Below are 55,711 nucleotides of genomic sequence, written 5' to 3' on the forward strand. Positions count from 1 at the left end.
GGCCATTTTTAGATGGCACAGAGGGTTCTTATCTGTTATACCCACAAACTTGGAACCCTGTAGATAACCACAGAATCTTTCAGAGATAGCCCACTTCAGGGTCAGTAGCTCAAGCTTCATGCTACTGTAATTTCTCATCGCAATTTCGCGCTCTGTTCTCAGAAGTCCTTGGAAGGCGCGTATGCGCAAACCTAGTTGTCATGTCAACTGAATAAACAAAATCTTGCCTGCTCAATATATACTCGTCATCAGAATAAGGTAAATGCCCTGGCTATTGTAATCTATTGTGCTGTAGGTGATTTGGGTTTAGTTTTAAAACTGAATGATATCAACATTGAACATTATTATATATTTGTTTTATTAATTAGAAGATGAATTCCATTTAGGGATACGTGCAGTAGTCCCAACTAGCATTTTCTTATTTTAAATGAAACTGTGATTTTTAGTTGGTAGATCTTATTGATTTGGTCATTTAAAAGTAGATCATCACACAAAAAAGGGTGGGCTCCCCTGCTCTAAATCATGAATCTGTCTAAACTTACAGCAATTTTCACCAGCCAATCCGAAGTTGGGTTCTAAGGCTGTTCCATTGTTTATGATATTGCAGATGGCAATAGAGTCATCATATTCTGCATCCTCAGGAGTGGCAGGCTCCACTGCTGATGGCTGTCTAGAGAGGGCATCACTAGCTGCATTATGCAGTCCTGGGCAGTATTTCACCTCAAAATCAAAGGTGGCTAATTGAGCGATCCATCTTTGCTCCATTACACTGAACTTGGCCATTTTTAGATGGCACAGAGGGTTCTTATCTGTTATACCCACAAACTTGGAACCCTGTAGATAACCACAGAATCTTTCAGAGATAGCCCACTTCAGGGTCAGTAGCTCAAGCTTCATGCTACTGTAATTTCTGTCTTAACTCATTCTGCCTTAACAAGTCTCCTTCTGGCATAAGCTATGACTCTCCTACACTCACATTGCAGTTGGTATAAGACAGAACCCAGGCCTTCACTGCTTGCATCAGTCTCCAATGTGAAAAGAAGATTGAAATCTGTATAACCTTACACAAGAGCAGAAGTAAGCTTCTCCATCAGTAGCTCAAATGCTGATTGGAACTCTGATGACCACAAATCAGTAAAATCTTTGTTTGTAGTGCCAAACTGCTTGAGACACAGGTTCCCTAAATCATGGAGGGGGCTGGAAATTCTGCAGATCTTATTGATTTGCACTCTGCAAGTGCTCAGGGTAAGAGGGCGAGTAGACTAGTAAGTCATCAAGGTACACTAGCATGACCTGAAAAGTTAGATCATTCATGGAAGCCTGCATAAGACATTGAAATATTGAAGGTCCATTACAAACACCAAAGGGCATCTGAGAACATTGTTGTCAGTAAAACCGAGGTCTTCATCATTGAGAGAAAAACATCAGAGTACTTCATCAACAAATCACTCAGGTCTGCCTGCTGTTCAGGATTACCATCAATGTGTTACCACAAATGATTACTCACCTCACATGTCTCATTAAACTTCACACTCTCGACACGAGACAGAGGACCAAGTCTGGTTCTGCCTTGCAACCAGATATCTTCTTGGGAGCGATTCACAACCTGTACAGGAAACAAGAGTTTCTCTGAAGACTATGAGAGGGAACAACAATCAGAACGCCAGGTAAGGGTGTGTTCACTGGTTAAACAGGAAGTCCCTTGAACCATCATTTAACATACACATTTCTTCCTTGACCATTACCATTGTAATTGATGAAGCAGGTATGTGTACCATGTCTTATCCAGCTACTCGGGCTATGCTTCGCTTCGTTTCTCTAGTCTGCTGGCACTCTCCATCTGCTGAAATGCCTCCCTGCGATCAGACTGCAAATCTCCACCTAGGGTAGTATCAAACTCTGCATGAACCAGTTTTCTACATCTGCTAATGATGTTCATGCCAATGAGAGCTGGTACAGCAGAAGAGTTTTGTGAGTATCTGCCTACTAGAAAACCACACTCTGGAAGGGTAATACCCATGGTTTCAAACTCCAACTCAAGATAATGCAAGTAAGGTATGTCAAAAATATTAGCAGCTGTATTCTTCAGCAAACCTGCTGGACAGCATTTCTTTATCCCCCCAGACATTTATTTTCTAGATACCAGTATCAAGTATTTCTTTACACACCTCTGAGCTACTTTATGTGTCCTATACCATTACATCAGAAACATATTGAATGGCCATCATCTGTAAACCTTGGTGTCATCTTGGCTTTACTATGAGCCATATGTTCTGACATAGTGCACTGCAAAGTGAGTTTCTCGACAGCTTGTGTATGCTCCCCAATAGCTTTTCCTTGTTCTGCTACAATCTTTTTAAACTTCTTCAAGAGCATGTTTTTTTCACAGCTACACCAACAGCAGCTCAATGAGCTTCTACTTTCTCAGACACAACACTTCTGTTGCTTAATAATTTTGTGACATGAGATTTAGGATATTCTAGAGACCACATAGGGGCTTCATCTCTCACTTAAATTTGTTCTGACTGTGGCTTATTTCTCACAAGCTTATGAAGCTCTCTTCTGAGGCCTGCATCCTTAATCCCCTCATGAATTGATGTTGTATTGTCAAATTCACATTTGATATTGCATTTGTTGATTGTTTCAAGATAAAACTCAGAATTTGAAACAAAGTACGAACATCCATACAGAAATCAATTACAAAAATAAAATATGAAAATTAAATGTGGTAGAGGCTAATGTCAAATGAAAATACAAACAGGGCATTAGCCTACCCATGTGCTTCAGCAGACATCACCTTAATACATGCTTATAACATTCACAGCATTTTATGCATTTAAGTACTTGCTTAAATCAAAGACTGTTATGTATTTAACACATGCTTAAATCACTAAAAGCATTTTATGCATTTTAAACCAGGCTTTAAGAACATGTATAACAGTTTAAAACAATAGAATTCTCATTACCCACAAGCAACTCATTGCAAAACGAGGAGTGCAAGAAAGCTGGTGTCGCAAAACTCTGGTTCTTAAAGGGGCCAATTTATGACTTTATGACCGATTTATGCGTTCAATTACAATACAATTCTTCATTTTGCTACAATTATATTGCTGTCTTAGTGTCACAACATTACATTATAAATTAATGTGCATGTTAGCTATATATAAAAAATATTTCTTGTGTGTTGTAAACCCAAATCGCAGATTTAATTCACTTTGAGAATTAAAAACAAAGATAACTTTGGAGTCAAGGCCATGAGATGCAAATTAACTACAAAAATTATGACAGCCCTCAAATTACCACACTATGATTTCATGCTTGCAGTATTTTTTATGTTAATGTTACTTTCCATTTATTGTGTTTATACACCATTACGTCTTTGATGATACTTTACTATGCTACAAAATGGACAAGGGATTGGCAAGGAGAAAGCATAAAACGGCAGAACAGTCAACGTAAACTTTAATAACATAAACTCAACTTAAAACCACATAAAACACATAGACGCATGCACACAAACACAGTGGCCAAGTGTCTCACTCTCTCTCTCGAACTGACATCTCCAGCTCCCCTTTATCTCTGCATCCTCACGGCCCGGCCACGCACTCCTCCTCATCAGAGCTATGTCTATAACTGGCAAAACCTGCATACAGCTGTGCCTGTGTGTTCTTCATAAACTTTTTTCTTTGGAAGGAGACTGCTTGTTACTATGGTAAAGGGCCAGGATTTTCTCCCAAACCTTAACTCCACACATTACAAGTTAAATCACACAGCTGGTCTCAGATCAGCAATAAAAAGTGATACCCACAAACACTGCTATCAAGGGACAGTGCCAGGCAAAGGCAGCCTTCCATGTGTCACCGTTTACATTTCCCACAGCAGGAGGCTTAAACAAGGGCCACTTCATCCAGAAAGGCTGCAGGTTATTTCAACAGAGCCCCAAAATGTGCTTTGCTTAATTTGAATGGGGTACTGGAACTTTGTTTAATGTACGATATGTGTATATTTGGCCCACAGACTAATCCTGTTTTTTCTCCACAATCCTAGTTACTTTATTTTACCCGTTAATGGAATGAAACCTTTGCAGTGAGGAAAAACTAAACAGAATCTACATTTCTATGTGTCTGTGTTTCTGTTATGAGATTTCTGTATCAACAGGCTATGGCACATTGTATTTCCATTGTAGATGTAGGTATACTATATACAGTGGGTACGGAAAGTATTCAGACCCCCTTAAATTTTTCACTCTTTGTTATATTGCAGCCATTTGCTAAAATCATTTAAGTTCATTTTTTTTCCTCATTATTGTACACACAGCACCCCATATTGACAGAAAAACACAGAATTGTTGACATTTTTGCACAGTTATTAAAAAAGAAAAACTGAACTATCACATGGTCCTAAGTATTCAGACCCTTTGTTCAGTATTTAGTAGAAGCACCCTTTTGATCTAATACAGCCATGAGTCTTTTTGGGAAAGATGCAACAAGTTTTCCACATCTGGATTTGGGTATCCTCTGCCATTCCTCCTTGCAGATCCTCTCCAGTTCTGTCAGGTTGGATGGTAAACGTTAGTGGACAGCCATTTTCAGGTCTCTCCAGAGATGCTCAATTGGGTTTAAGTCAGGGCTCTGGCTGGGCCATTCAAGAACAGTCACAGAGTTGTTGTGAAGCCACTCCTTCGTTATTTTAGCGGTGTGCTTAGGGTCATTGTCTTGTTGGAAGGTGAACCACACCACAGGATATCCCTGTACTTGGCCGCATTCATCTTTGCCTCGATTGCAACCAGTCGTCCTGTCCCTGCAGCTGAAAAACACCACCACAGCATGATGCTGCCACCACCATGCTTCACTGTTGAGACTGTATTGGACAGGTGATGAGCAGTGCCTGGTTTTCTCCACACATACCGCTTAGAATTAACACATACCGCTTAGACCAGAGAATCTTATTTATCACCATCTTGGAGTCCTTCAGGTGTTTTTTAGCAAACTCCATGCGGGCTTTCATGTTTCTTGCACTGAGGAGAGGCTTCCGTCGGGCCACTCTGCCATAAAGCCCCGACTGGTGGATGGCGGCAGTGATGGTTGACTTACTACAACTTTCTCCCATCTCCCGACTGCATCTCTGGAGCTCAGCCACAGTGATCTTTGGGTTCTTCTTTACCTACTCACCAAGGCTCTTCTCCCCTGATAGCTCAGTTTGGCCGGATGGCCAGCTCTAGGAAGGGTTCTGGTCGTCCCAAACGTCTTCCATTTAAGGATTATGGAGGCCACTGTGCTCTTATGAACCTTAAGGGCAGCAGACATTTTTTTTGTAACCTTGGCCAGATCTGTGCCTTGCCTTGTCTCTGAGCTCTTCAGGCAGTTCCTTTGACCTCATGATTCTCATTTGCTCTGACATGCACTGTGAGCTGTAAGGTCTTATATAGACAGGTGTGTGGCTTTCCTAATCAAGTCCAATCAGTATAATCAAACACAGCTGGACTCAATTGAAGGTGTAGAACCATCTCAAGGATGATCAGAAGAAATGGACAGCACCTGAGTTAAATATATGAGTGTCACAGCAAAGGGTCTGAATACTTAGGACCATGTGATATTTCAGTTTTTCTTTTTTAATAAATGTGCAAAAATGTCAACAATTCTGTGTTTTTCTGTCAATGTGGGGTGCTGTGTGTACAATAATGAGGAAAAAAATGAACTTAAATGATTTTAGCAAATGGCTGCAATATAACAAAGAGTGAAAAATGTATGGGGGTCTGAATACTTCCGTACCCACTGTATATATATATATATATATATATATATATATATATATATATATATATATATATATATATAGTATTGCTGGTAAAGCTTGTAAAAAAGACAATGTGGACCAGCATTCAAAACATAAAATATGCTTCAGCAGGGAACACACACACACACACACACACACACACACACACACACACACACACACACACACACACACACACACACACACACACACACACACTCTTTTAAAGAGCCCAAATAATCTTGTTTTTCTGTCTTTAAGTTCCTAGTTAGTTTTGATCTGACAGCTGCAAACTTGAAGTTTTCAGTGACCTCAGTTGTTCCCCACACCAGGTGGCCTTTTCGTTCCGGTGAATTCCTTTCAGATATTTAACATCAGATGTAAGAGGGAATATATTAAATGCAGTTTAATATATTTCGCTTTTTTTTCTTCTTCAAATCATCATCAAACCAATAAAACCATGGACATTTCTTGCTTTCAGATAAATTTATTGGTGTTTTTTGTCCATTTCTGCTCCCAATCTGTTTCTCTCAGTGTTGAAGCCCCCATTCACAGTATCTGTGATACTGTGATTGTCATTTATGCTAAACACCTCTCTCTATTTCCAAGGCAGTCTCATAATAGAGCTTGACACTGAATGGACTCATTATTCCCAAGAACGAAAGACACAAGAAAGTTGAAAAGGAAAATTTTGGTTTAGGCGATGATGTAAACGGAATCGAACTTCAAACATTGAGAAAGAAGGTTCATGGCTGCTAAGAGGAGAAGAGGGAATAATGTGAGCTTTTTGTTCACCAGACTGAGTGAGCCGTTCACAGGAATGCCATCCACCACTTGGATTTGTTCACAGAACAATAACCATTCAAGCATTCAGAGCAGCTAAACTGAAATGTTTTCTCATAGAGTAAGACAGCAAAGAGCTATCTGAGTAGGACCATTACTTGAGCTGTATCACAGCCTCAAAAGATAAACAAATAAATAAATAAATAAACATAAGCATTGAGGTTCAAAATTAATACAATTCAATATAGAGAGGAAATAGCTAGCACAGAGTCTGGGTACAGTGTGAAATCATTTTGTACTGATAAATACACAATTTGGTCACATAAAGTAGCCCCTAAAAGTAAAGTTTGTACACTTAAGCCATTTACAAATGTATGAATTTCCTTTCGATAGATAACAAATATGCACCTGTGCATCTGCAAACAAATTATGCTGGGCCTTTTATCAGAGCTAACTTGGTTGATCTAGACACTTCTGCAATAACGTTTAACCAACTTGTGCTAAGTAATTCTTTGCTCATATACGTGTCCTAGAAGGGTAACAGTTGTAATTCATACATTTCAGAATCCTGTTTAGTTTTAAAAAGCCATTTGAATGGTAAATAAAACAGTTGAAGTTGTCTGCTGTCCATCTTGGTAGTTTCTTCTACCAGGGAGTTGGCCAGTGCATATGTAAACTGTGTTATGAGGGAGGGCTGAGGCATGCTGTGAATGAATTGAGAAGGGGTTGCATTCCTGGGCTGGGGCTTAGTCAAATCAGTTGAGTGGGTGCGTGCAACACGTAGTGAGAGTGTGTATGTGGTGTGGGTATTTGAATATAAGGGAGTGCATTGCAACAACCAATCTCATAGCTAATTAGTTCAACCCTTGACAAAAGGCTGGCCAGCCACTGAAGAGAACCCCTGGGGCAGGCGTAACAGGGCTTCATGGACTGCTTTAGAGGCTTGAGTGGAGAAGTGTAATAGAGGACCTCCCCATGCTCACCCTTTCTGGAACTTAACTGATGTTTGTCACATTTTCACTTATCCAGAGCATGTAAGAGCTGGAAACAGAGTAGGAGAATTGTTTAAGGACTCATGGTTCAAGGAATTGGAGATAATGTCTGTACCAGACTCAGATGATGACAGAACTTTTAAAGACTGTGAGTAAGACCGATCAAAAGTATGAAATAAAGTATGGATCTTTTGGCCTATCAACTGACCTGATTTTGGTAATGTATTATTGCATTTTGCCCATGCAGGGCACCATATGTGGTATGCTATAAAATATATATTGTAATATTGTTGTATGCTGGACTATATACAGTATATATATATATTATTTGTATTTTATTTTTAATTAGATTCAACTTTATTGTCATTGTGCAAAATACAAGTACCGAGCCAATGAAATGCAGTTAGCATCTAACCAGAAGTGCAAATAGCAATATGTATATATATATATATATATATATATATATATATATATATATATATATATATATATATATATAGACATATGTAAGTATATAATATGGGTTTTTGAGTGCAAGGTTATGATGTAGAGAAGCAGAGACCAGCTCAATGCAAATGTCTATAATACAGTACAAGGTGCAAATGAAAAAGCATAAACTGAAGGTGCATTGTACAGAATGAGGTATAAGTATGTAAATGTGTAAATATATGTATGTAGCCAGTGGCCATAACAGTGCAAGCAGCACCAGGAGGTACAAGTTATGTGCAAGAAATGTGCAAGGGAATGAGCAAAAAATAAATAAATAACAAATATATATATATATATATATAAATTAATAAAAGACAAATACACATATGAAGTTCGGGTGGGATGTAATGTTCAGCGCCTGAGTTTAGAGTTCAGTAGGCTGACAGCTGAGGGAAAGAAACTGTTGTTTCTTTATATATATACAAACACTATGTTGTGGGAAATTAACTTAGGTATTACATATACATTTAAAACTTGCACTATGGCTCAAGTAAGGAAGCTCAAATGCAGACAGTGTGAAATTATATACTCACATAATCTGTGTTCAACCACGTAGCCATAGAAAGGGTGGTGCTCACAGCAGTTCAAACAAACAAAAATATTTATGCTTTAAATACAAGACTCACATATTTGGTCCTTTTAGAAAATTATATATTTGGCTCATCTTTTCAATGTTATTGCTGATCCCTTTCAGAGGGGTTTTTCATGTCATGCCTGAGCTGATTAGAGCAAGACTGCACAAACTTTGGTGTTACTGTGGGTGTGAAACACTGATAACAAACCACAGCTTCCTGATGCTTGACACTTGCCCACATCATAGTAGAGGGGACAGAGCTCACAGGCACCTGTTTGTTTTGCTATAAAAGCAATTCTATGTGCTGATGCTGGAATGTTATCATACTGCTTTTACAGTGGATGTTGCTGTAAATGGAAATCAAATTGAGGTGGAGGTAAACTATAGTGACATCATCTATGTGCTATGTGTATCACCTATTGTAGAATAGGGTGTAATGATTTACTGAGGAAAGTAAATTTAAAATTAACTAATATATATATATATATCAAATATATATACGTCAACCCTCCCTTCCCTCCCCTCCCCTCAACCCCCACCCCCATAACGTTTAGGTACCGTTGTAGCAAAAATATGGTATACCAATTTTAGTGGATGTAAAACCTGGGACATAGCACAGTAATAAATGTGTTCCACTATTGTTGACAACATATCTTGTTATCTACTGCAATAACATTCATTCCTTTTTAAGTGTGGCTTATGTGCCCATTTACATTTTGGGGCCTCTGTATATACTGCAAAGTTACTATGATTACGTGTAACCCATCAAGAAATACCTAAGGTAAACTGTTTAAACAACTTTATATAAGTAGGGGTAAGAGAATAAATATTGCCTTGAAATTCACTGCCATCAATTATCACCTTGTCACCTCTCACAAAAAGACCCTAAAAGATAGCTGCAAAATTTAACCTTTCCCCCTAACATGTTTTTGACTGTTGGCCAAATCCTTTGTTGAAATGACAATGATAGGACTGACATCGGTGATCGGATATGAACATGCCTTGTAAAAAATTCTACATCTACATTTGATCCTATCGACAGGGTTGGGAGGTTTACTTTTGAAATGTATTCGACTACATATTACAGATTACATGCTGTAAAATGTAATTTGCAATGTATCCCATTAGATTACTCAAGGTCAGTAACGTATTACAAATACTTTGGATTACTTCGGTAATCAAAATACTTTTTGAATGTAACTTTATGCTAATTACCAATTATTTAAATTGTTACTGTAGTTAAATACAGTCACTCATATTTTGTATTTTAAATATGTATTCCTGTTACATGTATTTCGTTACTCCCCAACCCTGCCTATCTGATGGTATTCTGCATTCACATCAGAGATCACTAACAACACTAAAAACATCTGTTTTTGTTCAGTCGTTGATCATGTCTAAGAGTCTAATTGGTTACAGAAGAGATTTTTAACTGCTGTGTTTATTGAAATTGTGCCCATTCATCAAATGAAATCCAGGTCACAGAGTGTCACCATCAAACTCTTAAGATGAAAGTTACCCTTTCACAATATATCACTCTTGGTCAGCCTGCCAGTTAATCTTAATCATTGCAGCTGGCAAATCAAACAGTGTAATATACTAATAATGTTGAGAGATGAGGGTAAACTGCGGTCCCGTTTCTTACTTAAGCATTAGAAACCCAACAGCCTCAAGAAGAGTTCCTTTGTCAATCAAATTTCTGAAGAACCAAAAAAGGAATGATTGGCAACAGGAGGGCACATTTTTTTATCTTCGGAAATCGGTCAGTGCCTTCCAAATTTCTTAACTGCCCCCCCCCCCAAGTGGCTGAAGCTGGAACTACAGTCTTGAATATTTATTGCACCATGCACAGCACAAGCGCAACACACAAGCAAACACTATACAAATAAAACATTTGAATGGTGATGAAAGGCACTTTTCCAAGTCTGTATTTCGGAAACATTCGAGTAGTAATGAATATACTCCTAACCCAAACCATAAACCTAAAAGCACTGAGACCGAAACAGCATTCTTTTATTTACTTCTGAATCTGACGTGAATAGCACAGCACGTCCGATTTTCTGAAACACCTTAGTATTAATCAGGGCCAGTTCTGATCATATGGGGTCCTATAAGCTAAATCCTACTTGGAGGCTATGACCAACAGGCCAGCCATCCATGCCCATCGAATTTCACCGCATATGACTTACTCGGAATTGAGCCTATTAGGTCCAAATGTTGGTGGGATAAATTTTAACTAACACACAGATTTCCCATATATGATCTTGTTGCAAATTCTTTAGAGTCTTTCTGCTTATAGTGAACGTTGTGGGGATGCTTCACAAGTTCTGGGAGCAGAAACAAGTGAAAGGCATGATGATGGAGACAGAGAATCTGGTACTCTATGAGTCCATTCCCTCACCCAGCCCTCCGTACATGTGCTACGTCACCTTACCAGGTGGAAGCTGCTTTGGAAATTTTAAGGTAAGGGAAGGAAATTTCAACATTCAAAATTACTGTAAAATATATATTAAAACCGATGGCCTGATAATTAAATATTTTGTTTTAATCGATCAGCAAGTCTCGCCTTAATCCTTTCATTCTGAAACAATCCAGATTTATTTAACCATTAATGAGTAAATGGACTGAGGTCCAGTGTCTTTTATGAGTGTCTCATCAGTACTATTCATTCTTGCCATAAAAAAGAGGCTCTTGTGTGAAAATGAGGACAGCCACCAGGTGGTTCTTATTTACTAAATTACTCCTGCCAACCGCAAATCAGTATGCGGCTGTCCCCTTATTTTAAATGGAATGTTTAAAATGGAGAGTTTATTTGTTGATGATGTTCTAGTATTGTTTTTTATGGAAAGCATATATTTTCAAAATTATTGATAGTAAAGATTTAAGTCTACCTGCATTCAAAATGTATCTGAAGTGGTATTAGGCTGCATGAAAATGACAAAAGTTTAAACTGAGAAGACATGTTTTGAAAATGGACAAAACTGGAGCTCAAAGTTAAAAGAAAATATGTATAGATTAATAAAGATTAAGGGTTTTCATTGCACTGTATTATATTTAAATTACTTTTTCTATATAGAATATAGTTGTAAGCCTCAGTGCATTTTATTTATGTAACGGTTGTGCCTTTATGCTATAGCTTAAAGTGTATTTTATATATTTTTATTTTATTGACTTATTTTTTATTATTCTTATGGAAGAAAGAAAAGCTGTATGAATAGTGGTCTAAGAATTATATAGATTGTGTGTGTATGTGTTTGTAATTTGTTGTTTGGTCATATTTATTTTTTATTTTCTACTGTATTTTTTGTGATTTTTTTTTTATAAAGTATGTCATTTTTTTGTATGTGCAATTATAATAATAATAAAAAAAAAAAACATGCAAGTGCCCATTTAAAACTTTTTTATATGTTGTCTCTAAGAAGATGTTGCCCTCCAAAGATATATAGCTAAATATTTGTCTCTCTATAGGATCAGTTACCATAGTTTCTGTTGGAGATGACAGTTTCAAGACTAGCTGCTGCCCTTTGGAGAGACTGAAGCACACCAGTGCCACTGAAGTGACACCGCTATTTGAAATAGATTGTAGACTTTGATCACCATTTGGGCACATGAGGCATACACTCACTATTTATAATGATTATATAATCCACAGTGAAGCTCAACTACATAGAGAGGAATTCTTCAGTATTTTCTTTTATTTTTAGGATCAAAGATGTGCCAAAACGTTTATATATTCATCTTCATTTCAGCAGTGCTTGTAAATGTAATCCTGGCATTGCATAGAAAGGGTTTTCAGCAACATTACATATCAAGAAACGAATTTCAGCACTTCGGTTACTAATTTAACCTCAAATTGCTCTCCGAGCATGTCATAATTTACAACATAATCCTGTGATGTGGTTAATGTGCATTATGTGGCTTATGTGGTGTTTAAGACATGCGTTTGAGGACTTTAACTTAAAGCCAATCCAAGTGTTTGTTATCAAGTAAAATTCCTAATGATTGTTCAATCAGTGCAGATCATCATATTTCATCAACATGTCATGATTATGAGAAATTGATACACTCTCTGTCTCACACACAGTGTTGCTACAGTAAAGCAGAGGCCAGACGTGATGCAGCTCGAATCGCTCTGATGAACTCCACGTTTAATGAGTTGCCCTGTCGCCGTATCACTCCTGACTTCATAGAATGCAGCGTTAAAGAGGCCGTCGGCACCACCAGTGTGAGTCACATTACTAACTGATTATAAACAAACCATTGAACAATTTAAAGGTGCAAAGTATTTTTGTCCTTGTTAAAAAAATTTAAAGAAAGGAACATAATCTTTTGCAAATGTTTAAAATGATGTGCATTCAGATGAGATGAATACTACATTTATGTTAGTAACTAGAGCCAAGGTCCCAGCCATTTCAGTGGCTAATACAGCAAATTGGCAAGAGGGACACAACGTCTCATTCTCTCCATCAGGGAACAGAGGTTACGACAGTAACCAAGACATTCCCCTTCTTTCACTCATTCGACGTTGTGTTAATGTAGTGACACTAGGGGTCCCTATAGAAAAAACGCCACAACAGCTGAACCGTGTTATGTGTACTGCCAATGCAGGTGCAAGCAAGCTGCTGCTTGCGTAACAGCAGGTGCATCAGTCTGCACGTAACCTCCCCAATGCCCCACAAGATGTCATGTAGTTCCCCATACCCCTGAGGGGGGTGGTGGGGGGGCGACATAACTAGCATGGGACCAGGTTGCACCAGCTATGGCCTTTTCTGTCTTTGTTTTCTCTCCACAGAGCATTAGATTCGGCTGGGGCCATATAATTCTATTATACACATCAGGGAAGGTGTTCTTTTCCTTTCCTATACTTTAAGGGGGAAAAGACCCCGCAAAGGCCATATCCTGCCCGAAGGGTAGGTCAAATGTGGCAATAATACACGTGGGCTCACCAGCCGCACATGGAAGAGGCGCGGTGGTAGGTCCTGCCTCGAAGAAGAGGAGCTCTACAAACTCAGCCCAAGGGAGATGAGGGTCTGCCAACAGGGACAACAAATACATCACAGGGGCTTCCTCACGGAGGGGAAAGACGATATATGGCCACCTGGCCAGCTGTTCCGTATTACCAGACTTACCTGTTCGTACCTGACAAAACATGGGTTGAAACCGGCTCAACCGAAGACTGTAAAATCTCGCAAATGTATTGGGTGTTGCCCAGCCCGCTGCTTTGCAGATGTCTGCTAGAGAGATGCCACTGGCCATCCCTTAACGGGGCAAGAGCTGCCTCTGTGACCTGCGAGGAGACAGGAACAGGCCGAAGGAATGGACCTTGTACTGATACGCCAGACCATTGAAAGCAAACCATAGGAAGGGTCTGTGTCAAGGTAAAACCGAGACGTGAAAGTATGCATCCTTCAGGCCTACCGCTGTGAGCCAATTTTGATGCCGGATGAACGCCAAGATGTGTTTCTGCATCAGGATCTTAAACAGGAGTCTGTAAAAGGCCTGGTTCAGAACTTGCAGGTCCAAGATTGGCCGCAACCCACCACTTTTCTTTGGCACGATGAAGTAAGGGCTGTAGAACCCTTTCGTCATCTCGACTGGAGGGACAGGCTCTATCATGCCCTTGCGCAGAAGTGTTGTCTGGCGAATTGAATCACGTATCGCTGTTTCATCGAGTCGCTGATCCTGGCTAGCCACCGTGATGGGTTTGAAAGCACTAGCCACGCACTCAAGCTCCGTGCAAGGGGCAATAAAGGAACGATCGCACATGACATACTTAGAGGGTGAGACCTCGGGGGGGGGGGTTTAGCAGGGAACGCCACATCAAGAAGAGTTGCTTCTTCCCGAGGCAGCTGCACTGAGGGCATGTACCTTGCTCCACGTACCAAGGATAGGGCAGGTTTCTGACCTCGAGACTCGTCACAACCAGCTGGCCATGGTTGTAGGTGTGCAGTAGATGGGTGCGCAAAGGCAGGGGGGGCGCGTTTATGGGGCCCTGGCTGCGATTGCTTGGTGTCTGGTCGCCGTGACAAGCGCAAAACCGATTATGTGACCCAAGGAGTGAGGAAACTGCTCTTTTTTTGACAATGTGGATCCGCAGCCCGTTTTGGGTGCGTCGAACACAAAACAAAAGGAAACAAAGGATTTACCTTCCGGCCCTCCACTGCAGGATGGAGTGGTCTGGGTACCAGCTCCGTAGTGGACATCTCTCTCCCTGGGTCGTCCATCTCAGGGACATTTAGGAGCCTTCCGTGTTCTCATGCCAGGCCGTGAAGCAGGGGGCTCTACGCTTGGGCTGAGAACTGGGATCGGGCTATGGCTGAGCTGCCTGGGATTTTGCTGCCACAAGGGGGATGCCCTTGGCTAGCAGACGGGGTACGGGATCTTGAGCCACACCAAGGCAAGATGTGTTGTATGGCCTCCGTCTGTTTCTTCACCGCCAAGAACTTTCCAGTCCAACCCGACACTTGCAGCGATCGAGAACTCATCCTGCTCATGAACCCCGAAAGAACCCCCCGTAGGTAGAAGGCACAACGCGGGGGTGGCTTGAGTGGCTTTCCCCCGGAAGAAGGAAAGCCACAACAGCAACGTTGCCATGATCATGTTCTCGCAATGAGAACACAAACCATCCACGAACACTGACTCAGTGTTATCGCAGCCCAGACACGTGAGGCAGCGCAGGTGGCTATCAAAGGCAGAGAGATAATGACCACATCCAGGAATCACACAAAGACAGAAAGGCATCTTTAAAATTACGTGTCTTTAAAAAGACATTCACGTCAATGTGCTGCTTTAATAGAGGAAAATAAACTCTTTGCAGAAATATATACTCTTTTAGTAGTGCTGTCGAAGCGCCCAGGGCCATAATCTGCACTAATCTTGCAAAAGGAGAGAAAGCTGCTGGAATGCACCATATATCCAATAGCATACGCTTCTTTCAGTGGTGAATGTAACAGCAGAGGGATTCAGCTCGCTGATACACAACCGCTCAGCTCCGAAGAAAAAATCTGAATGATAGTGGGCATTGCAGCTCCTTTTATACCCGTATGTCCAGGGGAGTGGCATGCAAATTCCACTCACCAATTCATATTGGCCTTTTGTCAAAGATCTGAGGTGTTTTGGGGCTCTCAAGAGCAATTCCTAGTGTCACTACATCGATACAACTTCGAGGGAGTGACTGAAGGGGAAATAGCTGTTTTGTTTTACATGGAGCAGGGCTGCCTCATGGGTGCCGACATTTTGAGATCACATGACTGCCGACATTTTGAGATCACATGACTATCTGAATGCTACTAATTTTATCTTGGCACCCCTCCTTCCATCATCAAACACTTTTGCTTGTGAAATAAACTAATCATGGCTGAATGCTGAGTACATTTCTACAATGGCATCAATAAACGAAAACACTTACTTTTGCTTCATGCATCAATGCTGCTAGTTATTAATATAGATGGCTGCCCTGCTGAAAAGACCAGCATTGCTGGTCACCAGCTTATGTTGTGCTTTGGATTCTGGTTTCCCAGCATGAGATGCTGGTGTGCTGGTGTTTCATCCAGGCTTTTAAACTAGCTTAACTATGCAGCTTCATCAAAAACACCATGCTGGTAAACCAGATTCTCCAGCTAGGTATTGCTGGTGAAAAGCATGGCTACCAGCTAGACCTGCACCAAAGCAGCACTAACCTGCAGAAGCAGGCTAGACCAGCGTAGCAATTGCATGCTGATTAAGCTGATCTTTTTACCAGACATGTAAGCCAACGCAACAAAAACAAATTACTGAGTGGACCTTTGTTTGGGACTTGTTTGACTAGTCAATACCTCATTAAAAATAGCTAGAAATGTCAAACTGTACAGGCTGTGTGGGAATACGGAAGGCCACCCACTATATTTACACATCCATTTCCATGAACTAGTTCCATCCTCCTTGCTTTACAGTATATCACCCATACATAAAGAGTCAAGAGGCAATTCCAATGAAAAATTGGCTTTGTACCAACAAAAATGTCTGCATAGAAAGTAATGACACCCTCTCTCACCCCAAACTGAATATAGCTGCCAAGATTTTCACATTCTGTAGGTGTGTGTGTGTGTGTGTGTGTGTGTGTGTGTGTGTGTGTGTGTGTGTGTGTGTGCATGTGTGTACGTACATGTGGGTGTGCATGTGTGGTCTACCTTGACGCCCATGTCATTTATCCTCTGCAGTCTTGGCTTTTTTTCTCCTCCAACAATAAAGACAAGTCTCTCTCACTGGATAACAAAGCAAAGGGGTGTCTAATGAAACCCAAACCTCCCCCTGTATTTGTCTCTGCCCAGAATAAGTGATGACATGTCTGTAAGTCATTGTGTCCAACTGTTCACAGGGCAACATTGTAGATGCCTCTGACCCCAGTACTAGTATAGGAGCCTATTGTCTCATGCTGGAGCTGAACACTGGGAGAACCATGCTGGAATTTCAGGTTAGGAAAAATACAGCCAAGTCTTTACGTAACGCTGTTGAAAAGACCAGACTTGCCCAGCATAAATTTCCATGCTGGTCATAGTTTATGCTGGTTTAGTGCTGGTCTAGCAGTCAGACTGTTACTTAAGTACTTAGTATGGTATCTACACCACCCACTGCCCCTAATTCTGAATCATATAAATACATGACAAATCACAGCTTGTGGTTGGGAGTTTTTCTTTGAGCAAAATGTATGCATGGATGCTCTCCTTAAAAGGAACTGATTTACAGACTCTATTCACAAAGAAATTCTGTTCACACACCATCTACACAAATCTTCAGTATGACATCAATCTTAAGTGAAAAAGAAATGCTTAAGCAATACAACATATGTTTAGACAGTACAATGTGTTAAAACAGGACCAAATCAGCAAGCTTAAAAATAACCATTGAATGAATTAATTTATTTATAGACACCAACACAAATTTAGTTATTGTGAAGGTTGGATGACTTGAGTGTGACAAAAAAAATTCTTCTCTCTGTCTCCTTTTCTCAAGGAAATAATGACAGTTTTTCAGCTTTTGCACTGGAATGGGACCCTTAAGGCTTTTCGGGAGATGAGATGTAGCCGTCAGGTAAGAATTACATAATTTTTGGTGCTTGCCCAAAATGCAAAATCCAGCTCTTTGATGCTAGAGGTTTGTCAGGGCATTGCAGTGAGGTTGCTAAAGTGTTCTAGGTTGCTCACTAGCCCAAGTCAAAAGAGCAGACTCTCAAAGTTTCTTTGATATTCTGGTTCATAGATATGACTCTGGTCCCTTCTTCAATGTAAGTGTATAAGGTTTTTATTTTATTTTAGTTTTCTACCAGGAACAAACCTTTCCTAAACAAGCCACATGATTTGAAGTATCATTTATGTTTGTTGCACAGATAGTGTGGGATGAGTAACATGCCAAATGTAAATACTTCGGGTTATGGGTTTGTTCAAATCCCAAACTAAAAGTGTGGACAATAGTAACAGAGATCACTTTTACATAACATATAGGGGCCTAATTACGTTAAAACTCATATTCAAAACTAAAATGTCTCAAAATGAGAAATCTGTAAATAAATCTAGATTAAAACATAAATGTAAAAAACAAACAAAATCTATAGAATGTTCCACAAATAAAAAAAAAATATAAAAAATTTCAAGATGAAAAATCAATTAAAATACATTCCTTGCTCCTCGAAGACACACAAGTGTACCTGATTATTACTTAAAAAAATGTTTTTGTTTTTTTTACAAATCTCATTTCATTTATCACACAGTCATGAGGGTCTAGTGGTCTTCTCTTTTATTTCTTGTTTTTTTTTTTCAATAAAAAAATGGCTTCCTGTTTGTTGGTTACACACCATGTATTTGATTTGGTGGACAAAATAATAATGATAATAATAATAATAATAATAATTATAATAATAATATATATACATTTTTCACAAATATATTTAAAGAAATAATAATAATACAAATTAACTAAACATAAACTACTTATGTCAATATTTACTTTTTCAAGAATATCGAATTTTAATTAACTAGGCATTTTTACCCAGAAAACTCATTCAGAAAATGAAACTGTTTATCATAATAGAGGTGTATTCAAGTCATTGTTTTGTGTGAATTGCATTTTTGTTTTTAACACAAAAGGGCCACGACATGTCTTTTATTATTTTAAAATGTTCCTTGAGGTTCACTTATAATTTTTTGCACAAAAAAACAGTCATATATTTGTAAAACGTGATCATTTTCCACTGGACCCTCTGTCAGAAACATTCTGTTTGGTGCTGCTTCTCCTTTAAAACTTCACAGTACACTGTTATGACTGTCTCTCTGCTATTGACTGACCTGCTCTATACTTGCCATCTCACTGCTCACCACTACTGGGCGGGTTACAGAAGTGACAAGATAAAGTAGGATTTGATGTGTTGTTGTGGAGCCGTTAAGATGCAAATGTCTACCACAGTGTGACATCACAATGTGGAGCAAGTAGAGAATGAGTTGTTTTGGCAGCTTGGTTACAACAAATGCTCTTTTTGCTGTGAAGAGTAAACTTTGAGTTCTGAAAGTTACAATATTTTTTGTTTATAACAGTGACCTCTTAAATGTAAAAAATCAAGGAACATTTGATTTCTCATGACATGACTCCTTTAATAAATCCAGACCAAGAAATTAGCTTCATGTGACACCATTGACTGAAACACTTGTAACATTTTTAATCAATAGCAATTTTTGTTGCTCATTTATTTGTTTTTACCTAATTGTTTACTTTTTTATTTTCTTTGCAGGAAGTGATCGATTACTATTCACAACAGCGTCTGGATGAGCGCACACGGAGCCACATGGCTTTGGACTGGCTACAGAAGGAGCATCAATCCCCTGGTCTACTCTCCCAAGAGCTGCAGCTGGCCATGAAGGAGCTGGGAGAGGCCCGGCGGGCCGGGAGGGAACTCCGCTTCTACAAGGAGAAGAAAGAAATCCTGAGCTTGGCTCTCTATCACGCTAATGCCGAGGATCTGGAGGGATATCACAGTGAGGAGGTGTCTTGGAGAGAAGACACTGAGTTTGAGTATTACACTCAGGAGGGCCACTGTCTGGAGGATTCTTCAAAACACTCCCACGTTCACTCTCAGGGCAGTATGAGTGATAGAGAATCTGTAGAATGAGTTGTTTAAGACAGGATGTCTTATGTGCTATGGACAAAATGTACATACTTTACAGTAAAGTCTGTTTTTTAAGTCTTTCATATGTGATCTCTTTTTCTATGTGTTTTAGAATTTGAGATTAGGAGACATTGTTTATTTGTTGTCTTGGTCACATTTGTATCCACAATTAAGTGCTTTAGAAACCCTTCTGAAAGGTGGTCTGGGTAGCTCTGCTAGTAAATATGCTGACTACCACACCTGGAGTCGTGAGTTCAAATCCAGGGTATGCTGAGTGACTCCAGCCAGGTCTCCTAAGCAACCAAATTGGCCCGGTTGCTAGGGAAGGTAGAGTCACATGTTGTAACCTCCTTGTGGTCGCTATAATGTGGTTTGCTCTTGGTGGGTCGCATGGAGAGTTGTGCATGGATGCCGTGGAGAATAGCATGAAGCCTCCACATGCGCTATGTCTCCACAGTAATGTTCTCAACAAGCCACGTGATAAGATGCATTGATTGACTGTCTCAGAGTTGGAGGCAACTGAGATTCGTCCTCCATCACCTGGATTGTGGCGAGTCATTATGCATTTGGGCATTCCAAATTGGGGAGAAAATAATAATTAAAAAAAAATATCAAAAAATGTAAACAAGAAACATTAACTGGTCACAAAAAGGTGAGTTGGCTGTTTTTAGAGGTGTTTTGAGCACGTTTTAGCTGGTCAGGCAGAACATCTTAAGCACCAGCTGAGTGCCAGGCTGGGTGACCTGCTAAGACTAACCAATCAGCTTAGTCTGGTTGAGAATTGTTTTTTGTTTTTGTTTTACAGGAAAGGAAGCAAAAACACATACTAACATTGTAGCCTACCATGGTAATACCACGTATTTAGACATTTACCATGGCAACAGATTTTAGTTTTATTGTTGTACTAAATAATGAGGCTACTTTAGCTACATGCTGGTGTTAGTTATATATAACAGCAACAGCATCTGTTTTACCACAGGCTTTAATGCATAATAGAGCAATTGTAAATAACCTGCTTTGTAGTTATTTTGTTATTCTACTAGTTTGCCACAAGAGGACGGTATTTCTTTACTTTTGAAATGAACTGTCAGTTAATTTGTCTTTCATTGTCTAACTGAACAGGACAAAGTGCTAACAGCACTGTCGTTATTCATTACACGTTTTTGACTGTAACTTTGTGATTAGCTTTTTTTTTATTTCAAACAAATGCACACAGAATGTACTTATTAAAATCAGGGCGCTGTAGAAGTAGTTGCAAATAAATGTTGGGTATTTTTAGTAAAATATTGTGTACATTGGTATAGATGGATACTGACTATTAATCTCAACAAAGGGCATTTGTGTAAAATTTCCACCGTTTTTTTTTTTATTGTATTCTTTTTATTACTATACAAGTACAAAATGCACAAAACTGGGCCATAACAAATCTTGTTTTTGCACCTTTTTTTCATCACATTGGTTGCTAGGAAACTATTGAACCTAAACCAAAAAAAGTCCAGCATTGATGTGTAGCTACTGTCCTCATAAATTGCTCTTAGTGGGAATAGTTAATGTTACATAAAATGCTAATTTGCCCCTTTATAATCTCTGTCTACTTGAACTGGGCTTTAAGCTTTTTTTCTCCATTTAGATATGATATATTTAGTCGACCTACAGATGGGGAAAAGAGTGCGATAATGGCATTTCTGTATCATTCTAGAGAATACACTGTACTCCTTGGAGGGAGAGCAATTTTCCAGATTCAGTGATTGTCGTAGACCTGAAGCGTGACATTCCATCCTTTCTTTTTCTTCTCAGGAGTCAGTACAATGAGCTGTAAATGACACCGTCTCAGTCTTTGGGCTGATAGGAAATGACAATATGATAGAGAGCATTAGAGCTTTTTCATACGGCTCTTTGGAGCTGACCAAAGAGGGTAGAAATAATTGTTCCTATTTCAATATTAAATTAATAACCAAATGGATGGAACAACACACAAATCAAATCCTTTTTAAAGGCAGATTGTGTTTCTCTGATCCACCTTTATTAACTTTATGAGAAGAATGTGGAAAACTGAAATAAAACTAATTTACATTGCATACTGAAAACATTAGCAACTCTGTAGTCTTTGATATAATTAATGTAATTCATAACCCTCTTTCCTTCTTATCTCTTTGTTGTGTCCTTCACAGGAGTCAAGACATAAAGCAGAGTGTCTCGAATGCCTTTAACTTGTTGTCTTTGATTTTCAGTTTAACTAAAGGCATTCGAGACACTCTGCTTTTTGTCTTCTATCAGCTGCAAGCACACCTTTCCATTTTCACACAAATCCCACAGCAATTGCAAGCTCCATCTGACGCTGTGAGCCAATCAAATTTGACGTTAGTGTAAGTGTTGTTTCTGCAAAGCCTGCAGTGCTGTGGTGTCTGAAATCTCAAGAGAGCTCTGGTTCAGTCCCATAGAAAGCCACACTGACCCGTTGTTTATGTTAATAATTTTGCATCTTGTTAACCTTGCATGAAAGCTCCTGTCAGGGCGTCTGTGCAGCAGCATGCTGAGTGAATGCCATGTGGCCCTTGCTTGCGTTGACATCTCTCCCAATAGCCTGTTCTTCAGCCAGTGAAGGATATCTCACAATTCCCTCATCTTTTTCCACTATACTTTTTTCATCCCAGTCTCCCTATTAAACTACAATTCAATCCTATTGATATGTTTGATTTCACGTTAGAACATTTTGATAAAACAACAATTCAGCCATTATTTACTTACCCCCATGTCATTCCAAAGCTATATGCTGTAATTTATTTCTTTGGATTACAAAAAGAGAATTTTTGAAGAATTTTCATGCAGCTCTTTTCCAAACAGTGGAACAAAGGACCAAAAAGCAAACAAAAACACAATTAAAGCAAACAATTTGTCTTTTGAAGTAGATTCTTTAGATTCAATACTTTATTGCCATACAACTCAGTACAAGTTGTTAGTGATTTGCTTCAGCGTGCTCATAACAACAAAATGCAACCAAAGACATAGAACAATTATATACACAACGATATCCCCTACGGGATGACACTTAACACAGACAGATAAAAGTAAAAGGAACACACCGCTCACCACGTACTTGGATGACAGTCCAGGATACTATAGTGGCTGATGTCAGATAGGAGTGACAATTACATATGAATACAGAGCGCAAATCCACAACTCTACAATAGATAGATAGAATCGATAAAAAACACTGATGGTTGTCATAAAATATATAAAAAGTATAATAAAACACTATAAAAAAAAATGAGTGCCAATAATGCAAAAATATGCAAATACTGCAGACTCGTTAAGAGAGCCTTTTTTCCATAAGTGACTGGTTCATGGGTTGAGGGCTGTTAAGAGATTTTATAGCTCTGCAATATGTACTATTGAGGAAGCGGGAGGTTTTGTCTTAATAGCTCTTAACCTTCTTCCTGATGGAAGTATGGAGAAAAGGGAGTTGGCAGGGTGAGTGTCATCTTGTAGGATTCTAAGGCCTTTGCGACGAATACGGGCCTCGTAGATCTCACAGATTGGGGAGAGTTTGCAGCCAATGATTTTTGAGGCTGTATTCACTATCCTGTCTAGCTGAGACCTCTGCTGGACAGTAGAGTTGCCATACCAGACAGTAATAGAAAAAGTAAGGACACTCTCGATGGCAGCCTGGTAGAACTGCAAGGTACCCTTGCAAGCAACTCCAAATTTCCTCAGCTGTCGAAGGATAAAAAGCCTCTGATGGGCTTTTTTAGTAATGGTAGTTATGTTATCATCCCATTTTAAAGATGATGATATCGTAGTACCTAAAAACCTAAAACTGTCCACCCGCTCCACCACCTCCCCATTAATGTACAGGGGCTGGGACAACTTCCCCCTTCTACGGAAGTCAACCACTAGCTCCTTAGTTTTGGAGACATTTAACTCTAAATTGTGGTTGGAATACCATTCAATCAATGCGAGGACCTCTTTCCTATAGGCAACATCGTCATCCCCAGAAATGAGCCCCACTATTGTTGTATCATCTGCAAATTTAAACATTTTAACAGATTCAGTGTGTAATGTGCAATCATCTGTGTATATTGAATATAAAAGAGCTGACAAAACACACCCCTGAGGGGCTCCAGTGTTAATATGCTTAACATTAGAGATGTTATTGCCTATTTTTACCACTTGTGTTCTCTGCACCAGAAAATCCCAGATCCAGTAACATAAAGAATTATGGACCCCGATTTGTTGGAGTTTCAGAAAAAGTTTGCTGGGTAAAATTGTGTTAAAAGCAGAGCTATAATCTATAAAAAGGATCTTTGCATGATTGCCTTTGACCTCCAGGTGCTGTAGAATGGAATGGAGACATAGGGATACAGCGTCCTCAACAGACCTGTTTGCCCTATAGGCAAATTGAAAGGGGTCGAGCCTGACTACACTGGACAGATGATTACAAACTATTCTCTCAAAGATTTTCATTATAACAGATGTTAGTGCTACAGGTCGGTAGTCGTTCAGGCAACTTATATTGGGTTTTTTGGGCACAGGAATTATGACAGCGGACTTAAAACACTGGGGAACAGTACATTCCCTCAAGGACCAGTTAAATATGTCTGTGAGAACTGGGGCTAATTCATCTGCACAATGTTTTATAGTGGCAGGGGATACGAGGTCAGGACCTGCAGCTTTCCTGCAGTTCTGCTTTCGTAATAAAAGCCTAACCTCATCCACCTCTATTACAAAAGGAGGGCTGGGGGTTTTGATGTTCATCGATTGTGTGATGTCGTCAACATAATTTCTGTCAAAGCGACAGTAAAACTCATTAAGACTGTCAGGCAGCTTAGAATCATCACTGACCACTGGCGCTGTACTAGTATAGTTAGTAATCTGCCTCAGACCCTCCCATACCCCTCTATTGTCATTAACCTGTAGTTTGCTTTCCAACTTGTGCCTATAGTCAGCCTTGGGCTTATGAGCAGCTGCCTCAAAGTCATATTTAGCCGCCTTATATAGATCCCTATCCCCACTCTTATAGGCATTATGTTTATTTTTCCATAGATGTTTTATCTCTCTACTAAACCATGGCTTATTATTACTGTACACAATCACTGACTTTGTAGGCACACATACATTTTCAACAAAGTTAATATAGGCATTAACCACCTCAGTAAATTCATTAAGATCACAACATGACTCTTTAAAAACAGACCAGTCTGTATTATCAAAACAGTCCTTGAGTGCACCGATTCCTTGAGAAGACCATTGTTTTACTACCTTAGTTTTTGTTTTTACAGATTTTAATTTCTGACGATAAACAGGGATCAGAAGGACAGTGTTATGGTCTGACTGTCCCAAGGGAGCCCAAGCTACTGCATGAAAGGCATTAGCAATAGTACAATAACTCTGGTCCAATACTTTATCATACCTGGTAGGCACCCGAATCTGCTGTTTAAACCTGGGCAGAGACCGCTTCAAGTTGACATGGTTAAAGTCCCCTAAAGTTGTTGGGCTGCCTCAGACTCAGAAGCTTGAGGGGGTATATACACAGCGACCAGTATGATAGAGGTGAAATCCCTTGGTAGGTAAAACGGTCTGCACTTTATGGTGAGCGTCTATTTTACTAAGTAGTAAAATAGCATAGTGTGAGGAAAAGACTGAAAATGAAGTTGTTATTCACTGAAACTTTTACCTTCTACCGAAGCTCTGCAATCTCATTCTCTATCCTGCATATTCAAACTCCCATGATGCACTGTGACACACGAGAACCAATAATGGTTGCATCAATGACATTAAACCTGTTGCGACGTGTCTAAAGTTGACTAAATGTTTAAAATGAACACAAACATGAATTCGATTTTTGTAGAAAGTGGAATATTTTCAGTGAATTAATTTCTGAAAAAATAATGACTTGGTTTCTCTCAAGAATTTATTTATGGCTTATAATTATGGTACAATTATGGTATAATTAATGTTGTGGTCCTTTTATTATATTTTTTGTGTCTTTGAATAACTTGGTGAAGAGTCTTCATAAATTATGCTTCTATGTTCCATAGTAAAAATAAAAGCAAATTGGTTGGGAACAACATGAGTGTGTGTAAGTAATGACAGAATAAACATTTTTGAGTTTTTTTTATTCCTTTAAGCCAGTGCCGGATCTCATTAAGTGACTGTGGAGTTTTTTTTTTTTCATTCTGTTCCTTGTATTACATATATTATGGTTATCAAAATGTCCACTGTGTGATGTACATGTATACCTAATGCTAACCAACAGTGTCATAAAAGCAAATGTGACATGAAACATGTAATTGCAACAATGTCATTTTGTGGTGCTTCTAGGACACTTTTGGCACATGTGTCGATTTGCATGTGTCGATTTGAAAAGTCAGCTGAGCCAATGTGTAATTTGCTCACGACCAAACAAGCTTGTCCATTGTCAATTGATGTCAAAAGGCAGCATTGTGTGAGGAACAGGGTGAAAAGTAAGCATTTGTAAATTGCTAATCTGCTGTTTTACTCGCGGATACTGCAGCAATATGTAAAAAGACGAGGCAAGTAAATATCGTTTTGCCAAAATGTAGGAATAGTAACATTATTCTATGAGACCAGGTTGCATTCTCGCTAGCCTTTTCAAACATTCAATAGTTTGTTATACAAATGGGTTAGAACAACAGGCTGGGAGGCTCTAGTCGTATGTCAACCCTGTCTATCTTTCTGCTGCTGCCCTGAATGACACTGCCAGAAACTGATGCCAAAGCAAGATAGAAATGTAATGAATGATGGTTTGAACAAAACAGCACTGCCATGCATGTTTGTGTGTGTGCGTGTGCGCGTGCAAGTGTGTGCATGGACATCTGTGGAGAAATTGTGAGGCAGATGGAACTGTCAGCTTGTCCTCTATGCACAGTTGAGCCCCTGAAGCCTCATGCAGACTCTCACTTTATTGCAGCAGTTTGCACAAATGCTTCATTCCCCCTAACATAGTAATAACGCAGTCCTCTCCACCCCTGACAAACCAAGTGAAGAAACGCGCTGAAATAGAAACGCAGCATGAGATTTACTCACACTGTTCACTGTCTGTCAAGCATGCCAAGATAACCAAGAAAGTGGTACAAGTATGGTATGAATAATCACCAGCCATAGAAAGGAACTAAAGTGCCAGCAAAACATGTTCAACAGACTATAAAATACACAAAAACAACTAAAAAAGATCTATTGGTTGTAAAGTAATATTGCAAATTAGATTACCGTATAGGAACACATAATATAATTATGGTTAAAACAACATTTATCTTCCAAGAAGAATACCAATCAATCTGATTGGGAACAACTTAGTACTGTAAGTGTGTACTATTTCCATCCTCCTTTGTCTCTAATTAATTAAAATGTATATTATATTAATGTATAACTCTTATTTTGAAATAACCATCTTCACTACATTTCCCAAGGTGCACAGTTATCGAGGTGCTTCCCTCATCATTGTGTTCAGCAGTTTTTTGTCACCCATTATTTGTACCTTTTATTATACCCTTCATGTTCAGTTATGAGTTGTCTTGTTAACAGTAGCTTTGAAGCTAGTAGTTCCTTTGTTCTTCAAGCCTTGTGTTATATGTATGTAGGGTACACAGGTCAGGTTTGGGGAATGTACAATTAATTCCAATGATCGTAATCAATGATTAATCTTACGGGTTGACCTAGATACCAATACATACAAAAACGCCCCAAAAGGGGCTTATATAGTCCAAGAGTCTGCTTCAAATATATATAGATAATTAAACACAACAAATTATAATTAATTAGGAATATACATTATATGCAGACAGGCTATATTAATTTAATTAAACCCTCAATGGAATTGACCCATAGGCTACCGCAACCAGTCAGTTCGTCCAGCGAACCGCTTTGCTAAATACTCCTGATCAATTCTCTTAAAGGTTTATTCTTAGTTATAAGCTAATTCATCAAAAGCACGTTAACTTACTTTGATAATATCAGCTTGTAGCTTAAAATCGCACATTAAAGAGGCTTTGTTTTATGACCAACACACACAGACAACTAAGCGTATAATTGGGTTTAATACAAAGAACTAGGATATATCACAGACTCAACAAACAAACATTTAACATAGAATAAACATAAAATAAGCAGAGTAGAAGCAATAAGGAAAATAAAGAGATTATTAAGGATATGGCAAACTTATTACAACAATTAACCCTTTGAAGCCAGCAAGAAAATTACTCACTGTGATGCATTTGAATTTCAATGGAATAATACTTGCACAAAAGGACCTTTTGCGTGGCTGAGCAAGGCTGCGTGGGTATCGTGTCCTCGTGGTGTTCTTGAGACGGAGGATTTCGGTTCGGTGTTTCCAGAGCGTGGTTTGCTTGCTGGAAACTCGAGGCGTCTTAGAGGGTGACTGTTGAATAGTTGACGAGCGTTCCGGAGGGTTGCAGAAGATTGGGGGAGAAGTGAGAGAGTGTAAGATGGCTTGAAGAGATCCAGAAGAAGTCCAAGGGAGGTCCAGAAGTGAAGTGGGGAAGTAAGAGAGAAGAGAGGAAGAGCTCGAAAGGCCAGTGTTGATGCAAGTTATACCCTTCGAAAACGGGTCCCACCTCTCATTGGCTCGACCAATAAGAAGAGTGGAAGTTCCAGGTGGGAATTTGGTTTATTGCCCTTTGTCCTAAGAGTGTTCCTCTTAGAACTAGGAAATATTCTTGTAATACTAATATGATGTTTTTATCGACATATCATGTACACAGTCATTTCAATCTTCAAAATACCAAGTTATAGAGACCAAATATGACACACATATGATTTCGGTTAACCATAGTATGCAAAGTCTGAAACATTAACCCATTAGAGTTTGCAAGAAAACATAGATCAAACAACATTTAGGAAAATCCTGAGATGGAACATTAGATACATGTTAATACATTTATCACAGGGATATATATATAGGATATATAGGATTAAAAAGGGTTCATTTCTCCTTCTCAGTAAGGATTGAGTGAGCGTCAGCCCTCTCTAACATTCCTTTGGAGGTCGTAAAATTCTCCTTTCTTTTGGCAGGAGAACGATTCCTTTGTCCTGTCAAGGCTCATTTGCATGTTTATGACCGGGTTTATGACGGTAAGAGATTTTGGGCTGAATGACTCAAAAGATGGTAAACATAGCCGAAATACCATTCTAAGGTGATCTTATATTTTATATTCAGCTAGGACAAGTCGTAAGGTTTAATTTGATACCAAGAAAAGTATATTTGGTACCCTTAAAAGTGGATATACACTGTTAGGCTATTACATATAAGGCCTCTTATTAACTATAACAGGTTTTACTACACTACTAAACTAATTTCAACTAGTTTTGATCTATCATCAGACAAATAAACACACAGGGATTAAAACATATTTCATTAGACATACATTTCTAAGTTTAAAACTGAAAGACACACATATTCTCTGTTGCCAACTTCTCACATGCCCTTTTCTCACGTGGTGAAGCACAGGGTGTCACATGTGCGGGGGTTTTTAGAAAGCACCACGAGGATCCTCTGTCAATAGCGGGAGTGTCTCTCTGTCAATCGTTCATTGTCCTATCACAGACCATTTATTGTGCTCGTGGAGACTAGTTGGCGCTATTGCAGTAATTAGGGGAGTTGGAACAGTAAGTTCTTGTTTTCATGAACCTGCTGAGTTAATGATTATCCTTCATTGATTCCTCCAGACGCTACATGTATTTGTATATTCATCTTCATTAAATACTGCATTTGGGTTCACTAACTTGTTCTGGGCTCATTGCTGACAGCAACCACTTCACTAGTCAATTTGCTATTGCAGTTGACTAAAGTTAATATTAACAAGCTTGGTAAGAATGCAAATATTATTAGTAGTCTGAGCCTGATTTAAATCTCCCATGATAAGCCTATATACATTTACACATGAAGATGAAACTAATACCATAACTTAAGTTTTAGCTGAGATTGAGACACATTCACATGGTCAGTATTACCACTGCAGTATTTTCACAGTTGTTGGGTTATTTATTGTTTTACATTAAATGTCCATTAAGATTAGGCTCTGAACAGTGGAACTAAGGACATGTCTATTTTAGATGCATTTACCTATGTCATATAAACCAATAGAGTGACTAACAGAACAGTTTGTGGATGCAAGTTTTATTAATCACACAATACTATGCTGTATTGGAATCTGTAAAAGGGTATATTGGTATTGATCTTAACTCTATCTAAGTTTATTTTAAACAGCAATTTTCTAATTCTGGTACTGTATTATTGTTATCAAGCTACTGCACTCACCTATGATCTTTGGATTGAATTTGACCAGACTGAAAGCCATTAAATATTAATATATTCATAATTAGGGTACAAAGGGTCCTTAAGTAAAATTTGTGGCCCTAAAGTGCGTTACGATATACAGTATATACATTGATGAAGTAACACAATTTTGTAAAAATATTTTTTTTTTGAAAAAAATAAAAATTCTCAACAACATTTCAGGTTGATATATATATTTTTTGTCATGTCAACTACCCTAAAAGAATGATCTACATTATATTTTACATATACACAAACCATTAAATTCAGGCTGGATCATGCACAATTCACATATTAACACTTATTCGTCTATCCAAATTGTTCTTTTTTTTCCCCATAAAAAGTGTTTTTCAAAAAGCTCACTGATTAGATGCATCTGTTTAGGGCATTTTAGTCTGACATCTCAGTCTGTTGCGCAGACGTGATGTGCATGAGAGCTCAACCCTAATGCTGAAGGATAACAGAGGAATTACTCCTGTGGACACTTCAGCTCTCTCTCTCTCTCTCTCTCAGTATGTCTCTATCACTTTTTCATTCTCTCTTTCTCTCTCTCACTCTCAGTATGTCTCTATCACTATCTCATTCTCTCTCTCATCACCTTTTCTACTTACTCTCTGCTAGACAGTAAGCTCAGAGTGTCTGTCACAGACAAGTAGCACCAATGACAAAATGCCTCATCTCCAAATTGCATTTTCTGAAAAAGGAAAGCACAAAGTCATCTGTAGGTCAGATAGATTAGTGGTGGGATCATGAGAGCTTGAGGTAGGTAATTGAACATGGCTTTCTTTCTGTTGAGACAGAAAAAAACAGTTTGATAAAATTGGATTTAAAGAAAATAAATGGATCAGAAAATAAGATTTAAATGACAAAACAAGTAAAGCACTTATCTATGTTTTGTCATCCTCTACATATATGCCAGAAATATCCTTTTGCCCAACAGGGAAATATTCTACAGAGTTTTTTCCTATACACTCACTGTTGTGGCGTACACATCTAGAAAAAGCAATTTGAGATGGCCCTCAAATTGATAGACCATCACAGTTGTATCTCAAGCTTCTGAACTATCTTTATCCTGAGGAGAGTGAGAGCTTTATTGATTGGTGAGTGAAGTAAATGGAATGAAAGATCCCTTAGGTAAAGAGCGTTGTTAAGTGCTTAGTGGTTGGAGAAACCGTGCTGTTAATACAGTGCCAGAAAGCAGATTCATATTGAATAAATAAATAATAGATTTAGCTAATTCTTAGACTTCTTACTAAGGAGACAATATGCACAAAGTTACTTTTTAAAGTTTGAGAATAGATGCCTGAAGATGCATTCAGGAGGTATGTATCAGGGGTGTCAAACTCAATCACAGAGAGGGCCAAAATTAAAAACTGGGACTATGTTGAGGGCCAAACAGGGTCAACATTTATTAAACAGAATAAACAGGATATTGGATAAAGTGCAAAAGGAAAACATATTTAGGTAGGCTACATTCTTCTTTTATGAACATAAGCCAGATGTTTTTCACATTTTCTTGGCTGCCAGTTTATCAATGTTTGGGGTTAGGTTCTGTGCTGTGGAAACCCTAAAGCCGGAGTGAAGGTGTGCATCAGAGAGACGACTCCTTTGTGGGTTTTTGTTCATCTTTATCACAGAGAAAAGCTGCTCACTCAGGTATGTGCTTCCAAACATGCAGAGCATTTGAGTAGCAGGCGGAGCTGAGTCATCGTTTCAGGGATGAAGCCTGGAAACAGTGCAGCGCCCACAGAGTCATATTTTGCCTAGAGTGTGTCACTACACTGGAGCTCTATCAGCTTCATTTGGAGGTTCACAGGTGCTCTTTCCACATCAACTGCAAACAGATTGCTGAGCAGTTCAAATAAAAATTTCTGAACTGCAAAGTCAGCAAATCGATGATTTTTTTTTATCGCGGTCTCAGGATCACGAGAGTATCCCAGACCGGTCTCCAGGCAAATTTTGCTGACAGAGAACGCTTGCAGGGGTCCGACCCTCTTGATGGAATTGAGCGCAGTCAGGGGGGCACAAATTGTGTGCCTTAGCTCGGCTAAGCAAGGGCGCTGAGGGTGGGGACGAGTGAGGGGACGAGATGAACAGGTCGTGCTTCCCTAGGACTCACCGTCTACTGCGTCGTGGTGGGCCACCATAGCGGCTCAATACACCTTTGAGGTGGAGGGAGACCGCTGCCCCTCCAGCCTCTCCTGCAGGAAGGGAGCATCGAGCCGACAGCGCAACTCTAAGGATCATTGCAACACCCACAGAGTGATTTACAGCCACTATTTTCCTTTTCCAAAGAAAGCTGGTGGGCTTCTTCCCATTTTAGATCTGAGATGCATGAATCATGTAATCGCGAAATGCCCATTCAAAATGGTAACTCAGAAACAGATTGTACCGCAAATCCATCAACAGGATTGGTTTTTGTCAATAGACCTGGAGGATGTGTACTTTCATGTACCATCATGAAGTGTTTGCGACTTTCTTCAGGTGTTGGAACTTCAGGAGGCTGGAGGCAGGAAGTTGCTGTGCTGCTAGCTGCGACTCCCCAGAGAGTAAGGGCAATAAGTGGGCCATCCACTGGTCGGGAGGCAACTTCCATACCTCGGCTGACTTCTCGAACAGGTAGAGGAAGGCCTCTGGATCATCCTTTGGCCCCATTTTCATCAGGGTCAAGGGTGGAATCCGGGGAGGTCGCAGCGCCAGCCCCCTGACTGGCGATCAGGCTCCGGAACACCTGCCGATCCTCTGGACCTCTTGGAAACACTGTTCCTGCTCCATTTGTTACACCACCAGGGCTCGATGTTGGTTTTCCTGGATGCTGGTGAGGGACTTGACAACTTCACCCATGGTGAAAACTCCATAACGTCATAATCCTCCAAGGCCGGGTTTTCAGCACCACTGTGATAAGACTGAGTTTGAGGGCAATGGAGTTGTAAGGAGACAAAGAAACAGGTCCATGGTCAGTGTTTTTAATTCAATGCTTCTGGATCAGACACTCATTTGACGGTAACTGTCAATAATGTAAATATCACTTAATATCAATTAATGAAGATGAAAGCACTCCCAAATAATGAACACTCTCAGATCATTGCTATCCTGCTTTCGGTCGCTCTCTTTCACACTGTGTGCCTCATCAGGTCTCCCTCAATATAACGAGTAATCACAACCCAGGTGACGAGCCTCACCACTCTCCCGCAGAAAGACACATGACCACGCCGCCCCATCCCAAAAACGTACTTTTCCCCCAGCCAATAATTTAGGGGTTCAGCTCAACTCTGTGAGCATGTGTGCACACCTCATGAGCAAGCACATTCAGGCCATTCTTCAGTGTCTGTTTCAGTTCAAACTGAGGAGAACATGTCCACTGAAGTCTTTTGAGAAAATACGTGTTTTATTTCTTTGTTTCATGTCCCGGAGGTGGGTTCCTATATAGGCAGACATGCGTTGATCCAACTCTGACCTAAGCCCTCAAGTTCCTGTGTCTCACCCTCTTTTGTAAGGGAGATTCAGGCTACAGGGACTCTAACCTCGAGTGTGCACAGTTTTCATACTTCGATGCATACTTCGGAGTGTTTTAAATTTAAATGTACATTTTATTTATCATAAAATTCCTTAGAGGAGCGAGGCGACTGAACCACGCTTGCCCTGCTTAGATGCAGACTTGGGACCTGAATCTAGTGCTGAAAGCACTCACGAGCCCCACTGTATGAGCCTTTGGAATTTTTTTGAGTTGCATGTGCTTTCATTAAAGAATGTGCTTCTGTTAGCTTTGGCCTCATTTAAACTTGTGTGTGACATACAGGCGCCGACGACTCACAACTCATGTCTGGAGTTCGGACAAGTTCTTTCAATGGTCACAATTAAAACTAGAAAAGTCTACTTTCATAAGGTTTTATCAACACCCTTCAGGGCTCAGGTGGTCTGCCTGCAAGTCTTCTGTCCCCCACTATTTAATTCAGATGAAGAGCAATCTATGTGATTGTAGTGGAGTGGAGGACAAAGTACAATGTAATGAGACTAATTGAGATTTAAGTTATAAAAAGAGTTTGAGCCACCCTTTTGTTAACAGGGAAATGCTAACCCCATAACAAATAGAAAGGACACACAGGTATATTGTTTCAAAACAAAAGGGCAAGAGATGTGGATACCAAAGTACAAATATTTGTATTTTAACAATTGAGGAGTCAGATGGGCACTAGACACATATTACTTCATTTAAAACTGTATTAAAATTATGAGTACAATTAATCAGCAGTGTGGTTTACAATATGGTTCACACAAACACACACTCAAAAAAATAAGACAGCATATACTGGCTTAACCTGGAGGGCTAAGGCTTACCAGGAACAGGTAGGCTAGCTGAGAGCAGAAATCCCCCTATAAAAAGACACTTCTCTCACAGGTGTGAACTCACTCACACAAGCACACAGGTGAATCAGTTGTGAATACACAGCACTCAGCATTTAGCAGGGAATGGCTAGCCCCCTACACTGAAACTAGAAACAATACAGTGAAACAAAACAGCAGTGTCGGAGTTCAGCCCTGCAGCTTCTATACAGACATTCTGATGAACAGTTTTCACCTATAAAAGGACAAAACAATGCAAAAAGCTAAAAACATTCAACCCGCACTTGTCTTAATCACCATCGTATATAACTAACAATTTCACGTACCAGAAATGTTAGAGCAACTGCCATAAACACGGCCAGGAACACATCAATGCCAAGGGCATTAGCAGACTGGATGAAGGCAGCAGTCGGACAGCAAAGCTCAATACGAGCCTCTCACACTCAACCGCTATCAGATAAAGAGTAACTAACAGAAGCAATGGGTACCAGAGACAAGTTAGTCTGTGAGTCTAACTTCAAAAAACAACAATATATCTTGGGAGCGGAAATGTAAAATGGTAAATGGTCTGCACTTATATAGTGCCTTTTTAACCTTAATGGTATTCAAAGCGCTTTACACTGTGACTCATTCACCCATTCACACACACATTCATACACCAATGGTGGCAGAGCTGCCATGCAAGGTGCTAGCCTGCCATTGGGAGCAAGTTGGGGTTCAGTGTCTTGTCCACAAACACTTCAGCATGTGGAGTCATGTGGACCAGGATTCAAAACATCAACCCTGTGATTAGTGACCAACCTGCTCTACAAACTGAGCCACAGCCGCCCCTAAATGTCCAATACCGGAAAGGAGGCAGTCATTACACCATGAGACATGTGTAGGTGGCAGGTAGCCCTAATATACCCCATGGACACATGCTGATTTCGAGGGGGTGTGATATAATAAAACAGACAGAAGCACTGTTCTTATCCACAATGTATAATGCAAGTCACATTAGTTAAAATATATTATTCATAAAAGGGAAGGTCACTGTAATGGAAAATTATTAAGACGTATTCTATTGTTTCTCTTCTGGGCACTTTTTGTTCTCTCTGTCTGTTCTCTCCCCTGCATACCATATAATGTATGGATGCTCTGTACTCTGCTTTGGTGATAAAGTGTGAGTGTCTTTTATTTGACCTTACTCCTTATTCTGCCCAGCAACAGCGTGAGATGTTCACACGCTAGAGGTATGGGCAAGACATGGACACTGAATGGTCTGTGCAGAGAGGAGCCAGTCTGCTCCTGCCACAAGGTATCACTGAAACCATGTATAGTATAAGTCAAAGGACACAAAGAGCTCTTTGTTTTTTACCTGTGGAAACCTTGGATTTCTGTATGGTGACTGAGATTACTTGCAAGTATTATTAAAGATCCAGAAAGACATTTTATGAATCTCTGAGTCTCTTATTTTATAGAATTTCCATAATAATCTTGGCATAGTCGGCAGGATCGAACCTCCCCTACAAAAGAGGGTGAGGCACAGGAACCTGAGGGCTGAGGTCATAGTTGGATCAACGCATGATCCACTGAGTCAACTGACTTAATAGAGATTGATTCATTGCATTGTACTGCATTTGTATAAGAAGGGCCAGACGAGCAGTATGAGAAATTTGAAAAGCGAGTGAGGTCACATTGGTTGAAAATACGTGGGCCATGGCCTGGAGAGACAGGTGTGGGGCATGGCCTGGCAAGACAATTGGGTCACATGACAGTAACATGACAAGGAACCAATAAGAACAAAACACCTGAAAACATGGCAGGAACAAGGAACTTTGTTTTCAAAATAAAAGACATGAACAAAAACACATGAAAACGTGACATTTGGCTACCTGTTCAATTGAATATTAGTTAAAAACTACATAAAAGCTTGAATTATATTTATATTCTGTCACATTCATTACAATCACAAAATTCTGGCTTGTTAATAATTCTAAGAATGTCAAAATCCACAAAAAGGAGGTAGATCCTTTTCATACTTGGCTCCTAAACTATGATATAATCTTCATAATACTGTTCAGGATGCAGACACACTCACTTAGCTTAAATCTAGACTAAAGAATCATCTATTTAGCCAGGCATACACCTAATTTATCCTTCTACTCACATTTAGGCTGATTTAGTTAGGTCTGCCGGATCCAGAAAATTCCATCATGATCTATAAATCTGCATAAAATTAAATGGCATCTACGCTAATATAATTTTTTTTGTTTCCATGTCACAACTTTGGGATTCATATCCCGAGGTTACCAGAGCCAGCCAGATCCAGCTTTCACTGCTACATGTCACTGAAAGATGACGACAACCTACAGCTGGTGCTAACCAGACATCACTTCAGTTTTTTGACTTCAGAGGATGAACCGATGCCAACTCCAACTGTAAGACATGGGATACTTCATATGCCACTGCCTGAACCTTGGATTTAGGATGGACTCAACCGAACCTCACAGAATTTACCTGCAGTTTGAACTGCAATGCACCTCATTAATCTCTGCCTGCATCACCTTTGTCTATTGATGGACAACACTCTTGAAATGGAATACATAGGCTATCATTTAAATGATAGTCTCACGGCCTCGTGAGCAGGGTAAGTCCTCGATCGCTGCATCTGAGTGCGTACTGGCGATGTCGAAATTATCCACAAATAATGCCTTTTTCACTCAAAAATTCACATGCATAAGCTCAGGTCAATGAGGCCAATGATCAATAATTTCCAAAAAGAAATACAAAACCTCTGCTAATTGAAAGAAAACAAGTTTGCAAAAGGATGTAATCCAATATTTGGTGATAATATAGCATAATAAAAGATTTATAAGCAACCAGGAACATTTTCTTTTAAAAAAAATTATAAAACATTATAGAGTGAGCAAAGTCAGTAAGTTTTAGTCCAATAGGATAACAACTAGAATTTTCAGGCAAAAGAAAATCCTCTTCGGGTCAAAATGATCGGAACACAACATGAGGGTTAAACAGATGTAATAAACAAACCTCACAAAACTTGAGCAGATCCAGTATCTTGTGGTGCGCTCATTTATTTACCTCTAAAACACATATTCTATCAGCCTCTCCTCAGCAGTTCTCTGTCCCTTTTAACTTTCTTTTCTAATGATGAAATGCAAATATCAATAAAACTTCTATTATATACTGTTTTCAAATATGCAGATATCTCGTTTAAACAGATGTAATTCACAAACCTCACGAAAACTTCACGAAAATGTTCTTCCCATCGAGCACTTATCTAATATTTTCCTCTAAAGTGCACATTCTATAAGGATTAGGGTAAGGATAAAAAATTCCTTTGATTCACAAATCATGACAATCAGTCTGTGACAATCCCAGCAGGCGATCCAGGCTTTTTATACTGTCAGGAGACTGCTGCTCGAGCTGGATACGTACAAGCGTGTGAGTGCAACTTAAAATAAAAGTGCTTCATTTGTGCTATAAGTAAATGTCTTATTCACTATGTACTGTATGTACAATTGGTTTGATTCTGTGTTTTTTTTTAGAAAATGCGACATGGTTGCCGGACTACTGTGTGTACTGTTATTTCATGTGCAAATAAACTACTAACATTTGATGGCTAAACAGAAAATCAGAATAAACTGCTACCTACAAATTAAAATACAATCTTATTTTTTTAGATACTTTTTTTAAAAATGTTTTGTGTGAAATTGAGTAAATATAGTGCTAAATAAGAGTATACAATTTATTTTTGCAATTTTTCATTTATGTTATTTACTATGTTAAATTGTGTGATATATCTGTGTTGTATTGGCCTATCGGCCACCCTGCTATCTGGATATCGGCATCGGCCATTAAAAAACCCATATCCGTCGACCACTAGACAACAAGTCAACATTACAAGATTTTTTTTAAATTAGTGGCTGCTTGGCGCAACATCAGCTCAACAGAATCATGATATCATAACCCCCATGTAATGGACTTGCTTGATGCCAAAACCAATCCTAACCCTATATCTCACCACATCCCAAGAAACCATTGTACAGTTACACTGGCAGCTTGATGCCAGCATGAAAAGCACTGAGAGTAGCTTGACCCCACCCCCCAGAACATCTCAAGACACCACTGTGGTACAGCTTAGGCATTGGTTGCTTGACACCATAACCAATCCTTACCCCATACTTCACAGTGTTCAAAAAAATCTGATCTGCATCGTAAAAGCAAGAGAATCCTACAAAGTCTACAAAGCATGGCACTATAACCACCCCCAATAAAAAAAAAAAACTGTGGGTAAAGTATAAAACAGACTCCTGATGCAACAGAATTCCCACCCAAACTGGAACTCTACAGCCGAGTGAGAACAAAACTGAATATATAGCTCCCCTGCAGAGCTACATCAGCCAGAGAATACCTGTGAAGTCCAAAAGCTTATCTGGGTCCCCCTTTTCCACACCATAACTATACCTTTTCTCCCCCTGCGCACACCCCACGAAGTGGTCAAAAAAGGTGTGGTCAACATCACCCAGATGAGGAGCCCACATACAGGCATTTGCTTCCTCTTCCGAGTCACTTACTCTTAAGGTAGCTACATTACTGAAGTTCGTGCTTGACGCAATCCCTCATTCAAGCGCGCTACCAGACAATCCATGGCCGAGCGAAGTCTGTGGAGAGCGAGGCCGAGAGAGGAAGAGTGGTAAGGGTTGACACCTGTGGGAAATTATCTCTAACAGCTGTTTTGTGTTGCAGTGAGAGCTGGAGAGTGATAAAAGGGCAATCCAAACCACCAGAGGAGAGGGAGAGAGACACTTGTAGCACAGTTGTTCTGTGTGTTTTGTGTTGTGCTGAAAAGCAAACCTTGTTGAGTTAGACGGAAAGTGTGTAAAATGAAATACTTGCGTTGAACATTTACCCGGCCCTTGCTTCCTCCCTGAGAAGAGATCTTGAGATTTGTTACAACTGGTTAAAGATCGGTTAACACTCAGTAACAATTAGATGTTGCACAAGTCCGAGAGATCCTCCCAAACTGGGGTAGACACAACTCAGCACACAAGGGCCATTCTAGAACATAAGAACAGGGAGAAACTAGAAGCATGTGTGCACAGATGTTTAGACAAAAATTAATCAATGCATGGAAAACAAAAAGGAAAAGTAAATGTAACTAACCAAACTGGTTAGAAACTAAACAAAACCTTAAGCTTCGGTTACCCAACAACTTCAAAAAAACAAAACAAATGTAAAACTTATATAAAAAATAAAAAAATAAAAAAACAAAACAGCAGTGTACTGTACTCAAAGGTTTAATAGGTGAACACAACTCCACACACAGGATGCTTAGCATGTCAGCCAGCCCACCTAAAAACACAACCAATTACAAACATATAAAAACAAACTAACACTTAAAATACTACCTAATATACATACCAGTAACAGGTGTTTTGTCGGACCATGCAAAAACAGCCAACTGCAGCTACGTAATAGATCAAGAAAAGGGCATTTGACAGTGCTGCAATGGAGCTGAGAAGCAAACTTTTAACACACAAACCATTAAAAATACCTGGGGATAAGCAGTCAACACCAAGGTTTAAGATTAAAAATATCGGAGTTCACTACAAGGAATGAACTTGCACGAACCTCACCAGACCATGCTTTAGCCAAACGGATAACAGGAACTCAAGTAGCACTCAGATGATACATGAAATACTGGTAAGAGGGCAGAGTTGATGGTGACACTTCCAGGTGGCAAACAATAGCTCTAATTAGGCCGACCACAGCACTGATTGGCTGTCATTGAATTACATCATTACCCACTCATTAAAACAGAAAGGTGACAGCCTATCCAACTACACATTTGTTATGCCCTGTGCGGGCATTACACACATACTGTATGTCGAGCGCACCCACCAGTTTTGACTGTAAGATCAGCTCTTTATTTGTTAAGGAGGTCGCACGAAAGGTATGGCCGTCTCCCAACAAAGGCTTTCAAACTATATTGTTGTTGCAGTCGCCCTCACTTACAAATCATAGGGTGGGAATTGTCCTATTAGCGTAAAAGCGTATTCAACTAGAGTTATGGACTCTTCATGGGCACGATCAACATCTATGGCATCTATCTCTTCATCACACCTAGATGGCACCACAGATGGGTGCTTCGGTGTGGCATTCTCTAGCGTTTTTGTTACTTTTGTTTGTTTGTCTGCATTATATCCTGCAATGCCTCGACAGACCTGGGACTTATACAAGGATCTTATTTGTGGACTTAAGTTCAGCCATCTATACCATCATGCCTGATCTTCTCTCAAAAAAACTGACCCAGCACTCCATGCCCACCCCAGTCTGTTGATGGATCACCAGCTTTCTGACAGATAGGCAGCAGCTAGTGAGACTGGGGAAACTCAAATCCGGTACCCTCCCTATTAGCAAAGCTGCTCGTCAGGGATACGTTCCATCTCCACTGCTCTTCTCCCTGTACACGAATGACTGCACTGCAAAAGATCACACTGTCAAGCTCCTGAAGTTTGCAGATGACACCACGGTCATCTGCCTCATCCACGATGGTGACAAGTCTGCATACAGAAGGGAGGTTGATCAGCTAGCTGTCTGGTGCAGTCACAACAACCTTGAGCTGAACAAAACAGTTTAGATGATAGTCTTCCCCCCGATTTCTGAAAAGTGACAGATAGAATGCCAAGGATCTGCAAAGCTGTCATTGCCTCACATAGAGACATTTTTGATGAGAACTCTCTGAAGTAGTGTAAGAAGTTCTGAACACATTTTTGTTTTCACATTGTAATAGCAATTTTACAGACTATAAATTGTGATCAGTTGAATGCCACTTTGAGGAATAAAAGTACCAATTTCTTTCTATAAGAGCAAAATCTGTACATTATTCCAAACTATTGGCTGCCAGTGCATGTAAATTCAAATATTTAATTAAATAACTGTACATACCCCTACCTTGCACATATACATACGCTATTCTGTTATATGTCCTATTATTTGTATGTCTATTTATACTCTTACCTTGATTTATATTCTGTGTCTCACTGTAATGAAAAAAAAGGCTAATTCTGATTCTGCTGCTGATAAATCCTCTCTGTTTAGAGCGCTTTTTATGTATCCAACGGGTATGCCAAAACCCTCTGTTACAGGTAGGCTACCAGTTATAATTAATACAGCCACCAATACATATGCTGTGGTTATAATACCCACTCTGAAGTCACAAGAACTCCCTTTAAAAATAAAAACTACTTTTCCAGTTAGAGTTGCGAAATGGTTAAATTCACACTGTGTGATCTATATAGACTCCAAACTATATTAGCCCCCATCTGGTAGTACCCATGTGGGGTTGTTCATTATATATATACACTCAAGGCATATCTTACAAGACATCGGCCTGCAGACCTGTGACTCTTATACATGTCCGTATTTAAGTGTTTTACCATTGGGGGTGTGATGTCATGTAGTGCAGCGGGATGGGAATCTGTTAACCCATAGCAATGTTGAGTGGACTGAATTGAAAGGGAATGCCTCTGGATATGCATGTAACCTCGGTTCCCTGAGATGAAGGGAACAAGACATTGAGAAAGCTGGCCACACTACTACTTCAGTGATTTGTGGAAAGAGTAATGCTCTCTGTCTTTCAGTCAGAAAATCTAAAGTAATGATGCTTGAGCACCCTCTTATATATGCCTGATACATGCCTAAAGGGGCAGGGCTCAAACATCATTGCCAATCAGAAGATTGCCGTTATTTTACAAGGATTTCAGTTAGGTTGTCAAGGAAATTACTTTCCCTATAGCAATTTCTTTGTCCCTTCATCTCAGTAAACCAAAGTTACATGCATAACCAGAGACAATCCAATTTGCTCCAACAACAAAAGAATAAAATTCGTATAAGTTTCCACGACTTTCCAAAAGAGAAAAAACAGCAGTCAGAAGAGAGAAACGCACCAAATTTATGGTCAAACCCCATCATAGCAGTATTGACAAGTTTTTTTTTTTTTTTATTAATTAATGGAAGGGTATTAAACACAAAAAATATATAGTAAATGTTAATAAAAATGTTTTACATAAAAATGTTTGCTAGGTTTATGCGGCTGCACTAAAGTGGAAAGGTTTCATTAGAACTGATGACAGATTTGCAAAGGAAGGACTCAGAAGAGATACATTCATTCATAAACCTGAAGTTCTAAATCAGTCCTTTTCAATTAATCAACCAAACGTGTAACGCTAAGCTATATGGTCTGAATAAGTATGCTATTCAATATGAATCATTTGGACTGCTCACACACAGACTGAATCGCTTGGAGCCTCACTCATTCAGTAAGAACGATGGGATACTTTAGAATACAAAGAACAAAAAGAGTGCTGGATGAAGTGTATATTAACCTACAATCAAATTAATAAATTGATTAAGTTTATTAAGTTTAACAAAAACGTGTGCAACTTGTGAACCATGACTACTGCAGGTGAATAATTTTTCCAACAAAAACAGTATATAAACAGTACTTTGCGAAAGAACTTTATGCAACACGCCATTACCATTTTTTTTAAATACCATATCACTGTATTCTTTGAAGTATTTTTTGTAAATACCATGGTTCATGAACATGTTTATCATTAACAGTTCAGCACTGTATTGCCCCAGTAGACTAGTTTTTTGATAGGTACTTTCGAGAAACATTTAACTAGCACCATGTGTAATATGAATAAATGTTTTAGAGATGCTGCTTTTTCTTAGAAAGTATGCTCCATCCATCTGGATTGTTGTTTTAACCACCCACTTTCTCATTAACATACTTACCTCTCACATTTTTGTGGTTTCGTAAATTGTTTTGGGCTTCATAATTTTATACTCTTTAAATTTAGCTGAAACCCTATATATTAATGCAGGCTCTCATTTATGACAACCAGTGCTGGGTGGATTACTTGACAATTTATAAAATCAGTAATAATCTTGTAGATTAATTATTTGGGTTAGATTAATTATTCCGATTACTTTTGGATTACTGTCAACCTAATTCTATTTTATTTCACATGCATTTGAGTAGGATAATAATTTTAACATAAAAGTTCCAAGAGGAAGAAAATGTATTCATTCTTTATTGCTAAAAAAAAAAGAGCCTAAAAAAGAGGTCCTTATGACATTTTTAAAAAATGCATTAAACATTACATGAATTAAAAATAAACATTAAATCTAGCAGCAATGAAAGTACATGGCCAAAGTGTATAATTGAAAACACTGAGACATCAAGTTCATTTCAAGTGCATAAAACAATAGCTACATTATGATCATTAATGACCATAAAATCAACATAAAACGATCATAAACTTTATGAAAATAATGACCAGTAAATTATCAGACGAGGAAGGCTGAGGATGATCCATTTGCATCGTTTATTAAACAGAGGGTAATCCAAGAGGCAAAAAACAATAAACAGGCAGAAAGATCAAAAACCATATGAACATTTGAAAACCAGGAATCCAAAACAGAATCACAAAGGCAAAGACGTAATTCAAGAGACAAGAATAGGGTCAAGATAATCCAAAAGACAGATAACAGGATACAAGTATTGGTAAGGCAGAATAACAGGCAATACTTCGCATCCATGCATGGGCAGCTAGGCTATTTATATAGTAAAACATGAAGTGAACCTTAGAGTTCAACTTATTCTTATCACTCAGGAGACAATGACCTCTGGTGGTGAGGAGTGTGAGGTGTAGGCTCAGATACTACAGGATCCCCCTCCAAGGAGTGCCTCCTGGCACTAATCTCCTCTTAGATCTGCACCTTGGTCTGGGGCGTAGACGATCAGGATGAGCCCGATGGAAGTCATGTATTAGTGAAGGGTCCAGGATATCCTCATCAAGTACTCAAGAATGTTCCTCTGGACCATCCCCTAACAGTCCACTAGAATGGAAAGTTGGTCTCCACAACATCTAGTGTCCATGATTTTATGAACCAGATACTGTACACTGGACTACTATCTCCAGTGGAGGTGGCGGTAGAATTAGTGGCTCGGCAGAGGAAAGATTCTATAATTAGCAGGAAGCTGTAACTTGTATGACACTGGATTAATGGAACATCATACCTGGGGCTTAATTTGCGACTTTGGTAGAGAGCCAGACAGTCTGCCCTGGTTGGTAATGTGGATACATTGACGTCAGATTGCTTGTTAAAGGTGGACGTGTGCCATATCCCAAATTCTCTCACTGTGATGCATCAAATCATCTACGGAAGGTAATTCTGTGGGATCTCTAGACCAGGGGAAGAAGGGTGGTTGATATCCAAGGACACATTGAAAGGGCAACAGACCAGTTGAGGAGTGGTTGAGACAGTAAGCCCTGGGTGACCAGAAGGTAATGATTTGTGAACCCAATGAATGACGTGATTGCAGAGCGTGTCTGGAACATACGTTTTACCTTCTGGACAAAATGTTGGTGTAGGATCAATCTGTTGTGCTTGTTGGATTTCATTCATAATATCCCATCTCATTGGAGCTAAAATAAATGCTTGAGGGAGAATAAAGTCAGATGTGGGTTTGTTTTTCTGAGCGTCATGCAATCTGGAAAGTGCATCGGCTTTACCATTCATGTTGCCAGGGCGATAATTAACCGATAAATTGAATCTGGTGAAGAACAGGGCCACCTCGCTTGTCTTGGATTGAGATGTTTAGCTGACTTGATGTACTCAAGTTCTTATGTCAGTATTGAAACATACCTTAAGATGATCAAAAGCCTGGGCAGCTGACTCAGTCCATAGTAGTTTCTTGGGCTTTCCTTTGAACAGAGAAGTCAGAGGTGAGGCAATTGAACTGAAGTTTTGGATAAAACAACTATAGAAATTAGGAAAGTCTAGAAATCTTTGAAATTCTTTGACATTATGAGGTGTGGCCAGTTGATCACAGCTTCCATCGGAGTTGTCCATTGAAGCACCTTGAGGGCTTAGTACATATCCCATGAATGAGATGGTGGATACATGGAATGCAAATTTCTCCAACTTGGCATACAGATGGTTCTGTAACAGTCTTTAAAGCAAATCAGAATATCATATACACCAAGACAAATACGTTAATTATGTATCTTAGTACTTCATTGATGAAGGATTGGAAAACTGAAGGCGAATTGGCTAACCCATATCCCGATATTCATAGTGCCCTGAGTTAGTAACAAAGGCAGTTTTCCAATCAGCCCCCTCTCTGATCTAAACCAAGTTGTAAATGCTGCATAGATTGAGTTTAGGAACAATCTTAGCTTATTTGATATGTTCTAATGGATATTGGACCAAAGGGAGAGGATACCAGTTCTAAATAGTGATGGAATTGAACCCTCTGTAATCAATACAAGGTTGAAGACCTCCATTTTTTTTTTCGATGAAGAAAAACCAGGCTGCTGCAGGAGAAGTGAATGGTCTGGCCCCAAGGCCTCATTAACATACTCCATAGCTTTGCATTCAGCTTGAGACAATGGGTAGATTCTACTCTTAGGTGGTGTGGTACAAGGAAGTAAATCGATTGCACAATCCCGAGGGCGATGAGGTGGTAATTCTGTAGCTTTATGTTTGCTGAATAATTCAGACAGGTCTTTGTAACAGAAGGCTATGGATGTGTTTTGGTTTACCTCAGGACTTTCAATCAACATTGAGTGACATGTCAGAGAAGGAAGGGGTTTGATGTATCCCTTAAAACACAGAGAAGAACGTCAAGTGATTTCCCCATCCATCAGGATATAACAGATTTGTGTGTGGCCAACCATGGATAACATAAAACGAGAGGTTTCAAAGAGAAGAAATTACATAGAGTTGAATCACTTCAGAATGAAAACATTCCAGTTAAAATTTCAGAGGAGTAGTGATATGTGGAATGGTGCAATCCCTAATGGAATTATTGCCAATGGCTGTAACTCGTAGGGAAGGTAACAAGGCATTTTGATGATATTTAACTTGAAAACAAGCTCCTGGTTGATGAAACTGGTGGCTGTACCTGAGTCGATTAATGCTGTGGTAGAAGAAACATTCTCAGAGTAAGACAGTTTTATAGGAAAACTTAGGGTACGACTAAGTATGGTTAGTGGTATGTCACTAATCTCTCTTTGTATAGTCGTGGTGGGGCGTGTAGGACAAGAAGCCCACAGGTGTCCTGATTTTCCACAGAACAGGCACAAGCCTTCACAAAGCCTTCTTTGTCTTTCTTCCCCAGAGAGATGCATTCTGCCCACCTGCATGGATTCTTCTGGACTTAGACTTAATGGATAGGGCTGTGGTATTTTGCAAGGCTGTTGGTGAAAAGAGACTCTAGGGTTGTTGCAAATAAGATTATCAATCTGGATGGATAGCTGAATATATTGGGAGATTGAGAGATTGTGATCTTTACAAGCTAGCTCTGCTTGTAATTCCTTGTTCAACCCTTGTTTGTGGGCAGTTTTGAGGGCAATGTCGTTCCATCCACTCTGTGCCACTAGGGTGCGGAATGTTAGTGCATACGAACATACTAATGTTGCTCTCTGGACGTAAATGATCAATTTGCATGCCTACATCTAGAACCCTAGCAGGGTCCTTAAAATTGTTTTGAATTCATCGTATGATTTATGCAAATTATTGTTACTCTCCCATTCAACTGTTGCCCAGTCTAATGTTTTGCAAGCAGGAGTGAATGGGGAAGAGTAATTGGCCCGAGATTTTACATGGAAACTGTTGCTGTACTTTTCTGCATATTGCTGCCCCTTTGGCATATCGCGGTGCCGTTTTGTGGCCCATTCTGGATAACATGGCGGCCCATTTCAGCTTATTGCGGCCGATTCTGCCCCGTTTCGCGGCAGGCTCACCAGGAAAAATCCAGGTTCTCCCGATCGCCAGTCCACCCGTTTGCCAGGAAGTAGAGAAAGAATGAACGATAACTTCAAATCTTCTGTGGGGTACACCAGGGTTGCTGTTGAGAGAGGTAGATGGAGCATTGGCAAAGAAATCCATGGTACTTGTCTGGCATACCATCAAACTTGTCTAGAAGTGCCATTTTGGGTGAATTGGAATAGACAACTGGAGGCGTCTCTGCAGCAGATTGTGTAGGTGTTGATCAAATTTGCAGGAATCTCTTTGTTGGCAGTCCGTAGTGTATGCAACTCATAGTGCTGTTCCTCCATAACTCCAGTTTAATACATTACAGTGGTTCGCAAGTTTTGTATCTCTGCTGGATCTATGTCAGGCAAAGTATTCTGTAAACTATCAGACGAGGAAGGCTGAGGATGATCCATTTGCAGAATTGTATTAAACAGAGCGTAATAAAAGAGGCAAAAACAGTACACAGGCAGATAGATCAAAAACCAGATAAACATTTGAAAATCAGGCATTAATAAAAAATAGTGCTGCATACGTTAACATCTAAATTATCTGGATCTACTCAAAAATCAAAATTTTTTATATTATTTAACATGACTGAATAAACCTTGACTCATTAGGTAACACCAACGTAACTCATTTTTAAGGGTTCCATCAAGTAGCTCAAACAGCTCAAAGTAACAGCTGCTGGATGCTGGTTTTCATGGTGTATAATGGTGCATACTGTTTACAAAAGATACGTGGGTTACATGAAAACAAAACCTATACTAGAGAAAAAAGATACTGCTAGATACTGAACTACACACATGTATCCATGAAATTAACGAAATTACAGAGATATTGAGGTACACAAAACTTGGCATGTTCTGTGGTCAAGGTAATGGGAATGGATTACTACTTTTGGGATCCAAATATTGTTTCACATTTTGATGGAAATTCATTACATAAAGCTGCATTTATGCATGTTGGTATCTCTGTGATTTCTGTACCACAAGGATGCTTACTCAATACTCTGAAACACAGAGCTCTAACTGTATCAGATCTTAATAGAGATAGAGCAAATCCTGTAGCTAAAAGTTTTGAACATCATAAATCAAATCAGGAAGCCTCGTAGTATTTCTATATCTAATTAAAAAAGAGCTGCATTTTGTTCTGGAACTAGATAAAGTAGAAAAATGTGCTTTACTTGTAAAAGAAAAATATTTTTTTATCTAACTGGTCAGTGTTTCATTTGTTGTTGTAATGTTTAAAACCACAAAATTGTTTGGTATACATTTTTTACTTCACCCATTATTTTAGTGACTGAAATAACACATTTCTCTTGTTCAGACTTTCAGTCTAATCTTTGCGCTTGAAGTATATTTCAAATGCATTATTACTGTTGTAAGTATTGTCTTCCATCAAAGTAGTTCTTCCACAAGCTGAATGAATAATTTTCAATTCTCTTTCTCTCTTTGATTGAAAGCACAATGTTCCACATTCTTCTTTTTGTTCTAACATCTTTGAAGTCTCTGAATCTTGCCCCCTTGTGATGTAGGCTCTTAAATAATTTCTTCCTCCCTGATCCTGAAATAGTATCCATCAAAGAAAGCAGTCATCTTGAACTCATCTGCTAAGTTATGAATGAGTGGGATTTTTATGAAACCATGTGAGATGAGAACAGCCCACATGATGAACATTCATTACATGCAAATTTGTATAAATTACCTTTGAGGACAGGTAATGTACATAAGCACAGATTAATCACAACTTTTTAGCAAACAAAGTATTATACACTGTGGGTGCTGACCATTAGTAAAATGCTACTTTTTTAGGTAATGCAAAAATTTTCATTAGAGTTTACATTATCAGTATAACACTTAACACAAATTTACATGAATGTCAGAATTCCTTAGTATTTAAAATGCCAGTATAATCTTGAGCTGGCACAGACTTCACAAGTTTGTGCAAAACCCAATGATCCATTGCTTTAATAGACGCAATGAAATCTTAATTTTTTTCAAAGGAGTTGATGTGGTCAGTGCCACTAATTTCTTTTATTTGATTTGTAACCAAAAATAGTGCAGAATCTTGAATATGTCACATTCATTTTGTCATAGAATTTGTTGGTTTAAGACTTTCAAGCTCACTGGACCCTTGGTTAATACAATTTCCCACCCTAATGTAATACTCTTTTGATATCCCATCAACTCTGGGAAAATAAAATCTAAATGAGCACCGGATGAAAGGAAGAATCAACTAAATTGGTTTAGTGAGCTCAGGTGCAATTGACACAGCACTCTCACTGAACTGGAGATGAGACAGCCTGAGCTCTCCTATTGATGAGGCAGTGAGACATCAAAGCAGACCCCCATTACTCTAAGGTAGTGTTATGTGTAGTCCTCATGCAGAGCCTTTTAAATGATGATTGTACTGGAGGATTCCCAGAACAGGTTCCTGGATCTTCCTTGGTGTCTCTGTATATCTCCGAGATTGCTCAGCCCCCCTGAAGACAGAACTGGAGAGGGAATCAAGATGGTAAAAATAGCACAGAGCAGATGCTCTGTTTTCTGAAAAGCCATTATCAGTCAGCAGAGAGGTGTTGCTCTGGGCTGCTGCAGAGGTATGCACACCAACACTTTAGCACCCTCATACATCCCAGGTGAGGTGAGGTGAGACAGAAAGAGAGAGAGAGAGAGAGAGAGAGAGAGAGAGAGAGAGAGAGAGAGAGAGAGAGAGAGCAACAAGCAAAAGAATATTGTACAGCTGATATGAAACATCTGCTAAATAATGCATATGAATTGGTGATGTTTTCAGTTTATCAGTTCTTCTAAAGTTAACCTTTATCTGTTTTCTTTCATTATATACTGTAGGCTCTTTTAGCCCTACACATAGGGGATTCAAAACCCTGTTTATTGAATGCTTCAGCCTCCCTGTATTCAGCCTCCCTGTATTTCCTTTCAGCCAAACTAAAAAAGATTATACAGTAGCTACGTCCCAAATTGACTACTAATAATGTAAAAATAAATAATGAAAAAAAAAAAAAAATGTTATTCATGTTGTAATTAATGATATCTTCTGTGAAGACTGAACCTTGTAAATGTCACCGGACGCTCTGTCAATAATTGAGTTGGACAGATATTGGATTTTGCAGAAACTGATAAGCCGGTGGAAAAGGTTGATATTAATTGGCTAATAGTTTTGAAAATGATTTATTTAATTCTACAAAAATCTTAGTCTTTCCTTACTGTGATGGCTCAGACATAGGCAACAAGAGTCCAAAAAGAATACAATCTCAGCTATAGGCCTTTATATAAAATTTTTCCTTTTTTTAATATGAAAAACATCAGTCAAAATGAACATAAGCACTTACACGAACTTATGATTAATGTATATCTACTTAACAACAAAACAACTTTGAGCGCTCTTTTTGTAATTTTTTTTTTTACTGTAACAAATTGGACCCCTCTCAACCTCAGAAAATAAAATCTCATTGGATTTGAACGAATTATAAGTGACATTTTTTTATTCAAATTAAGATGAAAGGTGAGCAGTTTCCATCCTTCACTTTGCAAAATTGTTTTAACAATTTGAACAGCTAATGTTAGCATTTTCTCCACCTTGTCGGCAAACATGCAGTTCTCCAATGCATGCAGCAATTAGCAGTAAAAAGTGTACTGTACATTCTTTGGCTTTTCTCTATTAATGTTTTAAATCAGCTTTATTACTGTGTCGTTAGTGTTACTGTGCATAGCCAAAGTGACACTAAGTCAGTCCACTTGGCAGCAATCTTGGGAATGCTCCTGGGCAGATATTTTCTGTGGATACAAGCAGGGGTGGACAGGGAAGAGAAATCAGCACTGGATTTCAAATAGAAACTAGCCCAAAAGCGTCGCTGTCCTTTTCAGCATATTGCGGTGCCGTTTTGCGGCCCTCTTCAGCCTGTCAAGGCCCGTTTTACGTCCCTGAAAATGGCCAGTCCGCCCCTGGATACAAGTGGCATGAATTTACAGATCTACTTGAATGGGACACAAATCTCCAAAATGGTTGATCAAGACTACTATCAAATAACATTATTCAAATCAGCAGTAAAATCTGAAAACAGTGGTATCATTAATTTCAGCTTCTTTAGCTCAGATCACGCCAAAGATGCTATTTGTCAGGCTGGTTCAGCTAATGCTCATTCTTTTTATTTCACCTCAAGAAGCCGCTGTTATTCTGTTGAACTTTTGAGTTCTAACTGTATAATCCGCCTACCACAAAGTAATGAAACAAAAACAAAAACTAATTACAACTATCAGCATTTAATTTTGAACAGATCCTAAAAGCAAAAAGACATCACATGCACTTGAAATGCTACTTCCTTCAGTGAATGTTTCCGTGTAGTAAAAAGGAAAATTGTATCAAGGTCATGAGAGGTTATCAGAATTGTTTTCTTACACTATGATTCATTTCTCCAAATTATAGTAAAAATCCAAATTATTTGTTATAAAAGAGATAACTGAGAGAGGGAGACAGTGAGCAAAAAGCTAAGTTGCAAGAGGAAGAAAGTCATTGCCATATTGGCTAAAATGATACAGCACATTTAGGATGTCCACAGGAACAAACAGAACACTATTGGCCCCTCATTTCAGATCCTGAAAGCAGTAGCTACACCTCTCCAGCTTCTATCATTTGGTGTGCTAAAACTGGGGCACATGACAATTCTGAAACAATCCAACTGTTTTACCAAGAACAATCTTTCAGTGCAGTGTCTGAATGGAAAGCATTTCAAATTGGTTTAAATTTAGAATGCCACAATAGACAGCTAGTTGATGAATTCAATTTTGTGGTGATGATCAAGGTTTGAAATGAACACCCGCCAAATGCAGGTGAAAATCAACCGTAGTCGGCAACGCTGTCATTTCACTAGTAGTGATGGGAAGTCCGATTTTTTCTGCGAACTGTTTTTTTCGGATGTTTTGTTTCAATGAACTAGTTCCAAAAAAATAATTCAACAGTTCATTTACATCATTATGTAATGTCGTCTCTATATATAATGCTAATGCGCCGGCGTCATATAATACATGCACAAACACATTCAATAAAGCCATATGTAAGGGTGTATTGCTTATTATAACTTTATTATTATAACTATTTTTATTATTATAAATATAACTAATTATTATTTAATTAATTTATAATAACAAGGGTGTTTATTGTCATCAGTGTTTCATTTATTGAACTTACAATACACCCTTCATTAAAGTTTTCACCTAAAGCACCCAATACTGACACTGATATACAAACATGGATGTTCTACACATGTTTAAAGCATAAAAAGTGATTCAACTAATCTTAATCAACTCTTTTTCAGGAGAGATATCACGACAAATTAATAAAAGTATCAAAAGTAAAATTTCAAAAAAGTTATCTCTAAAGGCCGGTGGGCGGTGGGCAGCAGGATTTGCTTGCGATCTTGCCGCTTATAGTTTGTACAGGTGTTTTCCATTCACAAAAGAAGCAGCGTGAAATGTGCCAGTAGAAGTGCAATAATGCCACCCACTAGCCTACTTCATCTCAATTACCGTGTGTTCAGAACTGACTGGCTGCCCTGCAATTAACACTATCAAAGATTTGTGGATGCTCTGACGTAGTTGAAATAGGCGGAAATGCTTGTTCGGAAATCGTTCGGAATGCTTAGATTTGTGAACTATATTTAAAGGGGCCGCAAAACACCCAGACACGTCGACCGGTGTCTTTTTGCCGACCTATCACAAGTCGTTTATTTCCTCATGAAATCTTTTAAATGTGAAAGCAAGAAATCGATCGATGGCAGAAAGTCATTAAAATTATGCTTGTTTGTAACCAAAATAAACAAAATAAAATACATTTGTAATAATAACTGTGGTCCTGGTTGTGTAGAGCAATGGGTCAAATCAGTGTTTTATTACAGGAAAACCTGCCACAGCAATAAATAGTTTCTCCTCCATTTTGTCTTCAGAACTATTGTTTGGTGGGAACCAAAGTTAGACTGTTTGTTTCTCTAGACTTTGCTAGAGTGGAGCACTTCTATATTCCAATAGGTTGCTGCCGAACCGCGTCAAAGCTCATTACCATAATGTTGCCCGCACTTTAGCTTTCCTTTGATGCCCACAATGCCCAAGACACGCCGGCCACGGAAGTGCCACATCTCGGCGCCTAGAGACGCTGGCTGCCATAGAAAATGAATGACTTCCGGTCGATTTGATGCCTCTGATCTGGACGCACCATTACTGCATCTATGGCTGATTACTGTAAATAATATATTCGTTTTCATGTAAGTAATTGCATTTAAATAAAATGCCACTTATTATTTCATAAAAATTTGTTATAACTATAAATATTGTAATAAGCTATTAAGGTAATAAGATATTAATGTAAAATTATAATATCAAGGCTAAACAATGTAATAAATATTGATGGCGTCTTGCCACCTGTCTCCACATTTCATGAGTTCCACAAATTTTAATTGGCAAATTTGTATAGTATAAATAACATCACATCAATAATTAAATGTTGATGTTTCAGGCACCTGTTGCAGAAGAGAAAATTAAAGTATACCGTCCATGGCCCATTTGTATATATTGCACAGTCGTCTATTTTCCAAACATAAACTATACATGTTTCCGTAGTCTATTTTCACCTGGTACACCAACTCATTCACTCACAGCTTTCCTTGAGGCTGTTTTCCTACTTATGTCACTATAAACGCTCAAAGAAACGTTATATAGCTCAGGAAATTCAGCAACATCGAGTATATTCGTGTCCATGTTGTTTTTGACAACATAAAAGCTACTTGTCATTTGATTGGTTGTGAATAAATGAATCTCTGATTGGTCAGTGACAAGCAGCAGCCGCGTAAAGATAAAATATTTTTATCTTGCACGGTGTGCGCTGCAAGCAGTCGTGCACAACAAAATGGCAGGTTTCTTGAGAATGAGCTTGGAAAGCACTGCCGCATCCGTTTTGCCACCTGCCGCCTCTCTTTCATTGAAAATGAATAGGGAAAGCTTGGTGACCACGTCCCATGTAAAGCCGCATTTAGTGTTCTATCTCTGTTTTCAGTGTTTATTCAAAACGAGGCAAAATTGGTACAAGTTTTGATACAATTTTTAGAGTGGAAATTTATTGTGTCATATAGTCATGTTACTATGGGGCACATTGTAACATTTCACTTCATTTCATTCCAGGTAGATGATGAAAAATGTACACTGTATTCATAAAAACAAAGCCACATATTTGTACCAGAAATGTAACATTAATGTAAAAACAGAAAAATACATTGAACTTCAAGTGTATTTATACACACTTGAGAAAACCAAAAGTGTTCGTTTGTACCACACTCTCCCCCATGAAATACATATTTAACATTAAATATACTTGAATCTTTAATTACATGGTTTATTTCTGACATTTTGTTTTTGGTAGTAGAACTTCTGAATGGCTAGTAACTAAAAAGACTAGCCAAAATGGCGGGTGAGTGAAAAAGTTAATTTGGAACCCGTGATGATAACATTATTCGGAGTGAGGATAGAGGAAAATACATTCATGTCTGTTGTGGTCGTTATACCACCATCTGTGGACATTAATTAACTTAGATTGAAGAATGAAGTTTTGGAATCTAAAGGCCACAGCGTGTAATATATCCAGTAGTCTAGGACCATTAAAGCATTGTTGGTCAGAGTCAGCAAATACATAAAGACGGACAAGCTCGTGAAAATAATAAAAGATCAGATAAAGGGCTAGGTTTAGGATTAGGGTTAGGTTCCCGAAGCCTCATAAGTGTGATGATGAGGGAAGACAGACAAGAGTGCGGATCCAAACGCAGGCTTTATTGGGATAAAGGACAAAATAAACAAACACTAGAACAAAGCAAAGTCCACGATGGGAAAACAGGCAGGAGCGCGAGAACAGCAGGGGAACCTTGGACGGAGAACAGCAGGGGAACCACGAACGAGTAGACAGACTGACAGGGAACACGGGCAGAGGGCGTTTAAGCAGACATCGGAACTGATACACGGAAACACTATACTAACATTAACGAACGACAACCACAGAACAAACAGACAGGGCTTAAATACACAGACAGAGAACAAAGGAACCAATGAGCCAACAAAACCAATGACCGATTAACGAAGACAGGTGATAATCATGAACAGTGAGCGGGAAAGCCGACAGAGAGACAGTGGAGCTAAACAAGGGACAGAAGTGAACCTATGGAGTGCAGAAAGTGACAGAAGCGGAAAACAGAGAACACGGGGATCGTTACAAGAAGAGCTGTGTGACAGTTAGTTGATGATAATGATATTGGAGTGGCAGAACACTTAAAAGCGATTTTAAAAGAATTTGACAAATAAAAAGATTTATTTAGGTAGGTCTGTTACAGGTTAGACACAATTGTATGTAGATAAATGTTCTTGTAAATGCAAATTTCTTCACAGAAATTGACATGGGAATGAAAAAGAAGAGGA

General features: G+C 39.0%; 1 protein-coding gene across 1 annotated transcript; it reads left to right on the top strand.

Moving 5' to 3' along the window:
- Nucleotides 1-7,536: 7,536 nt before the first annotated feature.
- LOC127643172 (protein limb expression 1-like) lies at nt 7,537-19,925 on the top strand. Its single transcript, XM_052125769.1, has 6 exons — nt 7,537-7,698; nt 10,913-11,076; nt 12,698-12,838; nt 16,970-17,065; nt 17,605-17,682; nt 19,373-19,925. The coding sequence occupies exons 1-6, from the start codon at nt 7,656-7,658 to the stop codon at nt 19,748-19,750; spliced, it is 900 nt and encodes a 299-aa protein (XP_051981729.1). The 5' UTR covers nt 7,537-7,655; the 3' UTR covers nt 19,751-19,925.
- The last annotated feature ends 35,786 nt before the right edge of the window (nt 19,926-55,711 follow it).

This window comes from Xyrauchen texanus, chromosome 4 (genome assembly GCF_025860055.1).
Source record: "Xyrauchen texanus isolate HMW12.3.18 chromosome 4, RBS_HiC_50CHRs, whole genome shotgun sequence".
Lineage (NCBI taxonomy): Eukaryota > Metazoa > Chordata > Actinopteri > Cypriniformes > Catostomidae > Xyrauchen > Xyrauchen texanus.

What these genes read in the sequence shown, in the direction of transcription:
- LOC127643172 (XM_052125769.1), top strand. Translation starts at nt 7,656, where the DNA reads ATGTCTGTACCAGACTCAGATGATGACAGAACTTTTAAAGACT. An exon ending in TGACAGAACTTTTAAAGACT is followed by an intron (nt 7,699 to 10,912) that starts GTGAGTAAGACC and finishes TTCTGCTTATAG; the next exon opens with TGAACGTTGTGGGGATGCTT. An exon ending in AGATGAGATGTAGCCGTCAG is followed by an intron (nt 17,683 to 19,372) that starts GTAAGAATTACA and finishes TTTTCTTTGCAG; the next exon opens with GAAGTGATCGATTACTATTC.